General features: G+C 60.5%; 3 protein-coding genes across 7 annotated transcripts in view; all 3 read right to left on the bottom strand.

The window, feature by feature from the left end:
• Nucleotides 1–32,541: 32,541 nt before the first annotated feature.
• Igf2 (insulin like growth factor 2) lies at nt 32,542–48,260 on the bottom strand. Of its 5 annotated transcripts, none has more exons than XM_070009720.1 (4): nt 48,176–48,260; nt 37,242–37,404; nt 35,878–36,026; nt 32,542–35,748 (listed from the first exon to the last, which is right to left on the bottom strand). In XM_070009720.1, the coding sequence occupies exons 2-4, from the start codon at nt 37,396–37,398 to the stop codon at nt 35,524–35,526; spliced, it is 531 nt and encodes a 176-aa protein (XP_069865821.1). In that variant the 5' UTR covers nt 37,399–37,404; nt 48,176–48,260; the 3' UTR covers nt 32,542–35,523. The 5 variants fall into 5 exon arrangements, with proteins under 5 accessions (XP_069865821.1, XP_069865817.1, XP_069865819.1 ...); XM_070009716.1 differs by lacking the exon at nt 48,176–48,260 and adding an exon at nt 41,484–41,648; XM_070009718.1 differs by lacking the exon at nt 48,176–48,260 and adding an exon at nt 39,662–39,747.
• Nucleotides 48,261–57,745: 9,485 nt separating this feature from the next.
• On the bottom strand, nt 57,746–58,354 carry Ins (insulin). The gene is made up of 2 exons (XM_070009732.1): nt 58,168–58,354; nt 57,746–57,872 (listed from the first exon to the last, which is right to left on the bottom strand). Exons 1-2 carry the CDS (start codon nt 58,352–58,354, stop codon nt 57,751–57,753), a joined length of 309 nt encoding a protein of 102 aa, XP_069865833.1. The 3' UTR covers nt 57,746–57,750.
• Nucleotides 58,355–63,324: 4,970 nt separating this feature from the next.
• The window catches only part of Th (tyrosine hydroxylase), an 8,515-nt gene continuing 3,414 nt past the window's right edge, over nt 63,325–68,425 (bottom strand). Inside the window, exons 5-13 of the mRNA XM_070009688.1 lie at nt 68,348–68,415; nt 67,960–68,010; nt 67,560–67,705; nt 67,300–67,435; nt 67,116–67,185; nt 66,678–66,734; nt 66,433–66,528; nt 65,737–65,870; nt 63,325–63,697 (exon numbers count right to left, since the gene is read on the bottom strand). Of these exons, the coding sequence (XP_069865789.1) occupies nt 63,538–63,697; nt 65,737–65,870; nt 66,433–66,528; nt 66,678–66,734; nt 67,116–67,185; nt 67,300–67,435; nt 67,560–67,705; nt 67,960–68,010; nt 68,348–68,415 (918 nt within the window). The 3' untranslated portion in view covers nt 63,325–63,537. The remainder of the gene's footprint in view (nt 63,698–65,736; nt 65,871–66,432; nt 66,529–66,677; nt 66,735–67,115; nt 67,186–67,299; nt 67,436–67,559; nt 67,706–67,959; nt 68,011–68,347; nt 68,416–68,425) is intronic.

Raw genomic sequence — 68,425 nt, 5'->3', positions numbered from 1 at the left:
TGGGTGACTTCCACTCTTTGGCTATTATAAAGTCTTATGAATATCCATATACATGGCATATTTTTGGAATAGGGCAATATTTGAGATATGTTTTTACTTGTGTTTTTGTTAGCATTTAGTCATCATTCAAAAAGTTCTATTGTGATATTTCTATACATGCATCTCTCTGTCACTCTCTTATTCTCCTCCTCCTTTTAAACTATTTCTAATGGGCTTTGATATTCTACTGTTTGTTGGCATTGGAATTTAAAGTGAGCTCCTTGCATGTTCCAGACAAGTTCTCTACCTCTCAAGCCACGCCACCAGCCCCCTGGCTTTCATTATGCTTCAGATGGGACCTTACGGCTTTTGCCCAGATCTGCATCATGATTCTCCTACTTAAACCATCCACGTGGCTGGGATTATAGACATATGACACGCTTTCTGTTATACATATTATGTTATACATGTTATACACATATCTCTATGTATAGAACTTATGTCTATACTATCCTATTTTCCTATGTGCTTATCATGTAATTCAGTCATATTAACCCACCCATTACGCTCTTCTTTCCCTCTCCCTCCCACTGCTCCCCCCCCCATTTTCACATCACTTTTTTTACATCCAGGGTCTACAAATTAGAGAGAACCTGACAGCCCCCAGTCCATTTTCCTGCAGAAGGCTAATTTTATCTTTCTTTACAGCCGGATAGCACTCCACTGTGTCTGTGTACCACGCTTTCTTTATCCATCCCTCAGTTTGCAGGTATCTAGTCTGAGTTCACAGCTTGACTGCTGTCTACAGTGCAGCAAAAACACATAGCATGCAGGTTCGAGTTCCTTCTGACCAGTGCCCAGGAGTGACATAGCAGGGTCCCATGCTACTTCTGGCTTCTGTTCTCCATTATGTTTTTAAATGAATTGCTGTGCTGTCAGTGGTTTTACTTGTCTACATTCCCACTGACAGCACACAAGGCTTCCTCTTCCCCAGCATCGTCACCAACATTTGCTGTTGTTTGAGGTTTTGATTATGGCCAATCTGACAATGTCATTCTGATTTGCACTTCCTTCACAGCCAGAGCTCTTGAACATTCCTTCATGCATCTATTGGCCAATGTATTTCTTCTTTTCAAAACCGCTCAGGTCATTTGCCAGTTTATTAATTAGATTATTTGTCCTTTGGCTGTTGAAGTTTTTTAATTCTCTGTATGTTCTAGATATGAACCCTTTGTCCAATTAAGAGATTGTCCCCCCTTCTGCTGGTGGTCTCTTGAGTACAATAATGGTTTGCTTTGAGGTACAGAAGTTCTTTCACTTGATGTAATCCCACTTGTCAGGTCTTGCTCTTGTGTCTGAGCTATTGGAGTCCTGTCAGGAGAGCAGTTACCCAACTATCATGCTAGAGTGTTTTCTCTGTTTTCTTGTAGTTATTTCAGTTTCAAGTCCTACATTAACATCTTTGATCCATTTGGAATCAATCTTCTTTTGTACAGAGTAAGAGAGGGATCAAGTTTGCAAGTTTCAGTCTTCTACATGTGGATATCCACTTTTTCTAGCACCTTTTTCTTCTCCACTGTGTTTTTGTAAATAATCAGGTGGTTGTAGCTATGTGGGTTTGTTGTGGATTTTTATATTGCATTCTATTTTGATTTTCAGGTTTGCTTTCGTGCCGGTGCCAAGCTGTTCCTATTGCTGTGGCTCTGTAGTGTAATTTGAAGTCCACCAACACTGCTGATTTTGCTCAGAATTTCTTTAGCTATTCAGAAGCTTTACTTCCATATGAATTTTAGGATTTACTATTTATTTTAGAGAAGGGCACCAGGATTTTAATGGAAACTGCTTTGAATGTGTGACTGCTTTGGGTAGTGTAGCATTTTCACAGTATTTTATCATTTGAGGATTTCTGACCATCAGGGAGGTGTCTTTCCATCTTCTAATACTCCTACATCTCTCTTTAGTGTTTTCAAGTTTCAATGTAGATACCTTTCTCCTTCCTAGGTTTAGTCCAAGGATTTTATTTTTTGAAGCCATTGTGACTGGAATTATTTTCCTGGTTTCCTATCTGGTAATGACACATAGAAATACTTCTGATATTTTGTGTGTTCATTCTGCAATGGATGTAATTTTTTTCCTTCTAGGTAAATACATAGAAATGACTGCGTCACAGGGTAGCTATCAGCTTAACTGTCAAAAATGTGGACACTGGGCATAGTTCCCACAGGGTGAGAGCTCGGAGCATTTTTTTTTAATATTTGTGTTTTGCCAGTGTTTGAACTCAGGGACTGGGTGCTGTTCAGGAGCTCTGTTTGGCTCAAAGCAAGTGTTCTACCACTTTGAGCTTCAGCCCCACTTCCATACTGGAGATTATAGGGCATGAGCCACCAGCACCTGGCTGCTCTTCTGCTTCTGCTCCTGTGGCTCCTGCAGGCTGATTCTCTGGAGCTGAGCATCTCCGTGGACTTGTTGGACATCTCTGCTTCTTCTTGGGTAAAATATCCATTCACCACATCTTTCACCATTTCTTAAACTAAATTGTTCATTTCCTTAAAATTTCAAGACCTCTTTACATCAGTTTTATGGTTTATGGAGATTTTCCCCAGGCCTGTGATTTTGTTCATTTCCTGAACTATATTTGAGGGAGCTGGAATTTTTTTATCATGGGCTTGCTTGGGAGGTGCTCTTCTGTTTTGCAGTCAATCTCTTCGTATATATTTATGCCAGTATCAAACAATTTTTTTTTCTTCTTGGTGGCACTCAAGTTTGAACTCAGGGCCTTGAACTCTACCACTTAATTCACACCATCAGCACCTCTTAGCTTTCATGACTTGTCAGATAGGGTTCTTGCACTTTCTGACAGGGATGGCCTTGGAGCATGGCCCTCCTTCCCACAACCTCGCATATACATGGGATGACAGACATAACCACCACACTCAGCTCCTTCTTTGGGATTGGGTCTTTTGCTTTGGGAGGAAGACTGGCTGGCCTCAAATCATAACCCCCTCCCAAATAGTTGGGATGGTAGGCATGAGCCACTGAGCATGGCCTGAATTAATTTGTGATATGGGGTGGTTTTAACCTCCCAGCTTTTCTTTTTCAGTTATTTGGCTTCTGCAGTTCCACGGGGGTCATAGCAACAGCTCATCACATGCCCCAGTAAAGACGTCTGCACACTGCACCGGCCCTGACCTGAGGCCCGGATCAGTGTGAGGAGAGCTGACATCTCAACGTGCCCAGCTGCCAGGCTGTGAGCACGGTGCGTCTCTCTCTCTCTGTGGACCAATGTCTCCTTCTCCCTCTCATTTTGTGGCCTTGAGCAGGCAGATGATTTTTTGAATGTATCTTTTTTCAGGTTTATTCCAACCTTCGATCCTAATTTTGGTGCCATTGTAAACGTAAACGTAATTTTTTTAAACTTCAGATGGCTCATGGCCAATGTTTGTCCATTTTATTTAAATTGTTGCAGCAACTGACGAAAAGTTGTTGGTGTTCTTTTTAGGATTTATATAATCTAGAACTTTGTCTCTAACGACCACTTTGGCAGTATCCTAAATTCCTCCCCTCCTCCTCCTCCTCTTCCTCCTCCTCCTCCTCCTCCTCCTCCTCCTCTTCCTCCTCCTCCTCCTCTTCCTCCTCTTCCTCCTCTTCCTTCTCCTTATGTAGGGGTTTGAATGCAGGGCCTCACACTTGCTAGGTGGTCCCGGGTCAGGTGTTGTGTGGCTGGAGTCCTCTATGGCTTCAGGGCAGCTAGGAGACTGGCCCCCATCCTGGAAGGATCTTGGGATGTGAAGGCTGGGGAGTGGGAGCAGCCAGGCCCTCAGTTGGGGTACCCAGGGCAGACCACAGGAGTAAGTACAGGAGCTCTGGACAAGTGCCAGCCTGCAGGGACCCGCCGACTCCCGAGGGGGCAGGAAGTCAGCGGTGAGCACCAGCCACCGAGTCCCCGCTGCCTCTGACCCCAGGGTGGTGACTGGATTCAAGTGGTGGCAGATCGGTAGGATGTAGGCCCTGTGATGGGAGGGCCCAGGTAGGGCAGGCAGCATGGGCAGCACATTTCAACAGCTCCTCAGAGAAAGGATGCTCCCAGAGCACTTCCCTGGCAGTGTTCTGGGGGCAGAGGTGGTGAGTTCCCTGGGCTCGGGCTGAAAAAGCGAGATCAGCTGCTATCCTTGGATATCCAGACCAGGCAGAGTCAAACCATGCACTGGAGCCAGAGGGTTGCCTTGGTACTGTACACCTAGTGTCCTGGAATCCAGGGGCCTGCTGCACCTGGTGGCACTGGTCCTGCCCAGGCCCACCCAGCACTGGGCCCATGCAGGGCCACCCTGTCCGCAGCTCCCGGGCAGTGTGGGCAGCTGGCCCTGGCTGTGCTCATCTCCCTCGAGGAGACGAGACCCAGGGAGACCTGGGTCCCACATTCTCTCCCACAGAGAATCCCTGGAGGAAGTTCAGGGTTTCTCCCTACGGTGTCTGTGTGCCTGTGGTTCATCTGCGGCCTGATTCTGAGCTGCCACCCCGGTGGATGGCTGGGCAGACAAGTGGCTGGCAAAGCTGGACTGAGGAGCTTCCTGAAGCCCTCACGGACCATCCCCCCAGCCCTGCCTATTTCAAAGCTCCTGTGGTGGGCTGTGTGAGCTCCGGAGGCTTGACCGCAAGGCCTGGGAACTCTTTCAACCACTTGAGCCACCGCTCCACTTCAACTTTTTGCTGGTTATTGGAGATAAATGTCTCTTGAATTTGTCTGCCTGGGCTGGCTTTGGACCGTGATTCTCAGATCTCAGCTTCCTGAGAAGCTAGGGTTGCCGGCGTGAGCCACCAGTGCCGGTTCGAATTTATGCTTTTTCTTTTCTTTCTCTCAGTCAAGCATGGAGTCCTCTTTCCTTTCTGAAGTCTGCTTTTCATCCCAAGCCCCAGCTGGGGCCTTTTCTCCCAAGCGTGGTCCCGATGGTGGCGTGGTCCCAGCTGGGCATGGCAGCCAAAATGCGAAAGATGAGGGCACCACGCAGCTCAGGGGCCCCAGGGGCCCAGCGTGGCCGCTGCTCCTCACAGCCTTGACACAAGTCACTTAGTGGAGGTAAGGCTCAGGAGGTAGAGCACCAGCCTTGAGCAAATGAGCCAAGCCAGAGCAAGAGGCCCTGAGTTCAAGTCTCAGGACTGGCACAAGAGCAAGTCACTGCCTGGGCCCCGGGCTGCAGGATGCAGCCCAGCGAAGAGATTGTGGGACAGTGGCACAGGCCTCCAGCCCAAGCCACTTTGTCTTCCAGTCCACACTCCAGACACTGGCAGCTTTGTCCCCATAACTGGGGATCTGTGCACCAGCCTGGCCCTGGCATCTCCTCTCCCGGATGGTCAAGCTCCTCCTTGGAGCGTTTCCAGGCTAAGCAAACAGGAACTGATCACCTCTCGCTTTCAGGTGTGATTTCGTCGCTGTGTGGATGACATTTCAAGGTGGATGCCTTCTGCAGGCAAGCGGGGACGGTCACCCGTGTCCCCCAGGAGGTCCACCTCCCTGGATGGTTACCTGTGTCCCCCAGGAGGTCCACCTCCCTGGATGGTCACCCTTGTCCCCCGGGAGGTCCACCTCCCTGGATGGTCACCCGTGTCCCCCGAGAGGTCCTCCTCCCTGGTAATCCCGTTCCCAGGTCAGTTGCCACGGGAGGCTGCGTGCTTCCAGCTGAGAACAGAACTACCTGAGAATCCGCAGGGCTCACACCGGGAGGTCACTGCAGCCCTCAGGGCTACAGGGCAGAAAGCAGGGTATGGGGCCAGGGCACAGGCTCTGTTTGGGAAATGGACAGCCATGATGGCCGTAATGAAGTGTTTAACGCCCCTGGGCAGTCCACCTGGCAGTGGGCAGTGAGGAATTTTATGCCATGTATACTTTGCCACCATAAAACAGATTAAATCTATTTTGTCTTACATCTATTTTTAGATTAGCCTGTGGAGATTTGACTCTGATCTGGACACTTAATTTGTACAGTGAGAACAGCTTATTGTTGTTTAATCAAATAGCAAAGCTGTTTATTCTGGAGCTGTGGGGAAATCCTTTAATGTCTCTGAAATGCTCTTGTTTGTTATGTTTAACAAGTGGAGGGCTGGGCTGTGGCTCCGTGGTGGAGCACCTGCCCAGCAAGCACGAGGCCCTGAGTTCAAGCTCTAGCAGAGAGACAGGGTTCTTCCCCATAACGACCAGGCTCCCCGCAGGGTGGAAAGCCTCTGAAGTCCTGGAGAGTGGGTCTTGCTTCTCCGAGGACCCCATATTGGGGCAAAGCTCTGTGCCTGGTGCAGGAGTAAGAAGTCAGGGACACCCCCCCCCAAGACCATGGGTCCCACAGAGCCTAAAACAGTCTCTGGACTTCAAGGGGGAAAAAAATTGCTGCTTCACAACCTACCCAGATGAAGTAATATCAGATTACCCAGTATCTATTTGGAGTTTTATCATTTTTTTCCCTCTCCACACCTAAAATGATTTGGGCAGTGCACATCTGCAGCCCTGGCCCTCCGGATAGCAAATTAGGGGTCCAGCCCAGGCCACAGAGTGAGCTATTGTCTCAAAAAGAAAAAAGTCTAAATATTTGACCTTTAAAAAACAGTTGGCTGGGCACGGGCGGCTCACACTGTAATCCTGGCGACTCGGGAGGCTGAGATCTGAGGATCTCAGTTCAAACCCAGTCTGGGCAGGAAAGTCTGTGAATCTATCTACAGTGAACCCTTAGACAGCTGGAAATGGCACTGTGGCTCAAAGTGGTAGCGCGCTAGTCTTGAGCAAAATGAGCTCAGGGACAGCGCCCAGGCAGCGCCCTGGCCCCAGAGGAGGGTGCCAGCCTTCCCTGCCCCCCTTTCTCCAAGCAGAGGCAGCACGCCCTGCCCCTGCCCACAGGGGCCTCGGGTGGCTGCCCCGTCCAAGCCGCAGGCCCATGGTGTCCTCACCATACCCAGCCCAGATGGCTGAGCATGCAGGAACCAGTGAGGAGCCGGGGTCTCCTTGGTTGCACAAGATAAGAGGTGAGGTCCAGAGGGAAACTGCATCCCAGGGCAGCCTGTCCAGCCCCTCCTGGGGGCCCAGGCAGGGAGGGGACCTCTGTGTCCCAAGGGGCAGCGTCCAAGAACCAGCTCCAGGCCAGGCCTCCCATCGGGCCCAGTGTTTTGGAGGTGCAGGCCAGCAGAGTGGAGACCCGACAGTCCTCTCTGTGGCACCACCGCACCCCGTGGGAAGCCAGGCACCCGGCAGCCCCATGCCCTGGCCCTGCTCTCTCCTGCTGGCATGGCAGGGAACAGGGGGACAGAGGGCTGGAGGACCCCTGCACCTCCCCAGCCACACAGACCCTTCGGGAGTCTTCCCTGGCCAGCCCTCACCTGTCCATCTGCCCACACCCGCAAGTGCCCCTGTGCTCTCCCGCCCACTCCCAGACCACCTGCTCTGCCCCCACACAAGAACCGCAGCTCCCCGAGCCCCCCTCAGGCCGGCCCGGGCCCCTGTGCAGGCCACAGGGCCTCAGCACCCCTCACCTGGCCACCAGAACCCAAAGATGCCTGGACGCGCCCTCAGATTCTAACCCGTGGACCCCGCCAAGGAGAGGGCAGGGGGCTCAGAGCCCGCGCACACTCTTGGCTGCCTCTGGACAAAGCCCACAGAAGGTCCCCGTGGCACACGCGCTACCCGTGCGCTTTGGAGAGGGGGAGCGGCGCTGATTTTGAAATCCTTTTGAAAATGTTCCTTTGTTTTGTTTTATTTAGAAATTTCCCAAATTTTTTACCAAGTTAAAGAGACAACCACAAGAATGTGAACCCTGGGTGGACGAAGGCACAAACAACCCCTCCCCCACCACCCAGTCCCCCCAAACCACAGCCCCCAACTCAGCCACAAAAAATGCCAAACATGAGTGAAAAAGTACACAGCAACGTGGACAGAGCTGGGCAAGGGGCATGGAGTTTCTCCATGCACTCACGAGCACGTGTGCACGTAGCACACACACACACACACACAAGCAGCACATGCCTGCATACACATGCCTGCACACACAAGCAATGCATTTCTGCACACACGTGCGTGCACACACAATCAGCATGTGCCTAAATACACACGGGTACAAAATGAGCAATACACACTGGCACACACGTGCGTGCACACACAATCAGCATGTGCCTAAATACACACGGGTACATACATGATCAATACACACTGGCACACACGTGCGTGCACACACAAGCAGCATGTGCCTAAATATACACGGGTACATACATGATCAATACACACTGGCACACACGTGCGTGCACACACAAGCAATGCATTTCTGCACCCACATGGATAGGCACACACAATCCACACATGTCTGTGTATGCATGTGTGTGCTCATGCACACGCCACATGTGCACACGCCACACACTCATGAACCAGTGTGTGATGTGCATACAGTCACACAAGCACACCCTACTTCTGTAGAGGAACCCTAATAGCCTCAGGGCCAACTGCCACCCACAAGGAACTCAGTGGGCATCAGCTGCTGGAGCCAGCCCCTCCTGCTGTCCCTCAAGGCTGACACCTCCACAAGGGCTCCAACCCCTCCCCTGGAGGCCTTCCCTGCCCCCAGAGCTGTGGGATCCAGTTGATCTCTTGGAGGCTGAAGCCCACCCCATCCCCAGCTTCCTCCCCCGCCCAGTCCTCCCCTACAGGGGTAGCCTTCCTTGGCCCAGGACTTGTCCCTAAGAAAGCAAGTTGGATTCAACCCCAGGACCTCCTGCCCCAAAGCTCAGCACAGCCCTGCAGGCCAGAGGCCGGGCTCTGCACCACCCACCGGTGGCCGTGGCTGGGCTGACGCCCCTCCCACCCCAGGGGCACCCAGCCAGCGCTTGGAACCCTGCTACTGGGATGGCTCCAGACAGGGGAGCCCCGAGAACGCGGCCAGGGGCTCTCCCGCGCTACAGGTCACAGCGCTGGGAATGTGGATCCCCACTCCTGACGGAGGCAAGTGTAGCTGGGACCGGGCGCTCTGCGAGCAGAGACAGGAAGGAGAGGATGTTGGCCTTTCAAAATGTTTACTACATCAGGAAATTAATTCGCTACATGCCGGCTTCAGTGATGAAAATAAACACACACACACACACACACACACACACACACACACACACTTGCTAGGGACAAACGGTCCACGGGCCAGCCCGGGATCCCCACTCCGGGGATAGACCCGAGGGTGTGGGCAGGCCAGGGCCACAGACTGAGAGCCTAGCCAGACCCTGCCCCCACCCCTCCCTTCCCACCCCTTCCCCTGCTCCGGCTGTCTCTTCTACACAGCCAGGCTCCTTTCTTCCTCTCTGCTCTGCTGAGGGGGCAGACACCCTGCAGCCTCAGGAATGTGGCTTTCTAGAGCCCCAGAGAGACCCGTGCCAGCCCCACACTGGGAGCAGCCTGCTGGGGCGGGTCTTGGCTGAGGGAGGCCTCTTGGCCCTGCCCTGGCCCTGGTGGCCAGCCCACTTCCCCTAAGCTGTGCAGGCTGTGGTGGTGTGTGTGGTGTGGTGTGGTGTGTATGGTGTGGTGTGTGGTGTGTGGTGCAGACACCCTGACTACTTAGACAAGGCTCAAGGCTTCAGGTGACTGTGGACCAGGCTGAGGCTCAGTGCTGCTGGGGGCTAGGGCATGAGGCCTGGGCACCACCAGGCCAGACTCCACGGGGAACTGGGACGGGCCTCCAGCCCTCCGCTTCTCCCATACCCACCTGCCTACTACGCCCTGTCCCTCCAGGCGCCCCCTCCCGTCAGGCGAGGGGCTGAGACTGAGCCGCAGCACTCTGAGCATGGCTCCTGGGTCCTGGCTTCCATCGTGACGTGTAACTCAGCGTCCCCTCGCTGAGCCTGCCTGTTGGCACGGGCACCTTGTGAGGCGCTCGCTTCTGCCTGTCAAGGGGCCAGCCAGAGCCAGACTCCGCTCCGGTCTGCTCACCTGCTGGCCACGCCTGTTGCCACAGCACAAGTTGAGGCCACAGGGGGCCTTGTCTACACCAGTGTGGCTCTGCCCTCCTCCCAGTAGGGGCCAGCGGGCTTCTGCCCCCCCCCACACACAGGCAGAGGAGCTTCGGTGGGTGACAGGGAAAGATGGCACCTGACCCTGCTGCCTGCCCCAGCACCCAAGTAACATCACAGGGCCCCAGGGCCGCAGGGCCCAGGACAGGCTCTGCCCTCCTCCACCCTGTGTCCCGAGGGGCCCTCCACACAGAGGTCCCAAGGCCTGCCTCACCCCTCCATGCTTTGCTCTAAGTACCCAGGCTGCTCTTCTGCATGCACACACTTACTGGGCACCTGGTGCCTGAGGGAGGGGCTTAAGACTGACAATGACTGGTCCCAACAAGTCAGGAGCAAAGGCACCAAAGAGGCACAGCTGCAGGCCTGCTCTCTGGAGCCTGCCACCATCCTACTCTGAGGACAGAGTTCTCTGTGGCCCAGACAGCCACATTACATTGGGAATGTGCTGGGGCAGGTGCCCAGACAGCCACCCTGGTATCTCAGACACTGATGTCATTGTCTAGGGGAGTGGATGGCGGAGGGGGTGGGGGAGGGAGACGGACTTACCCCAACAAGACAGGAAGCCTGCCCCAAGGAGGAAGGGGCTCTCAGGTCCATCTCTGAACCCTCTGGGTCTGGACAATAGAGACCTTCTGTTGTACCCGTCCTGGGCCAGCAGGGCTCTGTCTCCCATCCCCCACTCCACCCCTCCTGCCAAGTGCCAAGCCTTGAGAACAAGTACCCATGCGTGTGTTGGTAGAGTCCAGGTCTGGGGAAACAATTTGCCTTGGGTCAAGGGTCATGGTTTATTTCATAACAAGACTGGGAGAACAAGGCTTAAGGCCAGTGCCAAGATACCCAAGTACCCCCACTAGGAAGACACATAGGTTGGAGTGGAGAACAAAAAAAGCAGGAGGAAGGAGAAGCTGGGTGGAGGGAGAGGCTGAGTGGAGGGAGAAGCTGGGTCAAGGGAGAAGCTGGGTCAAGGGAGAAGCTGGAGGGAGGGAGAAGCTGGGTCAAGGGAGAAGCTGGGTCAAGGGAGAAGCTGGGTCAAGGGAGAAGCTGGGTGGAGGGAGAAGCTGGGTCAAGGGAGAAGCTGGGTGAAGGGAGAAGCTGAAGGGAGGGAGAAGCTGGAGGGAGCTGGCCCCACAGACCCAAGGGGCTGGCGGGAGGCTGAGTGGGGCCTGAGCCCCAGCTTGACTCCATACACCATTGTCAAAAAGAATAAAGCCAACACCCCCAGACTCTGCACTAGAACTTGGGTTCCTCTGGGTCCAGGTATTGTGTGGTCGCCTCCGGACTCCCCGCCTGTCCTCCCTCGTGAGGCTCCCCCTCACAGGTACTCCCAGAGCCAGCTTCTGACCAGCCACCCCAGAGCCCTCTGAACCCCCTGGAGTTTCCCTTCCTGCCCTCTTGTTTCCAGCCACCTTTGTCCCTATACCGTCACTAGCCAGGCCCAAAGTCCACGCCCCTCTGTCTGTGCCCCCTCTTCCTGGATTGCCCTTCTTGTTCCTCACCACAAACTCCGCTGGGCCATTGTGCAGGTGCTGTTTGGGACTTGGAGGGTTTCATGTTAGCCTCTGAGGTCTTTAGATTGGGGCAGAGGGGAGAGGCCTTCACCTCCAGGCACTTTTTAGGTGTGCAGTGTGCTGCTTCTTCCCACTAACGCTTAGGATCTTCTGTGGATCTCTTACAGAGAAAGCCCAGGCCAGAGGAGGAAGCTCTTGGCCAAGGTCTTGTAGAGCCAGAAGAGACCCTTCCCATACCCACGGCCCTCGTATGCCGTCCCCATCCAGCTCCATCTTGGCAAGTGAAAGGCCTTAAGGCACAGTCTGTGTCTTGGCCCTGGTCTCAGGCACACTCGCGATGGCCTCCAAATCCGCAAGTCACAGATAGAGAGAAGAGCATGAGGCAGTATTGTATTTCTTGGCCAAGGAATTTATTGACATTTCTTTAGCAATAGGTTTCCAGTTATCAAATCAACGTGCTACACAATTGTAGAAGAAATGGTAGTGATATGTGGGTGGGTGGATGGACAGATGGATGAATGGCTATATGGATCAATGAGTATTGGAATGGATGGATGGATGGATGGGTGGGTGGGTGGGTGGGTGGATAGATGGGTGGGAAGTTGGTTGGATGAATAGGTGGATAGATGGATGAGTGTATGGATAGATGGATGGGGAGTTGGTTGGATAAATGGGTGGATAGATGGATGAGTATATCACTAGATGGATGGGAAATTGGTTGGATGGATGGGTGAATAGTAAGTGTATAAATGGGTGAATGGATAAAAGTGTAGGAGGATGGATGGGTAGATGAAGTGAGTGGATGAATGGATGGATGGGTGGAGGGATGGATGGTTGGATGGATGATGGATAGTGATGAGTGGATGATGGATGAATGGATGGATGGATGAGCATATGAATGGATGGACAGATAGATGGGAAGTTGGTTAGATGGATGAGTGGGTGAATTGATGTCTATGAATGGGTGAATGGGTAGATATGTGAGCGGATGGAGGGAGGGAGGGGTGGATGGACGGACGGGCAGGTGAGGAGGGGTGACTGTTGTGTTGCAAGTGTGTGTGTGTGTGAGTGGGTGAGTAGGATGGGTAGGGAGACCTGAAAGATTAAATGGGCTTCCGGATGGGCCTTTCTTTGGCCCCGCTTTGAGCATTCTAAGTGGCTGCAGATGCACCTGTCACTGAGACTGTGGTCCTATGCTGTAACCCCCAGCAGCGTGGCTTCACAATCCCCAAATAAGGTGGACAAAGCCCACACTGGCCCAGAGCGCAGGAAGTCTGGGCAGGGTTGGAGGCCTGCTCCCGGACCTGAAGTCAGTTCCTTCTTTTCCAAACAATGGGGCTGGCTTGCTCCTGCCTGGCCCCCACCCTGCTCCACGCCAGCTCCCTCTGCTTCCAGGGGGTGCTGGGCCTCCTCGGAGAGGCAGGGAGCTGCGAGCATGCGGGAGGCACCACGGGCCAGGCTGGACCGGGCCACGCAGGGGCCCTGACCCCGGCCCTGGGCTGAGGATGCACGTCCCCCATCTGCAAGCTCCTTTCTACCAGGAGACAGAAGTGCAGAGGGAAAACCCCCTTTCTCTCCCCCCTGCCACCCCAGGTGGCCAAAGCTTTACTTTACTTTTTTTTGTCTTTATTTTTCAAATCCCAACTGGAACGCCCAGCCTCCCATTTCATCCTCTTCTGCGCCACCCCACCCCCCCTCCCCCCGCCCCTCCTCAGCTGGTGGGAGAGATGCCCAGGCCAGTAGGGTGAGGTCAAGCCAGTCCCACCCAGGTGCCAAGGAAGAACAGAGGGTGGGGAAGGGAAACTGAGTCAACGTTTTGTCTTGGGTGCTGAGCAGCAGGCTCTCTCAGGGCGGCTCCTAGATGGCCTGGCCTGGGAAAGGCCTGATCCAGACCATTGCCCCCAGCCCGCCCTGGCTGAGGAGGGCAGAGCCCTTGCCAGTGTCCTGCCAGCCTGGCTGTGGCCCTCGGGGTAGCCGGGTCCTGCAGGGGGTCCCACGGCGGGCAGGACGGGGCCTCCCACAGCCGACCGGGGCGCGAGGCTCTCCCGCCAGCACCTGTCTGGCCTTCACACTGCCGTGTACCCAGCTGCAGCTGGGCTGCTCTCCCGCCCAGAGCCCGCGGCCAGCCTGCCTGGGGAAACCCTGGCAAGGGGGAGCCCAGAAGTGGAGGCTCCCCGCCCCCCCCCCAAGCTGGGCCTCCTTTCAGCCTGAGCTTGCCACCCAGGTGGGGAGAGAGTGGGAGACAGTCCTGGGAGGCAGAGCCGGGCCCCTGTGTTTAGTGGGGCGGGGCTATGCCCTCTCCGTGTGACCACGCAGACGCAGCCGCCTGGGTCTCCACAGCCGTGTTCTTTGCTCAAAGCTCCCCCAGCCCAGCCCAGCAGGTCCTGTGCCACTGCCCCGCCTTTACCCAGGACCCCAGTGAACGCACCAGGCCAAGCCACCCCGCGGGTCCCAGGTCTGCGTTCATGCACCGCAGGGAACCTCTGGCCTATAATCTCCTCTGATCCTGGCAACCCCAGGTAAGGGCAGTGGTGGGAGCCCTCCTCAGTCCAGGAGTGGCCCCTTTCAGCAGGTCTCATTTCTAGAGCCAATCGCATCCAGTGCGGGACGGTCCAGCCACGGGGAGCCAGCCCCGGCCGAGGAACTCCAGAGCCCCCCGGGCCCCTCCGTCCACGTGCGGCCCCAGGCCCAGCCCGTTGCTAGGATTACTGCCGGATTAGCCCACCAAGTTTCCAGAGCCTCCGGTGCTATAGAAACCTGGCTGGAGGCTAGGTGGCCAGGAGCGGCCCCTCCCTGCAGGCCCAGCCTCTGCTGGGGAAAGGCTGAGGATACAGGCATAGGGGGAGACTGAGTCTGTGTCCCCATCCCAGCCCCTGTACTGAGCCCTGCTCCCTCCTGAGCAGAGCTGTGTCCTGGGAAGCTTGAAGGTTCTAGAATCCACTGTTCTCCAGATAGTGGGATGGAAATGGACAGCTGGGTTGCTCTGTGCCCAGAATAGCCAGGTAGAGGTTTGTCCTCTCCCTTTCCACCTGCAGCTCTGTGCAGAAGCCCCTCAGCCCCTCACCTTGCCCAGAACATCTTGGAGCTCCTTTCTCCAGGATCCACCCAAGCTGTCTCTTGGACCCCTTTGCTGTGCACCACCAGCGTCTTCCTCCGTTGCAACACCCCCTCTGCCTCCGCTCCGAGGGACCACCTGGCCAGAGTCTGGGTCAGGTACCCATCAGGGGCCGCTCATGAGGCTCTGGGAAACTGAATGACATCCAAGAGTTCCAAGAGGTTGAGGAGCAGCAGAGCCGGCCCAGGCCTGAGCTCCCACCGGCCCGGGTGAGCCTGGTCACCCCTCCCACCAGCACAGCCCGAGCAGGCACTGTCTGCTCACTGCTCCCATCTCTGATGCTCCATATTCCTGCCTACCAGTCCTTCCTAGCTGCTCACCACGTCCAATTCAGACCCCTCACAGAAGCTCAGCTCTACTCTAGCATACTGGATCTGACTACCTGCTCCTCCTCAGCACCAATCAGGATGGATGGATAAATAGATAGGTGGGTGGATGAGGTGGATGAGTGGATGGGTGGATGGATGAACTGATGGATTAGGGAGGTGACTGGATAGTTGGATGGATGATGGATGGATAGATGGGTGGGTGGGCAGATGGATGGGTGGATAGATGAATGGATGGTAGATGGATGGATGGGTGGATGTGTGAGTGGTGGGTGGATGGGTGGGTGGGTTGGTGGGTGGATAGATAGATGGGTGTATGAATGGATGGATGGTTGTATGGATGGATGGATAGATGGATGGATGGATGGGTGGGTGGATAGATGGATGGATGTGTGAGTGGTGGGTGGATAGGTGGATGGATGGATGGATGTGTGGGTGGGTGGGTGGGTTGGTGGGTGGATAGATAGATAGATGGGTGTATGAATGGATGGATGGTTGTATGGATGGATGGATAGATGGATGGATGGATGGATGGGTGGATGGATAGATGGATGGATGTGTGAGTGGTGGGTGGGTAGGTGGATGGATGGATGGATGAATGGGTGGGTGGGTGGGTTGTTGGGTGGATGGATGGTTGGGTAGATGGGCTTGGTGGATGGATGGATGGATGGATGGATGGGTGGGTGGATGGATGGATGGATGGATGGATGGATGGATGTGTGAGTGGTGGGTGGGTGGGTTGGTGGGTGGATAGATGGATGGATGGGTAGGTGGGCTTGGTGTATGGATGGGTAGATGGATGGGTAGATGGATGGATGATGGATGATGGATGATGGATGGATATGTGAGAGGTGGGTGGGTGGAGAGATGGACGGATGGGTGGGTGGATGGGTGGATGTATGTATGGATGGATGGATGGATGCGTGGATGTGTGAGTGGTGGGTGGATAGGTGGATGGATGGTGGATGGATGGATGGATGGATGGATGTGTGAGTGGTAGGTGGGTGGGTGGGTGGACTGGTAGATGGATGGGTGGATGGAGGGATGGATGGATGGGTGGATGGATGGATGTGTGAGTGGTGGGTGGGTGACTGGATGGATGGATGGGTGGATGGATGGATGGATGGATGGATGGGTGGATGGATGGATGGATGTGTGAGTGGTGGGTGGGTGGGTGGGTGGAGGAAAGGTTCCCCTACCGTCACTCCTGTGGGCTGGCAGACACCACTCATGGTGTGCGGGGTGTCCAGTGCTCCTTGGGTGGCGCTGTGCCACCTGGTGCTCCTGCTGCTCCCCCATCTGGGTCAGGACACAGGACGCAGCCCAGGGCTTTAAGAAAAGAAAATCAGGGAGAATAGGGGCTGTACAGATCCACCCTGACTTTCCTGGGAAAGCAAGGGAGGTGGGGGGGGGTGGAGAGAGGAGAGGGAGGGAAGTAGGAAGGAGGGAGGGAGAGAAGAAGAAGGGCTGAAGGAAGGAAAAAGGAGGGAGGGACAGAGAGAAGGAAGGAGTCAGGAAGGAGGGACAGAGGGAAAGGAGAAGAAAGGGGGGAGGAGGACCCTGTGGGGCCCTCAGCCTGGGGTGGTATTCCGGAGCCTTCCTCTCCAGCTCCCACCCGTTGTGGGAACGGCCCTGCTCGGCTCTGCTGCCCTGGCCCGAGGTGAGGGGCCGGCTGGCTCGGGGCCTGCCCTCTGCCCCTGCAGGCAGTACCCACTCCCGTCCTGCAGGCTGCGTCCCTGGGACCCACCGCCCACCGGCCTGCCAGCTGAGGCAGAGCGTTCAAATTGACGCCTGTTATGCAAGGAACAGCGCAGGCCTCAGGGCTGGAGCAGAGTGGGGTCATTTTTTATTATTATTATTATTAAAAAGCAAAACCTAAACCAAGAAAACAAAGTTATTAAGTTTCTCCTCAGAACAGTAGGCCTCGGAGTCAGGAACAAGCAGCTCCCTGGGCCTTGGACCCTGGGCCCCGGCACAGGAAAACAACAAAATTATGGGCGCAAACAGGAAGCAGCTGGTTTTCCCTAAATGTGAGGGGAGGGCTGGGGTCTGCTGCATGGAGGGCTGTCCCCGCCCTCAAGGAAATAGCCAGCCGGCCCTGAGGCCCCAGGCTGCGAGGAAGGGGGGAGGGAAGGGGTCCCCCAACCACCATGGCCCAGCAACTCCGCACAGTGGCCACGGAGGAGCAGAGAGCAGCGGCTGCACCACCGTCAGCATGAAATGTAGCACACGGGTGACCCCTTGTATAATTAATACGCACACACAAGTGCGTGACGGAGAGGAGAGGTCCTGGGTCAGTGCCTGGCTGCCTGCGTGGAACCGGCACAATGACGTCCTCCCCCTCCCCCCCACCCCCAGCTAACGCCTGCTCATGGAAAAAAAGCTCCAAGACGTTACAGCTACAGCTACAATGTTTAATTTACCAATGTTGAAAAGTGTCTAACATAGGTTGGCTGAACTAATTTAAATTCACAGCAACAACAAACAGGTTATGGTAACATAAGATGTCTTTATACAAAATTAGAGTGAGTAAGCCAGGTGCCAGTAGCTCACGCCTGTCATCCTAGCTACTCAGGAGGCTGAAATCTGAGGATCAAGATTCAAAGTCAGCTTGGGCAGGAAAGTCCCTGAAACTCTTATCTCCAATGAACCACCAGAAAACCAGAAGTGGCTCAAAGTGGTAGAGCGCCCAGTCTTGAGTCAAAAAGCTCAGGGAGGGCTGGGAAGGTGGCTCAGTGGTAGAGCGCTTGCCTTGCATGCATGAGGCCCTGGGTTCCATTCCTCAGCACCACATAAGCAAAAAGAAAAACGCTGGAAGTGGCGCTGTGGCTCAAGTGGTAGAGCGCTAACCTTGAGCTGAAGAGCTGAGGGACAGCGCCCAGGCCCAGAGTTCAGGCCCCACGACCGGACCCAAAAAAAAAAAAAAAAAAAGCTCAGGGATAATGCCCAGGCCCTTAGTTCAAGCCCCATGACTGACCAAAACAGGAAGAAAAAAAAGAAGGAAAGAAGGAAGGAAGGAAGAAAGAAAGAAAGAAAGAAAGAGAGGGAGGGAGGGAAAGAAATAAATCAGTGAGAAGGCTGCGTTCCTTTTTGGCAAACCTGTGGCTGACGTGATGTGTTAGTTACTTCTGTTCTGCTGTGACACTTTCCCCTGTGGCACCCTTCTGTCCCCCATAGGGTCCCCATGTCCTCTTCAGGGTCCCCCATAGTCTCACAGCTCCCCTCCTGTTTCTGGCGTGTTCCACCATGTTCCTTGCCTCTCCCCACCCCCACCCCCGCTAAGCCTCACCCATCCTTCCTGGCACAGCCTCAAACCTGGCCCCCTTGATCTGCTGCTCCTCAGGGCGGGACGCGCCCCTGCGGTGTGCCCCTCACCCTGCGCTGCTGAGGCCCTTCCCCTGGGATCCAGCAGCCGGGGGGTCCCCGGGGCTCAGCGCCCCGACCCCTGTGGGTGGACGATTCCCCTCTCTCCTGGGTGTGGTCCAGGCTGAGACGGCGGTCAGGATGGACGTCCTACAATCACTCGAATCGCAGGGAGTTGGGTCTGGCCTGGGGGGTTGCTGTGGTCCCCTCCTGTGGGTGCCTGGAGGCCAGGACAGCAGGGGGGGGCTCAGGCCGGGATTGGGGTTCTTGGGCGGTTCTTGTCCTTGCCACGGGCAAGCGCAGGCGGCGCTGGCACCCCGACACTTGAGCCTAACAGGGAAGAGGTGCCGCCTGAGACCAGCAAGGCTGGGCCAGCTGGGAGAAGGGCACAGCGGGGCACACCAGGCCCCGGGTCACCACGCATGCCTATCCCATCACCCCCACCCTGCTCTCCTGTCTCCACCCTAGGCCACAGGCCTAGGGAGACACACAGGAGAGAGCAGACCCAGTGGGGACTCCCTCCCCCACTTCCCCCCGCCTCTATCACCTGCCGGCCCCTCTGAGCTCCAGGCCATGCTGCCTGGCCCTGAATCTAGGGGTGCCTGTGGAGCCGGGGGGCACTGGGCCCAAGAAGCAGCCTGTTACCAGAGACACACAGCATCTCTGCCAAAGGTGCTGTCTTGGGAACTGGAACACGGAGCTGGGAACACGGAGCTGGGAGCACGGAGCTGGGAGCACGGAGCTGGGAACACGGAGCTGGGAACACGGAGCTGGGAGCACGGAGCTGGGAACACAGAGCTGGGAACACGGAGCTGGGAGCACGGAGCTGGGAGCACGGAGCTGGGAGCACGGAGCTGGGAGCCTCAGGTGTCAGGAGTTTAGGAGCACATACCTAGGGCTCCCAGCTCTGTGAGCTGCTGCAGAAGTCAGATGATAAATCCTATACTTGTGTGTGTGTGTGTGTGTGTGTGTGTGTGTGTGTGTGTGCTGGTACTGGGGCTTGAACTCAGGACCTGGGCGCTGTTCCTGAGCACTTTTATTCAAGGTTGGCACTCTACCACTTGAGCCACAGCGCCACTTCCAGTTTTCTGGTTGTTCATTGGAGATAAGAGTCTCACAAACTTTCCTGCCTGGGCTGACTTTGAACCGCGATCCTCAGATCACAACCTCCTGAGTAGCTAGGATGACAGGCGTGAGCCACCAGAGCCGAACTGGCTGATTCTTTTGGAGATGGAATCTCATGGCCATTTCTACCCAGCCTGGCTTTGAACCAAGATCTTCCAGAGTTCAGCTCAGCAGCCTGAGTAGCCAGGATTACAAGCCTGAGCCACTGGCGCCGGCTGAGTCTCCTGCTTGACACAGGAACCAGAAGCACCTGACCACAAACGGGACCGCGCCTCAGCACCGGTCACATCTGCGTCCACGGCTGTGACGTCACTGGGGAGCAGACATGGGCCCCACCCAAGGCCTCAGTCCCCGAGCTGACTCTCTGCTGGCTCCGGAGAGCCCCCCTCTCTGACTGGTTCTCCCTTGGCCTCAGTCCAACCAGAGATCCGGTGCCAGCCCGAGTCGGCCCTTGGGCCTCTTCCCGAGCTTGCCGGACTGCGATGGGCAGGGAGAGGAGGGCGCCCCTCCCCCACCCGCACCCCCACGGCCTGCACCCCGAGGGAGACCCTATGGAGAGAGAGGTCCCCAAGAACCTCCAGGAGAGAGTGTGGGCTCCACCCCAACCACAGGACTGGGGTGCGTCAGATGCAAGAGGGGCCCCTTCTTCTCCACAGCCCATAATTATGTAATCAGCTCATTAGAGCCCCTGGGAGCCAGCGGGGCCTCCCTGCAGACATGAGTGTGCTGGGGCGGGCAGCCTGCCCGTGCATCCTCCGCCACGCCGGGCTTCACAGTCTTCTCAGACGACCATCCACACAGCGGGGAGCCCCGCTCCACCTTTGGGGCGCAGTGTCGGGCCTACCTGCCTCAGCAGCTTGCCTGGGAGCGGCCCGCATCCGTGGACACAGCCTGGCAAAGGCGGGCTCGCACGCAGGAAGGCCGGCCAGGAGGAGCCCTGTGAGTACGTGGCACACAAGGAGGGGGACCCCAGAGCCCCCCGATCCTGGCTTGGGCAACTGTGTGGCTGGCACAGTCACACCTTAGGGGGAGAGCCAAGAGGAAGAATGCATCAGGTCAGGTGCTGGTGGGGGAGGGGACGGGCCTGGGCCTAGGCCCAACCTGAACTGTGGGACTCACAGCCCGGTGTCAGTGGATCACACCTGTCACCCTAGCTGTTCAGGGAGACAGATCAGGAGTACGGACTGAGCAGAAAAGTCCCAAGACCCCATCTCAACAGAAAAGGCTGGGAGTGGTAGTGTGCACCTGCCATGCTTGAAGGACTCCAAGGCGTGCGGCCACTGAAGCTGTGGGTGTGGTGTAAAACAGAAGGGAGGGAAAGCACAGCGACCTCCGGGAAAGGAAGACTGGAGGTAACGAGAAGTCGGGCTGAGAGGGCTGGGCCAAGTGGGCTGCGGCTGCAGAGGCAAAGCCCAGCTCTCACAAATGTGGGGTTTGGGTTTGGGTTTTGTGTGTGTGTGTGTGTGGTACTGGGATTTGAACTCGGGGCTCTGTGATTGCTGGGCAGGCGCTCCACCTCCAGAGCCCAGCCCCAGCCCTGGTTACTCTGGTTGTTTTTCAGCTTATTTTTAAGCTCATTTTGATATACTACTTTATACGATCAGAAGCACAGTGGCATCGCGCCTTTGTGTTCCTCCCCTGGGGTGTCCTCCTTTGGTCTCGCGGTGTGTGAACGCCTGAAGCCCTGTATAATTTATCGTGTGCCAGGCATCTTAGTCCAGCTTCCGCATACGAGAGAAAACCCTCGCCATTGTCTATCTGAGCCTGACTTACATTGCTTAACGTGACTGGTTCTAGGTCCACCCATTTCCCTGCCAACAACATCCTTGTGCCCTTTCTAATGGAGGTCCTCACATTTTGCTCCTGCCAGCCTGAGCCTCCAGAAACTTTGGCCCATGGTTTTCCAGAGAGAAAGGTGGCAGGATTTGTATCTGGACTTTGATCATGCATTTGCACGTGTGCGCTCACACACACACGCACACATGCACACACGCACACACAGGCATGTACACACCAGATCGTGGCTGTCTCTTCATAATCTACCTGCATTCACTCTGTTTCTAGCATCTCTGGGTTGTTTTTCATGTGCTTGTTCTTCAGGGTCTGTAGTTGCTCTCTGCAGACCTGGCAGCTTGTTAGACATTCACTAACTTTGTGCTGGAAAGTTGGGGGTGCATGGGGAGATAGCAGCAGCAACAGTCAGGGAAAGTCTGATTTAAAAGAGAAAAAAAAAGCGTGTTGGATGCTGGTGGCTCACTCCTGTAATCCTAGTTACTTGGGAGGCTGAAATGTGAGGATGGCAGTTCAAAACCAGCCTAGGCAGGAAAGTCCAGGGGATTCTTATCTCCAATTCACCACCAAAAACTCAGCAGTGGAGCTGTGACTCAAGTGGTAGAGTGCCAGCCTTGAGCAAAATATCTAAGGGACAATGCCCAGTCCCAGAGTTCAAGTCCCAGTACACACACACACACACACACACACACACACAGATCCAATAGTGTGTGTGTGTGTGTGTGTGTGTGTGTGTGTGTGAATATATATGTGTCTAATGTCATATAGTACAGTATAGTCATGAGGGTCTCCAGTCTCCGTGGAGGACAGTCACCAAGGGTCTGAGCATTGTGATCTTTCTGGCTAAGGAAGTTGGTTTTCAGTCCTACCCCGTTAAGCATGCACATGGAGGAGCACGTTTTAGGTTGTATTAAATACGCTTTTGACACTTTGCAATGTTATCCTATGGCTTTTCTTCCTCCGGTTAATGAGCATGCGACATGAGTGGATTTCTAAACATGGTGTGATCCTTGCCTTCCCGGAATCCCAGTCCGCTTGGCTATGGTGTAATTACTTGAATTCAGTGCACTGCTGGATTTAACTTGCTACTTCCTTGGTGGGTGGTTCCTCGACTGTCTTCACACCTTGACCTTGGGTGGTGTGCGGCTCTTCCCAGCTGTCCTGATTGGATTTTGGTTTCAGGTTTATGCTAACACAGCAAATGAATTGGAATGTTGTCCATCGGCTACATCTGAAACATTTTTGGATAGTGTAGGAGTAACCCTTGCCCATAAAACTCCATCGGCCCTGTGCCCATTTCCAGACTAGGATTTTGGAACTTGTCGTTGGCAACCTTGTTGTCAGTGTGTTCAGCTGGTCTAGGCCTTGGGGAGACAACAGATGTCCACTTTAATTCCATTTAATTATCAAATGTCTTACTTCCAGGATGTGTGAGGCCCTAAAAAAAAAGCATACATTACAACATAAACTCACATTGATGTCTATAAGAGTAAGTATTCAATAATGGGTGTTTCTATGATCTCTGCATTTGTTCATGCTAGAAAACCTTAGCTAGTGGTCACCAACTGATGATTTGCATCTATCCAACTACCCATCCACCCATCTACCTGTCCATCCACCCATCCATCTTTCCATCCATCCACCCAACTGTTTATTCTCTTTCCACCAATCCATCTATCTACCATTCATCTTTCCATCTACCCATCCACATATCCAACCACCTATCCATGTTTCTACCCAGCCATCATCCATCTATCCATCTACTCATCTATTCATATATTCAGGCATCCATCCATCCATGGTTCACATAGACATCCACACATTTGTCTGTCTGTCCACCTGCCCTTCTACCAATCCATTCACACATTCATGTATTTTCGTATTCATTCATCTACTCATACATATTTTTTATATTTACCCAGATTTCCATCTGCCCATTCATCTATCTATCTACCCATATATTCATACATTTATATACACAACCCATCCATCCACACATTCATGCATTTATCCATCTACATCCATTTACCCATCCATCCATCTATCCATCCATCCACCCAATTATCCATCCACATACTTGTTCACACTTTTATATCATTCATCTATGTATCTATTCATCTATCTTTCCATCTGCCATCCTACCCATCCATCCATCTACCCATCCATCTACCCATCCATCTACCCATCTACCCATCCATCTACCCATCCATCCATCTATCCATCCATCTACTCATCCATCCATCTACCCATCCATCCATCCATCCATCCATCTACCCATCCATCCATCCATCTACCCATCCATCTACCCATCTACCCATCCATCTACCCATCTATCCATCTACCCATCCATCCATCCATCCATCTACCCATCCATCTACCCATCCATCCATCTACCCATCCATCATCCATCTACCCATCTATCCATCTACCCATCCATCCATCCATCCATCTACCCATCCATCCATCTACCCATCCATCTACCCATCTACCCATCCATCTACCCATCCATCCATCTACCCATCTATCCATCCGTCTACCCATCCATCTACCCATCCATCCATCCATCTACCCATCTACCCATCTTCCCACACATTCATGTATTCATATGCACAGCTGTCTACCCAACTATGTGCTCACGCATCCATTCATCAACATGAAGCTTGAATTGAGCTCATGCTGCATACTAGGCATTATTCTAGATGTTGTGAGGGAAAGGCTGGAGGATGCATGCCAACTCCTTGAGGTTGGAAATGGCCCTAGCAGGCTAAAACTGTTGACAGAGTAGAACAAAAGATGCCTTTACTAGGATCCAGAGAACCAGGGATCCAGGACGGAAGGCCTCTGAGACGTGCGGCCTCCACACCGAGCTGGGCTATCTGCCGGAGAGCCTGTCCCACAGGACAAGTACCGAGCGGCGGGTGGGGAGGCAGCATGAGTGTGGAGGGGAAGCAGGGCAGAGGCCAGGGCGGGCTTCAGAAGGTCCAGCTGCCCGTCAGGTCTGTGAGGGTGTGATGTCTCCAGTTTCACTATGGGACACCTGATGGTCCACTTGAATGTCATCCATCTTTGTGGCTCTAAGAGCTCCCAGATTGTGAAAGCATACTGAATAGACGGGGGAGGGAGGGAGGGTAGGTCCACAGCTGGAAGACAGTGATCTCCTAGTACTGCGTGTGGTACAGAGTTCCTGTGCTAAGCTAGACACATGGACATTGGGTTGATGGATACATGGACGAGGCGATGATGGACACAGACGTGAGGATGATGGATGGGGGGTGGGGATGATGGATGTATGGACGTGGGGATGATGGACACTTGGACATAGAGATAATAGATGCATCCACGAGGGGATGTTGGACACGTGGACATTGGGATGATGGACACATGGATGTGGGGATGTTGGACGTGTGGACATCCAGTTCTTCAGTTCTGGTACCTTGCCCCTCCCCACCCCTCACCCCTCCACTCCCCCCACCCCTCCCTCTTCCATTTTCCCTCCTCCTCCTCCTCCTCCCCCATTACCCCTCCCTCCTTCACTTCTACTCCCCACTCCCATCCCCAGGACTCTAGGCTGCTCTCTCTGCCCCAGGCCCTCCCATATTTGCCCCCCGACCCTGGGAGCTCCCGTGCACCCTCTGACATATGTGGGGGGCTGCTCTGCACCCCAGGTGGTCTTTTGGGTGATGTTCCGGTGCTGCTGCTGCCCTGAGGTGATGACGGCAGGCACAGGCCTCTTCTGTGGCCTCTAAAGCATGGCCAGCCAGAGGGTGGAACCCCAGGACACCGGCCAGCCGGTGGCCAGTTGAGGTCTGCGGGGCCTGTGTTGGGTGTTGGGAGTCCTGGCTGGCAGTCCCCCCCCTGCCCCGTCCCCCAGCCTGGCCTCTACCTGCTGTGCTAGGCCCTGGCCCTGGCCAGGCCTCTCCTGGCTCCTGGGCCACAGCCTCAAGCCTCATTAATGTAGCCTCTAGCCTCCCCCACTCCCAGCCCAGCCAGGCCAGGCCTCTGCCGGCCAGAAACCAAAGAGAAAATGCCTGTTTATGCCAGCTATGCCGAAAGCAAAACAGTTTGTGGCTTGTGACCCAAATTTTTTGCCTTTTTTTTTTTTTTTTTCAGAACATAACAAAGCCCAAGACAACTCCCTCCCTGCCCCAACCCTCCCCTAGGCAGACAGGACCCATCTGTTTACGCTGGCCGCCCGGGCCTCAGAGTCGGCCCGCACACTGGGCGCTGGGTACCCCCGGGAAGGGGCACAGGGGCTTGGTGGGGGGCAGGAGAAGAAAGACCATGACCCAAGGGGGACTTGCCACTCCAGGTGCAGCAGCGGGGCGCACACCGGTGCATCTCCCATACAGCCCTGCGGGAGCCGGGGTGGGTGGACGGAGGGACCAGAGTCCAGAGTGGCTCCTCACTAGACGAGCCTTCCCTAATCTGCCCCAGCTCCAAGCAGTAGAGGGGGGGGGCGCTTCTTCATGGGGACAGGCGTAGACACAGGTTGTCAGGCCCCGCTCGCCTGCCGGCCTTCCCTCCCACTGCCTCCTTTTCTCTCTCTTCTTCCCCTCCTCTTCACCCGAGGACCACAGTGCCCTGGCACGGAGCACAGGCATGGAGCAACAGAGAGGGCGCATCCTCCGCCACCCGGCCAGAGGCTCAGGAAGGCCGCCCGCAGGTCTGGACTCAGACTGCCCCAGCCAAAGGCACCCATGGGAGCCCGTGGCGGGACAGAGGAGATCGCAGGGCGTTCCGCCTCCAGGGGTGGGCAAAAGCGAACCTCTGCCTTATTCCTGCCTGCCTGTCAGAGCGAGGCCCTGCCATCCTGGCCCGGCCCCTGCCCGGTCCCTGCGCTCTGCAGACCTCTCCTCCTGCCCCATCCCTGCGCTCTGCAGACCTCTCTTCCTGCCCCGTCCCTGCGCTCTGCAGACCTCTCCTCCTGCCCCGTCCCTGCGCTCTGCAGACCTCTCCTCCTGCCCCGTCCCTGCGCTCTGCAGACCTCTCCTCCTGCCCCGTCCCTGCGCTCTGCAGACCTCTCCTCCTGCCCAGTCCCTGTCTTCCATCCTCTACCTTCATACGTTGTCCTCTCCACTCTGGGTGCCCAGAAGGGACCCCGGGCCCAGAGGCTCCCAGATGGCTGTCAGGGGGATGAGTGCACTAACTGGATGGGACGGGGGCATGAACAGGGGCCTCACACACCGGGGAGCCCCCTCTAAGGACGTGGAGGGGTGATCGAACAAGGAGGCCTGAAGGGCATCTGGGCAGAGGCACCTTCCAAGTCAAAGTCAGAATCATCCAGAAGACTGGAGGCCCCGGTGCCCGGGACCTGCCCTGCCCTTGGGAGAGCTCAGAATGGCAGAGAGGGAAGGTGTTCAGATGGGATTCAAGAAAGTTCTCAGTGTGAGATACCTGGGGGAGGGCCCTTGTGGCTGAGGCAGGAGGGGTGGAGGGGCAGGCCGAGGGGGGGAGCTCCTCCCACTGGGAGGAGCTGCGAGGGGAGGGCAGCCCCTGCCCCTTCCCTGCAAGGGACGGGTAGAGAGGCTCAGGGCTCACTGCCTCGGGCACTGGAGGCCATCCACTGCTGCCCGCTGCCAGGCCCCGGCCAGCCTGGGCCCAGCATGGTTTTGGGAAGGCCTGGCCGGCACCTCTGTTTCTCCCTCCCCTGCTTGTCATCCCTGGCCTCCCCTCGATCAGCACCAGATGTGCCTCAGAGCAGGAATTCTAGCTATGTTGTTAGCCAGCCTCTCTGGAGTTTCTGATAAGGCAGATCGGGTCTCCGTTCTCCCCAGTTGGTGGAGGGGGAGGAGACGTCAGGGTGCCAGCTCCCACCCTCCCGGTGCCTCGGACCCCCCCCCGTCAGGCCCCTGGCCCAGCTCCCGGGACCCTGTCACCGACCTGGCCCTCAGAGGTGGGGGTGGACTGTGGCTGCAGAGCCTCCCCTCCTGCAGGGGCCAGAGGGGAGGAAACCGGAGCCCAGCCCCGGGAACACAAAGCAGCCGCTGTCTTCCAGGGTGCATCATCATTCCCAGTCCGTGTGTCCATACTCTTCAATCCGTGTGTCCGTCATTCCCAGTCCGTGTGTCCATCCTCCCCGATCCATGTGTCCGTGGGGGGGCCCTGGGAGGAAAGGAGGTGCAGATGCATTCCTGCAGTCCCACGTGGAGAGTAGTGAGGGACCGGCAGTCTGTCAGCTCAACCTGCTCCTTAGAGGGAAGGCGGGGCACCGTGGGTCAGGTGGGTGGTGAGCGCCCTGGGTGGGTGGGTGGGGTGACCCAGGGGCAGAAGATGCCATTGTGGCACGCACCGCTTTAATTCTGGCGTCTTCCTGAGACGTATGGCCTGCAGCACCAGGAAAGGAGGGTACTGCCAAGCACGAGGCCCGGGGGGCATCTCAGGGGAAGTGGCCCAGACAGGGCGGCCTGTGCAGGTGTCCGGAGACCCCTCTCCCGGGGCCAGTGTGGCAGGGAGAGCTGTGGAGTAGTGGTGGCGGGCTGGGCCTGTGGCGGTAGCCTTCCACGTCACCCACCGTGGGGTGCAGGCTGGGCCCCTACCATGTTGGGAGCAGAAGGGGGTCCTGGTCTAAAGTTTTGAAGACCACATTGGAGTGGCAGGGAGACTACAGGTAGAGCAAGGTGTTGCCCAACAGAGCTCAGCCTGAAGAATGGAGTGGCCTCATGAAGTCTCTCTCTCTCTCTCTCTCTCTCTCTCTCTCTCTCTCTCTCTCTCTCTCTCTCTCTCTCTCTCTCTCTCTCTCTCTCTCCTCTCTCTCTCTCTCTCTCTCTCTCTCACACACACACACACACACACACACACACACACACGCCTCCCGAGCAGGGCTGGCAGGGAGTAAGTGTGCCTTAATGTAACTGTCATCTGCGCGACCACACACAGGGGGCTTCCAGTCACAGAAGCACATTCTTCTGGGGACAAGAAGGCGGAGGGCAAGATGTGCTGGGTGGGATGGAGCCCCGCCCCCCACCTGGGGTCCCTCAGATGCTGTCCCTCCTCCTCTTCCAGCTCTCGGGGGTCCCGGGCAGCCCTTGGGGGGTGGCTGCGGCACTCACGTGGCCTGGCCCCCTGGGTGGCCTCTGCCCTTCTCTTCCCTCCAGGACATGGCTTGTCTGAGTCGATCCACCTTACCCAGGATGCTCTGGTGCCCTGATCCTCTCCCAGGCCCACCTGTGAGGCCTTCCTCCAACATAGGTACTCACAGGCCGGAGGTGGAAGGAGAGGCCTTCTGTGGCCACCATTGGACTTGGTGTGTTGAGTTATGGACATTCGCTCCGGACCCACAGCTGTGGGATGACTGCCTGCAGCCCCTGGCCCCCCTGGTCCCCAGAAGGGCCCCGTGTGTGACACCCCAACAAGAATGATCTCCCCCTTTAGCCCTGTGGGTTTCTGTCCCAGTGTCCCGATCTCCATGAGGCCTAGGCAGCTTAAAAGAGCATCCATAACTGAAGTATACAAGCGGGGCACAGGTGGCTCAGGCCTGTAATCCTAGCTACTCAGGAGGTTAAGAGCTGAGGATAGACTCTTATCTCTAATCAACCACTCAAAAAACAAAAACAAAAACAAAGCCCAGAACTGGCTCTGTGGCTCAAGTGGTAGAGCCTTGAGCACAAAGCAGCTCAAGGACAACACCCGGGCCCCAAGTTCAAAACCCACAACGGACCAAAACGAAAATGAAAAGGACTATGGAGAGCCCATTAGTATAATCTTGTAGAAAGATGAGGTCAAAGCCCAACAAAATCAACACCAGGAAATGGGTACTTGCAAGCAGGGGTGGGGGAGGGGACTTGAGCCAAAAGGGGAGGGGTTGGAGCCAAATGGAGAGGGGAAGGGAGGGAGAGCACAGTCAAGAATTCATATATAAACCACAAAACTAAGAAAAGTAAGGGAAGGGGTGGGTCAAGGGGTGAGAGTGCTGAAGAGGGGACTCCGATCAAGATTCACTGTGTTCATCAACATTGGTTATGTGGCACCTTCTTTGTACAACTACTTCAAGATAACTTTAAAAATAAATGATTTTTAAAAAAAGAGCAAGCAGCACCATCTTGACACTTGCCAGTTTCACAGCCTGGGACACCTTCTTGTGAAACATGCACACCAGTGTGGGGGGGATGGGGGGATGGATGGGTGGGTAGATGGGTGGGTGGGTGGGTGGGTGGATGGACGGATGGATGTGTAGATGGGTGGATGGGTGGGTGGAGGGATGGATGGATGGATAGATGAGTGGGTGGGTAGATGGATGGATGGGTGGGTGGGTGGGTGGATGGATGGATGGATGGATGGATGGGTGGGTGGGTGGGTGGGTGGGTGGGTGGGTGGATGGATGGGTGGGTGGGTAGTTGGGTGGGTGTGTGGATGGGTTGGTGAGTGGATGGGTGGGTGGGTGGGGGATGGGTGGGTGGATGGGTGGGTAGTTGGGTGGGTGTGTGGATGGGTTGGTGAGTGGATGGGTGGGTGGGTGGGGGATGGGTGGGTGGATGGGTGGGTAGTTGGGTGGGTGTGTGGATGGGTTGGTGAGTGGATGGGTGGATGGATGGGTGGATGGATGGGTGGGTGGGTGGGTAGTTGGGTGGGTGTGTGGATGGGTTGGTGAGTGGATGGGTGGGTGGGTGGGGGATGGGTGGGTGGATGGGTGGGTAGTTGGGTGGGTGTGTGGATGGGTTGGTGAGTGGATGGGTGGATGGATGGGTGGATGGATGGGTGGGTGGGTGGGTAGTTGGGTGGGTGTGTGGATGGGTTGGTGAGTGGATGGGTGGGTGGGTGGGGGATGGGTGGGTGGATGGGTGGGTAGTTGGGTGGGTGTGTGGATGGGTTGGTGAGTGGATGGGTGGGTGGGTGGGGGATGGGTGGGTGGATGGGTGGGTAGTTGGGTGGGTGTGTGGATGGGTTGGTGAGTGGATGGGTGGATGGATGGGTGGGTGGGTGGGGGATGGGTGGGTGGAGGGATGGATGGATGGGTGGATGAGTGGGTGGGTGGGTGGGTAGGTGGATGGATGGGTGGGTGTGTGGATGGGTTGGTGAGTGGATGGATGGATGGATGGGTGGGTGGGTGGGTGGGTAAATGGGTGGGTGTGTGGATGGGTGGATGGGTGGGTGGATGAGTGGGTGTGTGGATGGGTGGATGGATGGGTGGGTAAATGGATGGATGGGTGGGTAGATGTGTGAGTGGATGTGTGGGTAGATGGGTGGATAGGTGGGCCAGTGGGTGGATGTGTGCATGTGTGGATGGGTGGATGGGTGGATGGATGGGTGGGTAGATGGGTGGATGGGTGGATGGGTGTGTGAGTGGATGTGTGGGTGAATGGATGGGTGGATGTATGGATGGATGGGTGGATGGTTGGTTGGGTGGGTGGGTGGGTGGATGGATGGATGGATGTGTAGATGGGGGGTGAGTGGATGGGTGGGCGGATATGTGGATGGGTGGGTAGGTGGATGGATGGGTGGGTAGATGGATGGACGGGTGGGTGAGTGGATGAGTAGGTGGGTGGGTGGGTAGGTAGGTGGATGGGTAGGTGGGTGGGTGGGTGGGTAGGTGGATGGGTGGATGGATGTTTGGGTAGATGGGTAGATGGGTGGATGGGTAGGTGGGTAGTTGGATGGGTGGATGGGTGGGTGATGGGTAGATCCGTTCATGGTATGATACGTTGTTTGTAGGTATGTGGTAGGGTATGTGCTATAGGAAGCTACACTGGAAGATGAATGGGTAGATGGCTTGCTGAGCAGATGGTGGTTGGGGGGTGGTATGTGGGTGGCTGGCTGGCTGAATGGCTGAATGGCGTTGCATAGATTGTGGTAGATAGATGGAGGGAGAAGTGGCTGGTGGTAAAATTCTCTGATAACCAGCATTTGCAGCACTGGGAGAGGAAGGGAAAGGACGTGGGGTGGTCCTGAGACAAGGGGGTCTGAGTCTGGCCTGGGAGAGCAGGGCAGCGGCTGGGCACTCCCTGAGGTGCTGAGATGGGCAAAGGACTGGGTTAGGCCAGGATTGTAGGAGGTCACAGAGGCCTTGGAGAAGTGTAGGGGAGCTAACCGTCTCATGGATGAGACTGACGTGGGAGCCCCAGTGGTGAGTTAGTGCACTGGACAAACAAGGGGTACAGAGAATGCTTGCTGAGGTGGCCCGGCCTAGCAGATCAGAAAAAGGCAGCCTGGAAAAGGCCAGTGACTGACCCCAGCTCTGGGAGGGACTGGGGCCCCACAGGGGTGAGGGAGGGGGATGGAACAGGGGTGAGGGAGGGGAAGGGGAAGGGACAGGGGAAGGCTGTTGTGGCCTCCAGAAGAGGTTCCGGGTGGAACTGGCGGGAAAGAAACCTCTCCTGGCCTCAGGAAGTGGACAGGGCTGGGCCTCAGCCACAGCAGAGTCATGGTGCTCAGAGGAGCTCCGTGGGGAGCCACCCGGGCCTTGCCCACTCTGGGGACTTGTACAACTGGGCCCCAGACCCCTGGCCAGAGCAGAAACTCCGCACACCCCGTTTACTGTTTCCAGGCCCTAGCCCTCTTCCTCCCAGCCGACCCAGGCTCATTCAGAAGCCCCTTAGCCACCGCTCACCCTCGGACTTCCTGGGCAGTGTTGGGCAGATTTCTGGAGGCCACGGTCACCACCCACAGCCCAGCCATCGATAAAGGGTAGGAGTGAGTCAATAAATGAGATCTAAGAAAGGGTGGGACTTCCAGGTGCGGGGGGGGGGGGGGGGAGGGAGGCCTTCCCAGCCCAGGCCGCACCCACCATCGGCTTCCTGGCCCCACAGGCTGGTTCTGCCCCGAGTCCCAGCCTGGCTCACCACAGTGGGGGCAGGGGCTGCTTGCTGAGGAGTTAGAACAGGAGCGTTGAAGGGAGCGGTCAGGCTTCCTGTATGGGGGGGGCAGCCTGGCCCCCCTCCTGGGCTCAGAGACCCTAAAGTCAGGTGCCCACAAGTGCCACTGGGCAGGAAGGTACAGGACCAGCCCGGCTCACCCTGCATCTGTAGCTCTGGGAGGGGACGGGGGTGATCTGGTGTGCAGAAGCCACGCCTCACCCCACGCCCCCTGGTCCCACCCTTTCTGGTGCAGCCGGCCCCCAGCCCCCACACCCGGGTGGTTGAGGACTTGGTGGCTGAAATTGTCTCCCACACTCTGGCTCCTCCGGGGAGCACTGCCCTGAGTTCCTATCCCAGACGCGCTGAGTGTCCACTTCCTGCTCCCTGCCCAGCCTGCCCAGAGATGGAGACTGGTCAGCGCTCCCTCTGCCCTCCCCCTCCCCCATTTCCTTTCTTCCTCTTTCCCTCCCTCTCTCCCTCCCTCCCTCCCTTCAGTACCCAAGAAAAAGAATGAAGGACTCAAAAAGTAAAATTTTAATTACTTTATTAGGATTGCAAGCGTTAACAGGTTAAAGACAAAACCCAAGCGTTGGGTATTGTCGGAAACAGCATGTTAAAGGGGCTGAGACGGGGTAAACACGTGGGCCACTGCGGAGATGGTCAGGGACAGTGGCACGCAGACAAGGTGTTCTGCGCGTGGGAGGTCTTCAGTCGATGGCAAGGAGGGGGACCCAAGAGGGGGGTCCACCGAAGACAGTGGGGGGAGGGAGACAAGATGGAGGACCACACTAGGCACGGGAGGCTAGGCAGGCGTCCAGGTCAGGGTGGAGCGTGACCGTGGGGAGAGCTGCAAAGCTGGGGACACAGAGTGATCTTCCGCCAGTGCTCCGGGACACCCATCCGCGAGGCAGCACGGTAGAACTGGGTGGGTGTCCAGCCGAATGGGCGGGCAATTTGGGGTGCCTCTCAGGTTTGGGGTTTGGATCTCAGGCCAATCTGTGTGTACTCTCCAATGACAACAATTTGCAATTTGGGTTTGTGTCCAATGTTCCGAATGCCCATTGCGGGAACACGGCAGTGGACCCCTGTGCTGTGGTCGGACTGGCACGGACCGCCCCCTGGGTCATGCCAATCCTGTCACCAGGGCCCAAAAGCATCGGCCTCTAGACTGCTAGTCGGGCTGCCACTGCAGGGGGGCTGCACTGGAAGCAGAAAGTGGGGGTGAGGTAAACCTCCAGCCGCCCTGGTCCCCGCACAGCCCTAGGCACCGTGGCGGTGGCTGCCAGGCATTGCCAGACCCGCAGGCCTCAGGGCCCAAGCGACCCCCTGAACGGCAGCTCTCCTGCTCTGTGGACTCCAAGACCGCTAGCCTCCCCGACTCCCGGCCTCACCCCACCTCGCTCACAGGAGGCCCCCAGAGCTCCAGACCTCCTGGGGGCAACGTGGGGTGCTGAGGAGTGGGTCCGGTGTTGCTGAGGGAGGGGGGAGCACCCCCCAGGTGCGCGGAAGGCGGCCACCTCTGCTCCCGCCTGATGGAGCCTCTCTGCCTACACTTCCCGAGCCCCTTCCCCCCCAGCCGGCGCGGCCAGCTGAGGGCCCCTTCTCGGTGACCTCCGAGCACCCTCCTGACACCTGGGACGCGCCGCTGCCCCTCCCCTCCGCCCCTCAGAACCTCCCAGGACTTGCCACCCTCCTGGGAAGCCGGCCGGTTGCGGCCTTCTCCCTCCCCTTGGTTCCCCCGTGGGGCGGTGGTCGCACCCCAGAGGGACTCCACTCCCGACTCAACCCAAGCGACAGGACAGACTCAAAACAAAAAACAAATCAAGGGCGATAAATGGCGGAGAGCAGGACGGGGTGGTGACGGTGGTGGTGAGGTTGCGCTTCCGTCCTTGGGTCGCTGCTCCCCTGTTACTGGGGACGGGTTTCATGAGCGCGAAAAAGCTAAGGAGGGATCAAAAAAAGAAAAAAAAAAAAAAAAAAAGGAAAGATGCCCCAAGAAACAAAGGGGGAAGAATCAACTGACTTCAAATTTGGACTCCAATTTCTCTCTCCGTAACTCTGCAAGCTTTCCTGTGCCTCCTCCTGACACGTCATCCGAAAATCTCCCTGGGCCACCTCCTCTCCAGGGGCTCCTCCACCGGGCCCCCACTGCCCCCCACCCGCCCCTCCAAACCGCCAGACTTCCCACTCTCCCACCATCCATGTCCATCTCCTGGGGGTCCCCCAAAAGGGAGGGCTTCCCAGGAGAGGGGCAAAGATGGCCCCTAGGGTGCTCGGTGGGAGGGGTCCCCCAGATCTTTCTACCAGAGCACACCCAGGGAGTCAGGCTACTAGAAAGACATGTCCTGCTTGGCTATGCTGTCTCCGGTCTGGCCAAACTCATTCCTCACCGCGGCTGGACCGCTTACAGGATGCACAGGGCATCGGCTAGGGTGGGGTCTGATCTAGGAGCCCAGAGGAGGCTCAGGCTGCAGGGGACTGTGGGGTAAAGCTCCAAGGGTGGCCAGGGAGCCTGGACTGCACAACGGCATGGAGAATTTAGGATGGACCTGGGCCTAATCTGCCAAGTGTGGCTTAGAGAGGTGGGCTGATTGGTTCTGCTCAGCATATTCATCTAATTGTGTGTGTGTGTGTGTGTGTGTGTGTGTGTGTGTGAGTGGGGGGTGTGAGTGTGTCAGGTGTGAATTGTGAGGGGGGGTGGGTGCAGGTAGTATGTGGGGGCCTGTCCTTTTAGGGTTGGGACTGAGATGTGAGATTTGGGGGTTGGGGGCTCATGACAATTACATTTTGTTTGCCGTGTTCATGCTCTGTCCCCTGCCGTGGTCTCGCTGGACCTCCACCCGCTGTAGTGTGTTAAGACAGTGAAGAACGAGTTTGGGTGGCTCTGCTGTCTAACAGCTAGCTGGCACTCGAGCGACACACCGGGGAGACAGCACAGAAGCAAGCACATGCCCACTGGACATTTTGGTCCCCTTCCTTGCTCTTAGGTTCAGAGACCCAAGTCTAAGCCAATTTGACTCAAGGTCCAAAGGGGCAGAGAGGAAGGGGGGGGGCATGCCAAATTCCTTTACTTTGCCAATTGTTTCTAAGCCAATTTTTTTTTTTAGTATTTTTTTCAGCCAATTGATTTTTTTTAAGATTTTTTAAAAATTGCTAATTAGCAATTCTAAAATGCCAATTAGTTTTAAGGGGACTATGCGTGAGATTGGGGGGTTGGTTATCGAGTTTTTGATATGCAGATTCAACTGGGGGCAATTTCGGGGGGCATTTTAGGGACGTTTTAAAGCCAATCGAGTTAGTTAGGTTTTGAAGATGTTACTTTGGTTCCTCAGCCCGATGGAGTGGGGCAGAGTAGCCTGACGGGAGGCGGGGCAGGAGGGCAGGTGGAAGAAGCCCATGGAGCAGAAATGGAACAGAGAGATCTCAGAGGTGGGACAAGATGGAGCCGTCCCTGGTCAGGAGAGGGTCACAGGCGGTGGTGCGGCGCAGCAGAGTTACAACAATTTGGCTCACATCTGGTTGTTGGGCATCTCCGGAGAGGAGTCCCCGTGGGCAGGGCCTTTGGACGATGGGGGAAGGTGGCGCTTGGCCTCTCTGAACGCTTGGAGCTCCTTGGCGAGTGCGCGCCCCCGGCGAGCACGCAGGAGGGCAGGCAGGCCTCTGCGCAGGCGCTGGGTGGATGGCTTCCAGGTGTTATGTTGGAAAAACTTGCCCACGGGGTATTCGGGGTTGTCCTGCAAAGAAATGGCCAGTCACCCACCGTGCATCACCTGACACGGAGACGCCCCCTGCCCCAACCCACACCCTGGCTGTGCCCCATCCCCGCTGCTGGGTGAAGGTGAGCAGAGGGCCCCCGGTCTCACCGGAAGCACGGTCGGAGAGATCGACACGTCCCTCTCAGACTTGGCGGGGGTGGCGCAGTAGGTCTCCAGGAGGGCCAGGTCACAGCTGCGGAAGCAGCACTCCTCGACAATGCCACGGCTGCGCCGGTTGGCACGGCTTGCAGGCCTGCCTGGAGCCCCACCAGACAGTCAGTGCCCACGGCCATGCCCTCCAGCCCCCCCCCAAAGGCTGTGGAGGGCAAAGGTGGCCCCTGCCCTCAGCCTAGGTCCTGGCCAAACACCCATCACCCCGCCGGTACAGGGCGGATGAAGGCAGACTGGCTGCAGGTCCAGCCCCTGGCCTCCGGTGCCTCCCACTGGCCTAGAACCTTTCTGCAATGGCCCCACCTCTCCGATGGCTTGGAAAACAGGTGAGGTGTGGTCCCTGGACTATCCCCCCACCCACTGCACTGAAAGAGAGAGAGAGAGACTGAGAGAGAGATTGAGGGGGGGGGACTGGGCAGGAGAGAACAAGACGGGAGGGGAGGAGTGAGGAGCCCATAAACCACTCTCTTCTCTTCTCCCGCCTTCCCCCTCTCCCCCACGACAGCACTCAGCTCCAAGGCTTGCTGGGGGCTTCTTGGGGCTCCAAAGGACAAGCACCGTGGGGGGGGGGGCAAGGAGAGGGGGCTGCCACAAGTGGGCTCAGCCCTGCCCTCCTCTGGGGAAAACCTGATGCTTGGTGCTCAGGAGGGACTTCCTGAGCAAGGACAGACCCTGAAGTTCCCCAGCCGCCCAGGCCAGGCAGGCAGGCGCAGGGAGGGCACCGGAGAGGCCAGGCGGGAGGAGCTTCAGAGCGCCCAGGAGCAGAGTCCTTTGCCGAGAGAAGGTTTGAAATGCAAGAACACCCTGTGAGCACTTCACAGGTGCTAAGCAGAGGCACAGAGGAGGCTGTGTGGAGAGAGCCAAGTGGGGAGACAGGGTGGTCCGTGGCCCACCACAGGTCCAGGGGTCCCCAGCTGCCCTCTGCTTCCAGCAGAGTGCCCAGGCCCAGCTCCCCAGCTGGAAAACCAAGGGGAAGAGTGAGCAATATAGTCAGAGCAGGATGTGAGGCCCAAGTCTGCTCCCCTGGGCCCCTTTTCAAAATGGCCAGAAATGGAGAAAGGTGTACGGCTTAGTAGCTGGGAACTCCCCCCCCCCCCCCCGCCACCCCCTACCATCTCCACTAGCAGCTCAGACCCAGAGAAGAGGCGTTGTGAATGCACAGGGCAAGCGAGGCCCGGCCTTCTCGTGAAAGGGGACAAATGGTTGGTAAATGTGGACCGCTGACCTTGGAGTGCCCCCCATACCCCTCCCCCCTCAGTCCCGGGCCAGGCACCCTCCGTTCCCCCTCAGGAGCTACTTACTGAAGTAGAAGCCGCGGTCACCACAGACAAACTGCAGGGTGTCCACCAGCTCCCCGCCACACAAGGTCTCACTGGGGCGGTAAGCAGCAATGCAGCACGAGGCAAAGGCCAAGAAGGTGAGAAGCACCAGCATCGACTTCCCCATTGGGAACCCCATCGGTGTCTGGCAAGACAAAAGGCAGACAGGGCCATGAGCGGGGAGCCCAGACCCCTCCTGACACAGCCACCTCGAAACTCAACTGAAACTGGAAAGCCGGACTTCCTGTTAATGCAATTTGTGTTTTAATGATGGAAATGACACGCACGCTCAAGTTGCCGAGACAAGAGCACTGCTCTGGTTTTCCAGACACACAGTCAATCCCATGTGGGGACCGATCCCCCATCACGCGGGCAGTCCAGCCACACCCACAGATGCAGGGGCCAGCGCCAGACACTGCACTGGACCTGCCCCCCCCCACCCCATGATGTCATGGGGGCCGGGCCAGCCCGGTCACCACTCCACCATGGACCATGTGCGCCCAAGAGGGCAGTTGCCGTTCCCCCCACCCCCACCTGGGCAGGGAGTTCTGGGAGGACCACCCCTTCCTGACCAGCAGGGCCAGGTACCCCCCTCCCCCACCCCCACCCCCACCCCTACCCCATGTGCTGCACAGAGATCAGGTCAAAGATCCAATGGTTAGAGCAACAGTGTCACCCACACTCCCAGGGACCTAGGTCTCGGGAATCACAGTCCGTCTAAGTCCAGTGGGCCCTAGACAACCCAAAATTTAGGAGAAAGCCCCAACTCCCCTTTGCAGCTCCCACCACCCCAGGCCAGAGACCATGGAGACCCTCGGAGACCACCAGTCTCCCTGACGGAATCTCAACCTCATCAGGGGCGCCTTGAACAGCAAGGTCAGGCCACGTGGGAGGCTGGTCTCCTCTGGAGGGACGGCAGGCTTTAGGACACACCCCCTCCACAGACTAAGTGGCTGCAGAGCTGGCTGGGGCCAGAGCTAGCCCTGGCTCCAAGGTGGACCCCCCCACACACACCAGGCTCCCCACACAGGCACCGGGAAATCTCTTAAAGCAATAAATCATGTGGAGAAAGAAACAATCTTGCTGGAGCTCTCTCAGGAGAGCGGCCCGCTTCACAGCGAGGTCTGAAAGTCACCTTGCCCGCCTCTCCACAGGACCCCCCCATCCCCCACTTCCAAACTCTAGGAACACTCAGCCGGCGTCTGTCCGAGGAGCAGCTGGAGGTCCCGAAAACCCGACCACTCCAGCTCCATGTCCAAGCCAGGGCGCCGCAGAGAGCAAGAGACTGGCCTGGAGGCAAGTGGAGGTTGGAGACCGGTGAGGGTCCAGGAAAAGATGCAAGCTGTCGGAGGAAAGAGGCAGAGGGGAAGAGAGAAGAGAAACGGGAGGAGGAGAAGCCAGGGAGCCAGGTGGGAGCACAGGGGGCAGAGGCCCAGAAGAGGACGAAGGCGGCAGAGGAGGCAGCAGGCCGGGCCGCAGGGCGGAGGGCCGAGGCTGGGCCACTGCCCCAGGGACCCCATCGGGCAGGGCAGGCCAGAGCCGGACGGCAGCAGGGTCTTGGCTCCACAGCCCTTGTTACCTGCAGCTGGACAGGAGGCTCGCTGCGGCTGGAGGAGAAGGAGGAGGAGGAGGCTGGAAGTCTCTCACAGGAGGAGCTAATGTCCAGTTTGCAAGCTGGTCAGTGCCTCGGCTTTTATGTCTGAGCGGGCTCCGCCCAGCCCCGGCTCCACCCCACCCCTCCCCGCTGACCACTCCCCCCGCCCCCTTTGCACCCGCCCCCTCCCTCCTTCCAGCCAGTCCCCTGTCTCCCACACCCCCCCCATCGCTATTCCTCCGCAGAGCACCGCGAGGGGGGGCTCGATCTGCGCCCCCCGGCCCAGCTCCGCACCGGGGCCGCGGCGGGGGGAGGGGAGGGGGGAGGGGGCTCCCTTCCAGCTACGTCTCATGGAAACTTCCATGCTGCCCCGGCGAGAGAGCGGGGGGCCGTTCACCCCTCTCTGCGCTATCCCCGGCCTGGCCCTCCCGAGCCTCAAGCCGGCCCCTTCTCCCCAGATTCCAGGCTGAGGGGCAGAGATGGGGGGGAAGGCAATACTGCCAATGTGGCGTCTGGCGGGCCGCCTTTGCCAATTCGGCCCCCTCCAGCCCCCCCAGCCCCCCTCCTAGACTCGTCTGGCACCAAGTCAGCACGCCCCAGTGGGTTTCGGCCTCGGCGCCGAGCCCCGCGTGGCCCAAATCACACTCCCCTCAACAGACCAGGAAGTCCGTGCGCCCGGCGGACGGCTGGAACCCGCGCCGCGCACCCTCCGCCCTCCCCGCGCCGCGCCGCGCCGCGCGCCTCCGGCCCGGACAGCTCCCAGCCCCCCGCCGCCGCCGGCGGCCGCCGCGCGCCCGGCCCCGCTTACCTGGAAGCCGGCGATGCCGCCGCCCACCTCCCTGCTGCGTGGTCTCAAACCGAGCAGCGGGCGTTGGCCCTCCTGCCGGGCACTCCTCGGCCAGCGCCGCTCTGGCCGGGTCGCGGGGGCCGGATGGCGCCCGGCAGAGCGGGAGGATGGCTTTTTTTGGGGGGGGACTCTTCTGCTTCTCTTAGGGAGGACGGGCAGTCTCGGGGCTGGGGCGGGCCAGATGTTGTACTTTAGGGGGGGAAAAGGTGTCGGGAAATGAGGTCAGCTGTTGTACCAAGGACAGATCGGGGGCAGAGACAGAGAGAGAGACAGAGTGAACGAGAAACGGGGGGGGGCCAGAGAGAGGGCGAGAGGGAGAGGGGACAGCGAGAGGCGGGCAGGTCACAGGGGGAAGGACAGTCGAGAGAAACAGAAACCGGAGTTAATCCATGGCGCAGAGGGGGGGCGGCGAGACGGGGAGGGCGTGGAGGCCGGGAGCGGGGTGGGGGCGGGCGCCCCGGGAGGGAGGCGAGGGGGTCCGCGCCGGGGCCGGAGCCGGGCGCGGACGCGACGTCGGGGTCGGGGGCGGAGGTGACAGGGCGGAGGAGAGGTGGGGGGTCCCCGGCCGCGAGCTACCCAGCTCGGTGTGGGCCGACGGAGCCCTCGGCCGTCGCGGGCCCGGGCCTGGGGAGGGGAGGGCGTGGCGGCGCCGCGGCCGCTCGCTCGGGACGCGGCGGACAGAGAAGGGGAGCGGCCGGCGCGCACCGGGGAGGGCCGGGAGGGGAGCGCGGGGGATGACGACGCCGGCGGCCTGCGAGCCGGACTGCCTGCGGTGGGGACCGCCTCCTCGGGCGAAGCGGGACGGGCGTCGAGGTAGATGGAGAGGAGGCGGCGGGGAATCCGCAGGACCGGCGGAGCGCGGCCCCGCCGACGGCGCCCGAGACGGGAGTTAGCAGCGAGACGGCGGACGGCGTCGACGCGGGGCCGCCAGCCCGGATGGAGGCGCTGGCGGGCCGAGCGCGGGCGGGCGTGGGCCGGGAGGCGGGGGGCGGCCGGAAGGGGGGGGCCGGCCCCGGCCTGGCCTCACGCAGCTCCGCCGGAGAGCAGGCGAACTGCGGGCGCCGACGCCCGGCTCTTATAGCCGCGCCACCCCGCGGCTCGGCGCCCGCTCAGGCCCCGCTGGCCGCGCGCCCGCGCCAATGGGCGCCCGCGGGGGCCCTCGCCCCGCCCCGGGACCGCCCCCCGCAACTCGAGCCACGGGCGGGAACGCGGGCCGGGGCCCTCGGGCGGTGGGGGGGGTGGCCCCCTCGGGGTACGGCCGCCCGGCCCGGGTGGGGGCTGGGAAGCCCCCCGAGGCGATCGCGCTCCCAGGTCCTCCCCACCCCCACCCCGCTCCGAAGGCTTCGCGGGGCCTGGTCTCGTTTCCGGGGGGCCGGGGCCGGCGGCCGAGAGGCCCTCGGAGCCGTGGGGAAGGGGTCTCCCAGGAGCGGGGGGATCTCGGCGCAAGCCCTCGAGTTATTGGGGTCTCGCAGTATTGGGGGTTCACGGCGCAGGCCCTCGCAGTAACCGGGGTCTCGGCGCGCCCCCCGGGTCCCGGCCGGCAGCGGCCCGGGGAAGAGGCGGCTTCCCCAGGTTCGCGCCGAGCGCACGGCCGCCACCTGCCCCGGCAGGCGGAGCCCGCCGCGCGGCACCTCGGACGGACGCCTGGTCCCGAGCGCCCCCCGGCGCCGCGCGGAGCCCGGAGCAGCCCGGGAGGCCGCCAGGTGCGCGCGCGCGGGGCCGGACCGGCCGGACGCGGACCGGCGAGGAGAGCAGCGGGGCGGAAGCGAAGCTCAGTTCCTACCTGCGCGGCGGAGCTCACCGGGATGCGCTTAAGCAGCTCGCTTTGGGGACCCACCCAGAATATCCGGACAATGGCTCCCCCGTCCTCGGTGCGTTGGCCTTCCGTAGACGCGGGTTCAGCCCCGGGGGCCACCACGATAATTTGGGGATCTGGGGAACCCATCTCCTGGAGAGTTTGGACGACGTTAACTTAAGTAGTGTGATTTTTAAAAACCAAGTCAAAACCATTCCCTAATCCGTGCACCCCGTCCACCCGCGCGGCCCGCGCCTAGCCCGGGCGGCGGAAGCCCGCGCGCCCGCTCACCCTTCCCCGCCGGGAGCAGCGGCCGGTGCTGGCTCGGCGCGCGCCCGCCCGCCCGAGCCCGGACGGCCGGGCGGCCCGGCGCGCGGCCCCGCACCGCCTTCCCCCGCAGCCGAGATCGTTGCAAAGAGAAAAGGAAAGCGGCGACCGTGCGGGGCGCCCAGCCCGAGGGAGTGCGGGGCTGCCCCGTGCCGCCATCGGGGCCTCCCGGGCGAAGCCGGGAGGCGAGCGAACGCCGGGCGAGGCAGGAGGGCGGCGGGCAGCGGCGCGCGCGCGCGGGGAGCTCACCGCGAGGTCGGGGACGACGTCCGCAGGCGCGCGAGGAGCCGAGGAGGGCGGCCGAACTCCCGGTGGAGGGCAGTGGACGCTGCTGGAGGTGAGTGGACCCCGGGGGGGCAGTCCCCGGTGTCCAGGGGCAACGCCCAGTCGATTGGAAGACTCGGGTACGATGCCCAAATTTGGGGGAAACTGGGGGCAATGCCCAGTGGTTCCCGGGGCGCGGGAGCCGCGGCGCGCACGTCCGCACGTCCGAGCGGTCGGCACCGTTGTCCTGGTTGTGCCGGGCACACACAGAGGTGTCCAAAATCCAACGGGAGGCTAAGCCAGTGCCAGCGCGCGGGGGGACCGGGGAGACTGCCCAGGGCGGCTGGCAGGTCAAAGACCGTGCCCCGAAACCGGGCACCCCAATGCAGAGCTCTGTCCGGCTTGCAGCGGAAAGGCAGAGTGACGGGGGAAGATTTTGTTAAGGGGAGGGGGGAGTCGTGATTAATGAGTAAATCTCAGACTCCCCGAAAATGCAATTCAAGTGTGGGAGATGAGAGAAATTGCTCCGTGCGCTTGGAGGGGGACTAGGAACTCAAGTCTAAAATTGGGGAGCCCAGAAACTTGATCGGCAAGTTTTTTGGGGGGGCTCACAAAATCAAGAGTAATTTGCAAAGATTGGGATTTTTTTTTTTTTTTTGGTCAAGTCAAAGAAATTTCTTAAAATGAAATCTGGGGAACCTGGGAGACACGTTCCCCAGCAGGGCAGAGACAGCAGGCACATGTTGGGGCTCTGAGCAGATTCTTATTAGTGCTGGGGGGGAGCAGGGATCAACGTCCACATGTTGGGTGTGTAGATCAATGAGCGCACTGACCTGTCTGGGCACGGCAGATGCGGGGAGAAGCCTTCAAGTTGGGGGAAATCATTCAAGCTTACAGTTTGGAGACCACTAAAATTTTAGGGAGAGAGTTGGGGGGACCCAGAGTACAAGCAGTCCATTTGAGAAAGGCGGTGTGGGAGAGCAATGTCCTTTTCTGATTTAATTTGATAAGTAAGTGTGGCTTAGTTTTTGGTTTGGTTTTGTTGCTGAAATGTGGGGGGCATCCTCTAGATTTTCCTGGGCCACATTTTGCTGGGAAATCCCAGCAAAACGCGTTCTAAGTTTTGGGGATCTGTGAGGTGGGGAAGGAGATTGCCATCTAAATTTAAGGAGGCTGAGTTAGTAGCTAGGAAATTTATGGGATCTTTAAAACCTGGGATTTCTGGGACCCGGGAACATTTTGTTATTGTTGTTGTGCTTAAGGGGGGACCCATGAAACCTGACCTAATTTAGGGAGACTCCGGATGGGGGTGGTCATAAAGTTGTACAAAGTTCATTAACATTTTATAAAAGCTGTGTTTCTGTGGAGGGAAAAATTCTCCTTTTTTTTTTTTTGGACTGTAAACATTTTCTGTATCTAAGGAAATTACATATTTTTTAATCCAAGGATCCAGGAGAGTTGCTTGAAATTCTTCAAGGACTGTGTGGGGGTCTTGGGGGGGGAGTAGGGGGCGCATCATCTAAGTTCTAAGAAAAGGGATTAAGAGTCCCTAAATCTTAGGGCCTGGAGAATCAGTGCTCTGCATTGGTGACCTGAAGGGCCAGCTCAGTGTTTGCAGGAAATATTGCCTAAGTGTGGGGGACTTTGGGTACGTGGCCTGCACTCCAGCCAGAGAACACAGGGCCGTTCCATGACCCAAGTATAATACTGAATGTGTTGGGGGGGCTGCAGGACATTGCCTAATATTGGAAGGAACCCCAGCACACGCAAACATGGGAATCGGGAAAAGGGTCCTGCGGCTGGAATTTGGAAATCGGTGTTTGCAGTTTACAAAAATGCTTGTCAGCTAAGCTAAGGGACCCAGGTGGTGTTTTAGCATTCAACATGTTAAGAGACGGGAGAAAATTCTGTTTGGGAATTATGAATCTTTAACAAAGTCTGAGTAGAAAAAAAAAAAAAAAAGCCCAGTCCCCGGGCTGGCTCTGTGCTTGGATGACCTGGGACCCTCAGCACCCTGTGAACACACCTGGGATAAATGTCCCCCGTGTTTGTGGGGCCTGCCTGAAGCACCCCACATTCTAAAGAACTAAAGTAAAGGGTCAGGAAGCTGACAGTTGTGGGATTGCATATCCCAAAGTTGTGTGGCTCATGGCCGTGTGTGTGTGGGGGGGGGGGGCTGTTAAGTAAGTTTTCATTGTTGGAGGGTGAAAAAAAAAGCATCTTCTCCCATCCTAGATGGGAGACCTTAGATGGCTGAAACGTTTGGGTACGATGCCTGACTTTGGGGAAAGGCGGGGGGCTTTGAGGGGGGGTCCAGGCCTGGGGGGGGGAGCTGGTCTAGGAAAAGAAAGAAAGGAAAATTGTTCGGGGCATTAGAGAAAGCTAGGACACAGGAACCCAAGCTCGGGACCACAGCTGGTGGAAGTCGGTGTGGAAATTCCGAACCCACGAGGCAGACAAAGCGAGAAGTGTGAGGGTGGGCACCGGGAGGCCACTTCCAAGACTTAGCCCAGCGGCCGCAGTGCTGAGGCCGCGGGAGAACCGAGGTCCCTTGCGTGGAGACAGCGCGCGGACGCTGAGGGCGCGCGTGGGCGCCGCGGCGCGGTGGGGACCTCGGTGCCCGGGAACCTAGGTCGGGGCTGGGGGACGGATGTGAAGGCCGAGGGGGGAAATGCGGGGTTGGGCGCGCGGCCCCGCGGTTCTACATCGGGAGGCGCCCCTCTGGCCCCCAGCCGTCTGAAACTCAAGTCAGACGGCTTTGCTGCGCGCCCTGCACGCGGTGAGTGGATCTGGGGGAACCCGGTAGACCCCAGAAACCGGGCCGGCTGCGGGGGGCCGCAGATCCGGGAGGGGGCTGCATTTGAGAAGCCGAGGGCCCGGTCTGCGGGGGTCGGCGGGGGGGGGGGGGGGGAACCCGGGGACCCGTGCGCCCCGCGCCTGCAGCAGCTGCGCCGGCCCGCCCGGGGCCCCGCGGAACGAGGGGGGGGCGGCGGTGGGGCAGGTAGCGTGGGCGCCCCGGGACGTGGACCGCTCCCTCTCCGGCCCTGTCTGAGCCAGCGCCGGGCGGGCTGGCCGGGGAGGGGGGGTGGACGGGGGCGGCCGGGCGCTGCTCCCCAGGTGTCCTCGGTCCCCCGCGCCCCACCGCCCGCTGCGCCCCACGCGCTTCCTCGCCGCGAGCCTAGGCGAAGCCGCGGCCGGGCGGCCGCCGGGGGGCAGGCTCGGCCCTGGCTCGGCCTGGGGACCTCGGGGTACCCCGGGCAGCCGCCCCCCGCCCGCCCCAGCGCGCCGGGAGCCCCGCGCCGGCGCCCGGCCTTCCCTGACTGCGGCCCATGGTGACTTTGTTTGCGCAACACGAAAGTGGAGAGGAAATGGAGGGGGTGCTGGGGTGTCGGGACCCCTTTTCGCTTTCTCCACGAGGATTTGCCACCCATTTCCCCCACGGGGCCCAGGCCCCCGGGACTCAGAGAGGGAAGCCCGGGATGTTAGCCTGAGGGAGGGGTCAGCGTGGGGGGTGAGGGGAGGGCTGTGGCATGGAGGAGGCCGGAGGGGACATCACCCCCACCCGGTGTAGAAACCACGGCAGACTGGGGGTGCCACCCTGGGGTGGCTGCTCTCACCGGTCAGCACCCCCCCACAGGGAAGGAGCCATGAGGCCTGGCACATTGGGGCTTTGGGCAGGAAAGGGTTAAGGCCACAAGACAGGTGTGGGGACCAGGCGAAGGCATTTCCTTCCCGCTGCCCGAGTGCCAAGGCCAGGACCCCCCTCCCATGAAAATCAGCCCAGAGCAGGGGCACTCCCCCCTCGAATTCCAGCCCGCACCAATCACCCCGCGTCCCATTCCAAGAACATCTGGTCCGTCTCCCCCATTGCTGCCCCCCTCTCCTTCCCACCCACCCCTCCCTGCATTCTCAGGCCACGGGTGTGCCTGCCTGCAGACCTCGGAGCCGCAGCAGCGAGGAGGCTGGGGCGTGGAGGCCGGGGCGTGGCCCTCTGCCTCTCTCCGTGGGGACTTGTCGGTTTGGGGGGTGAAGAGTAGAAAGGGCCTGCCCGCACCCTGTCTGCAGCAGCGTGGGGCTGGTTCTGAGCTGGGCGGAGGGGTCTGGGCCGGCTGGAAGCAGGGCTGGCGCCCCCGGCCCTGCTGCCAGCTCCCAGGCTGGGGGGTGTGTGGCTCACCGGGTGGTGAGAGTCCAGGCCCAGAGCCCTGCTCTCTTCCATATTGGGGTCATCTGACAGGGCGGGGAGTTGCTATTTGGGGGTCCCTCTGCTCTGCTCGGCCCTGCAGGAGTGCCTATCCCTGGAGAAACCATTGCCACGTGGACCACGACGTGCGTCCTGATTGGCCAGGTAGGAAGAAGCTGGGGGTCACCTTGGGGAGCTCACTGGAGAGCTGGCTGCCAGGGCCCGGGAGCCATGCCAGGGCAGGGGGCACACACGCACTTCCCTCGCTCCCCCCCCCAGCTGCCCAGAGCCCTCGCCTGGCCTTATTTAGTCAACAGCGTGGCTGATGGGACAGCGCCAGGTCACCCTAGGGCTCAAAAGGGGCCTCTCCCACCCCGGCCATGACCTGCGGCCAGCTTCTGTCCCTGAGCCCTCTTCCCCTCCTTCCGGACAGGTCCCACCAACAGCTTGAGGGGGGCTGGGGCAGCATTGGTGTGGCCCCCGCGCTGAGGAGCACAGGGGCCACCACTGGGCAAGGGCTGGTGTCCCCCGGGTGAGGAAATCCCAGTTCTGAAGAGGATGGACACCCTTCCAGGACGGGGCCTCCCCTCAGAGACTGGCCCGCGCCCCATCCTGGGCCTTCCGGCCTGTTCCCCAGTTGCCTGCCTGGTCCGGCGGTGGGCCTTCCCCTCTCCCCGCCCCGTTTCCTCCCCTAGCTGCGCTCCCAGCTGGCCGCCGGCCACCCCCCAGCCCACCCTTGGGCACCCCCAGCTCGGCACCCCTCCACACCCTCCTTCCCCCCCACCCACCCTGCCCTGGAGCCGGGCACCCCACAAGGCTCAGGGAAGGGGCCGCACTGCCCGGAGCCAGCAGCGCCCAATGGCACAGGGCCCATGGCGGATCAGCACACCCACAGCCAACAGTAAGTCGGGGTCGGGGGCGGGGGGCAACGAACGGTGGGCCATGGGGGGTGCACTGGGGAGGGACCCAGGCTGCTCCACTGGTACCTGTGACTTACGACACCTTCTAAGGAAAGGCCTCTTCTCCCTGGTACCGCTGCCTGGAAGGGGGTCACCTGCCCACTCCGCCCCTCAGGCCCCAAGGCCTGCTGCCCTGGTGGCAGGGGTCAGGCCCAAGGACACAGACCCTCCAGTCACACCCCTGTACCCAAGGCCCAGGCCTCGCTCCCTCAGCCCTGTACCTGATCAGCGAACTGCAGGGACAGCACCCCCAGCTTGCTCTGGCCGAGTGAGCCGCGCGGTGGTTCTGGGCCCTGGGCCTCCTGACTGCCCACACCCCCTTCACACACAGGAAGCCCCCGGCCTCCGCCACACAATGGAATCGCCGGCCGCCGCAAGGCCGCCCGGCTCAGGGGGCGTTTGCGGTCATTATCTCATTTTCCGCCCGCACAATTGAGACCGCCACCCACCTTGACAAACAGGGCGGAGGAGGGGGCCCCTTGCACCCCACCAGCTGGACCCAGCTTTTCTCGAGGACTCTCCCTATTCCCACCTGCTGATTTTCCCCCTCTTCTCCCCCCTTCCCTCAGCCGGAGCCCCTGCCTTCCTGGCTGGGACAGCCTGCCCTCCCCCTGCCTGCTCCGGCCTCTGCCCTTCCTGGCCAAGAAGCTGCCGCCGCCACTGCTGCTGCTGCTGCCGCCGCCGCTGCCGCCACCGAGGCCTAGGAGCCCTCGACGCCCAGCCCCAGATGGGGTGCCCAGAGCCCCCCTAAATTCCACACCCTGCGCTGGGACTCCGTGCCCCTTCACCCCACCGTGTGACTCTGTGCCCCTTCGGCCCCGTGGGCTTCCTGTAAAGCTGCAGGGTGGGGGGCAGAGGCTCCCGGTCTGTGCCCGGGCACTGGACACATGGACTCCAGATCAGCTGCACCTGCGGCTGGGAGCGGGCAGCAGCGGACGCCGGACACTTACCGCACGGGGCTGGCGCTGACCCTGCCACGGGCCGCGGGCCGTGGGCCTCAGTCTTGGGAGCGCGGGGACCTTCTTAGCCACAGGCCGCAGCAGCTCACCTCGGGGCTGGGCGGGCTGGGCTCGGGGGCTGCTCCGGCCTGCTGGGCCTCCGGCTGAGAAGGCTGCTCGGGCTGCGGCTCGGGCTGGGCTGGCGCTGGGCTCTCGGGTTGAGGACCGGGGCCTCCCTCTTCCCTTGGAGGCTCAGCGGTGACCACTCGGCCCCTGGGGAAAGCAGAAGGATGATCTTCACATGATCCCCACGCAGTCAACCCCTCCCCACCCCGGCCTGCTGCCACCAGGAGCACCCCCCGCCCCCTCTTCTTCCCCACCTGCTCCTCCAGCTGCCCAGACCCCCACTTTTCACATACAAAGGAGGGGGACAGTTGGGCACAGCTATCATGCCTGACACCTGCGGGTGTACTGTCAGTGGGCAGGCTGGCCCCTTCCTGGGGGGGGGGGGGCCTTTGGTGAGGACTCACAGCACAAGATAGGAGCGCCCCCTCCTGCAGGGCACACAGCACTGCATCAGGAGGTCAGCCCAAGGAGAGGGTCACCAGGCTTCGGGGGAATGAGCCCCCCACCCCACCCAGACAGCACTTGTGGGGGCTGAGGGCTGGGACGCAGGGGGCACCGTGCACACACGGTCCTCTGCCTGTGGGCATCGCTGGGGCTGGGGGAGGCCACTGGACCCGGCCGTCCACCCTCAGAGAAACAGCACCCCCTGCTGGGCACTGCGCTAACCCTCCTAACTCAGTGCCTCTGTGGGGGGGGGGGAGCATCCTGGGGTTGTCTCTGTGCAGAGAAAGGCCACCCAGCTCCAAAGCTCAGCCTTGGACCCTGCCTGGCCCCATCCACAGTGTCATTTTTGAGGTCATGATGCAGGGAGCAGCCATGTACCCTCTAATCTCAGATCTATGAGGAAATGTCTCCTAGAAAAGCCCTTCCTCACACGCTGGTGAGAACAGCGGTTCATTCCCGCAGGCAGGCGCCCGGCCTCCTCCCTCCAGCCCCAGCCAGCCATGTGGGGAGAGCCATCTCCCCGCCTGGGGCTCTGGGGCAGGGTTCCTCTACCCTGTCTCCAGAAGGCCGTCTGCCGTCTGGTCCCATGTCCCACCAGGCCCCCGATCACCCATGCTCAGCCACGGGGGAGGCAGGCCGGATACCTGTACTCTAGTCGCTGCGTGGTCCCAAGGGCTCCCGGACGGTGGAGGAAGAGGACCGGGGAGTCGCTGGTGCCCAGGGCTCTCTGCCGAAACTGCCCGGACGATGATCCGCTGGCTGGGCTAGGATTAGCAGTCTCCGCCAGAGTAGGGGGTGCTCGGGCCGGGGTGCCCAGACCGCCCAGCCGGGCCTGCGAGGAGGTGGCGGGGGACGAGGCTGAGGCTGCGGAGACAGGGAAGGGCACTTTGAGAGTGTGCATGGTAACAGGCCCCGGGAAGCGGGATGGCCCTCCGCCGCTCAGCTCTGCAGCTGCTGGAGTGCCAGCTGAGCGGTGCCGATGCCCCTTACCTCCTCGTCCCCCCCACGCCTCGCTCCGGACCCCTCCAAATTTGGGAACGTTGGTGCCAACTTGGGATTGCTGGGTCAGCTGGCTGGGGCACCTGCCCATACCAGGGCACTAGTGCATTAGTGGGTGGGGCTTTGCCACGCCCCCTACCCCCCCTCCACACCACCCCCTCCAACGGAAGTGTGTCTGTGGGCGTGAACATAAGCCTGGAAGCCAGGGGGTGGGGACTGTGTTCAGGGGGTGGGCTGTGGGTGTGATATCACTTGAGTGACACTTGGCAGTCACCCTGGAATGTCTGTGGGCGTGGCACAGGTAAAATGGGGGCGGGGCTATGCAAAAAAGGAGCTGAGTTCGAGAACAAGCATAAAAATTGCCTTTTATGTGCATCCAATGTGGCTGCAGCCCAGGGCAAACACATTGCCCATGTTTTATGGATGCAGGGGTCTGCTGGGAGCCTCTCCCTTGACTGCACGTGTCTGACCAGACCCCCAACCCCACGTGGGTGGCACCCGGTACCATCGAGGCACGGGTGTGCTGTGAGCGCCATGCAGCAGGTGGTGGCTCGGGCGTCACCGGGCAGTCTGCCCAGCCCATTAACAGCTGTGTCAGCCTGGCCGACACCCAAGCAAGGCATGGATGAGGGCTGACCGTAACTGGGGAGTTGCTCCAAGTACAGCAATGAGCTGTGCTGAGATGGGGGGAGGGACAGCTCTGGAGGTGGGGGGCTGGTTGGAGTTGTTGGTAAACGTGTGGAAATGAGTAACAATGAGAGCCTACCTCCCTGCCACGAATGTAAGGAAATAAAAACCTTTTTTAAAAAGAAAGCACGGCCTGGTTGGACTGAATGTCACTGGTACTTGGAGACTTGGGAGGGAGGGAGGCCAAAGACACACAAGAAGATGAAGACCACTCCCCAGAGGTGCCCGGCCCTGCCCTGCACCCAGCCACTCGCGCCCGGGTGTTTACCCTGCCCAGGCTCCCCGCTCATACCGGGACGTCATTCTTCCCTCTCCATTTGCACGTCAAGTCCCACCTGAGCTCTTTCTTGGTGGGAATCACAAAGCATATGTGGGGGTAGAGGATAGGCTCACTTGGGGACCCAACCAACGTGGCGCAGGTGCCCAGGGCCATCCTCAATGGAAGAAGAGCAGGGCAGGTGGGTAGAGGGGGCAGGGGCACAGGCGACCCCTTGGCACACACAGGGCCAGCCTGAAGGACCCGCGCTCCCTGGTGTGGCTGGCTGTGCCTGCGCTGTCACCTAGTGTCTGTTTCCCAAGGACACGTGGTGGGGGCTCCCCGGCAGGATGTGCCAGGGAGGGTGAAGAGCCCTTCCCCAGCCAGTCAGAAAGATCCCACAGACATCTCTCCAGGAGGTGTGTCTCAGATCGAGGACGCAGGTTTCTTTGGCTGCTGTGGGGCCACCAAGAAAAGCAGCCCATACCCCACAGACCAATTCTGGAGGTGGCAAGATGATTCCAAGCCCCTCCCTGTAGTACGTTCTTCTGGACAAGCCCAGGCTGATCTCATTCCACCGGGAGCTTGGAGTCTGGGGTGTTTAAGCAGGAGTAGGGGCACTGGCCACCAGGGAGTTGGGGTGCTGGTTGTCACCTCCCCTGGCATTATATATCATTGACTTTTCATATAGGGGTCGTGGGACGGGAGGAGATCCAACACAGTACACCCCTCTTTATTTCTTTCCCTCTTAGCTCTTTTAGCAGAGCCACCGCATACTGGCCAAGTGGTATTTTTACAGAATAGACTTGAGCTGTCCCCAGAAAATTCCAGGCAGTACCCAATTACCCAATATCTTCTAATAGGCGGCTTAAGTGGCCTCGTGCTGCCATCTGGTGTCCACTTCTGGTATTACAACAGCAGAAACCAGATTTCTTACATGCAAGGATTTGGGGGGCACCCTGGGTGCTGGTGGTGGGGTAGACAGATGGGAGGTGAAACTGTGACCCTTCTCTCTTACAAGGAAGAGACCCTACCTTCAGAACAAGGGCACAGGTGGTCTCTGCAATCTTGCATTTAGCTCTGAGGCTCCTTTCTGCCTCTGTCCTGGCCATATGGAACTTGGGGTCAGGAATTCCTCTATCTGGGGGGCATTTCTGGGTCCCAGAAGGTTGTGACATTGGGATAATGAAAGTCACAGGTTAAACTTAGAGCCCCTTCCTGCTTCTTCTGGAGAGAACGGCATAATATTTGTATCAAAATAAAATTAGCTATGTTCTCAAATTGCCAGAGAAGAAAGAAAAGACCCCTGTTCACAGAGGGGCTCGGGGAGAAACAGAGGCAGAAAGAAAGGACCCCTGTTCACAGAGGGGCTCGGGGAGAAACAGAGGCAGAAAGAAAGGACCCCTGTTCACAGAGGGGCTCGGGGAGAAACGAGGTGGGCTGAGATTTGCTCCTGATTTCCATTTTCAAGTACCTGGACAGTGGGAATTTTCAAATCTGGCCCAAGCCTGACATCTTGTGGCCATTTGTGGAATGGCAGCCACCAGCTTCAAAACACCTTGCTTTCCCCCAGAATCATTGTTATTCGCGCCAGTAAGTGTACATTTTACACTCCTATGGTGCCAGCCTTCATCTGGAGCACCTAGAGGCTCACCCCAGGATATTGGTGCCTGGGGCCATGTGTAATTTCAGCCCAGGATAAATTCAGTCAGGGTTCAGGAGAGGAATGGGAGACCCCAGAGGGACTGGGCCTGGGGGGTCGGGGGCAGCAAGTGGCCATGGCGATATTGGGGTGGCAGGGAGGTCTGAGGGTGGTCTCCCCAGACCTGGGCTTCCTTGGATGGTGGTCTGGGGGCTCAAGACCCCCACGACCTGCCTCACAAGGGGCCCGAGGCCCAGACAGCGGCAGACCACTTACATGCTGGCAGTCCCTGTCCTCAGCCCCTCCCCAGGGGTCCCACCCACCCCCATGGCCACAGGGCTGCGTGCTACAGACGCCACAGCAGCCCCTGCTGACTTGTGAAGCCCTGGGACAGCCAGGGCCGAGGGGCTGTCCCATGAGACTGGGGCCCACGGCAAACAACTATTGGGGCAAGAAGTGTAGTCTAGGTGGGCTGGAGGGCTGGAGCGCCAGCCCCCTTCCAACCTCTCCCGGCGGCCCCTCCCCCCAGTGGGCCACGTCTCACCTTGGTGATGGCCTCTGCCCGGCCTGGGACGGGCCTCCGGGGCAGGTCCGCCGGGAAGGCCCCTGGGTGCCTCTGCTTCCCCTCCCATGGCGTGGCGCCAGGAGGCAGGGGACCGGCATGGGGGTAGCTTCACCCACCGGAAGGAGCCCCGGGCCTGGGCCGTGTAGGCCCCGTCCGCAGGCGCCTGTTCCCCTGCGGCCAGGACAGGCACAGGCCCCTCTGGCTCCCTTCTGATGGATGAGGAAACTGAGGCCCAGAGATGTTAAGTCACTTCGCCAAGGCCTCAGAGCCCCACGTGCCTTCCCGGCCGGCCAGCTCGCGCTGGGATGGGATTAGAGGCCAGGGCCTGTTTGCCCAACCACGGGACACAGCCTGGACCGCGGCCAGCCCTTCACCTGCGTCAGGAACCGCCAGCCGTGGGCCAGCCCCGTATGACAAACGCATGAACCCGGGTGATCCCCCACTGGGTCTGCTCCTCAAAGCCTAGGGATGGAGCCTAGGGATGGAGTCGCCTCTTCCAGGAAGTCCCGCCTCTTCCAGGGAGTCCCCCTGCCCAGGCTTGCCTCCTGACCCAGCCCAAGAGCCAGCGAGGCACTGCTGGGGCTGAAGGGCGCCAGGCCCTCCCACTCTCCACGCCTCAGCCCCCTGGAGCCTTGCTTTCCCCTGCCCGGCCTGGGCTTGCTGAGGCCCCTTGGCCCTCACAGGCCAGGAAGCTTCCCCGGGGCCGGGGCTCAGGGCCTGTCTGCCCAGAGAGCCTGCACAGCCACCTCCTATCCCTGTCCCCGCTGACCCCTGGACCCACGCCAAAGACCCTGGCCCCGGAGGGTCTCTGCAGCCTCCCGGCAGTGCCGCTGAGGCCGTGGGCCTGGGTGTGGGCTGGGCCAGCGCCGGCTGAGGGTGAGCCTTGCAGAGCCAAGGGCCGTGGCCCCAGGCCCAGCCGGAGCACCCACAAGCTGGCAGGGCTGCTGGGTCCAGCCTGATTTGCCACCCATGGGCTAGGAGGGCTGGGCGGAGGCCAGGGGAGGCTGGGGGAGGCCTGGGGGGACCAGGGGAGGTGGGGGCAGGTGGGGGGAAGCCAGGGGACGCTGGGGGAGTCTGGGGGAGGCTGAGAGAAGCCATAGGAGGTGGGGAGGTCCGGGGAGGCTGGGGAGGCCAGGAGAGGCTCGGGGAGGCTGAAGGAGGCTGACAGAGGTTGGGGGAGGCCAGGGGAGGCCGGGGGAGGCTGAGGGAGAATGTGGTTCTGAAAACTCCACTGGACTTTGCAGAGGGGAAAATGCTCCCAGAAACGCCAGCGTCTTGAGCCCGTGTCCCGCTGGGACTTGTTGGCAGGCGCAGAGCTGCACAGGCCAGGGCAGCGGCAGCCCCCGGCGCCAGGGCCTTCGCTCTCAGGGTGGCCACCACAGTCCTAGAAAATGGGCACCTCCGGGTGGGGGAGGGACGTACTTGGCGTCATTGACCCTTGACCTGAGGCACCCTGGCTTTGACCCAAGGTTCACAGGCGCCCCAGGACGGGGCCTGTAGATGAGCACAGTCCCAGGCCTGGGTTCTAGGCCGGCCCCAGGGTTGGTGGCTCAGGGATGGGGTCCCGAGCCTAGCAGGTAGGCCTGGGTGGGCCAGGGCTGGGGCCACCTGGGAGCGAGGAGTGAGCTGAGGACAGGAGGCGCTGGGCCCCGGGCCGATGGCTTGGCCACCACAGGAGGCTCCACTTTCGAAGGAATCTGCCTTGCTGTTCCGCAGCCAGGCCAGAAACAATAATGGGGGAGGGCACCGCTCTTCAGCTGCTCCCGGGCTCCCGGCCTTCTATCAGGAGCTGGCTTTCTGCTTCTTCCCCTCTGCACCGGGCAGAGGCGTACGCCGCTGCGGGAGGCGGCCTGCAGCCCCCATGTGCAGGACAGGGCCCTGGGACCCCCAGACATGGCCCCCGTGGCCCCCTGGCCTCAGGACCCTGGAGACCGCAGACATTGCCACCAAAGTCCCACGGGGCACTGCCAGAGCCCCTGGCTCGTTTAGCTCTGATGTGGGATCAGATGCCCCTCCAGACACTGTAGAGACCCTCAAGTCTCTGATTTGGGGGGCACAGGGAGGAGGAGGCGGACTTCTCCAACTCGAGGCCTGCCCACAAGCAGGCAGACAAGGAAACTTGGGCCCAGGAGGCAGTCCTGGGACTGACGGAAGGCCAGGACAGTGACCCCCACAGCACACCGCTTCTCTCCAAACCCTGCGCCCCCCAGAGTCCAAGGTGGCTGTGGCCCCTGGCTCCTGTGTGCACCACCCTTGGAGGAGGACCCCAGAAAGTCCCGGGCCGGAGGCAGGACCCCAAGACCTGGGGTCCTGCAAAAGTGAGGTTCTGGCACCCTCTGGTGGCTGTATCTGTGAATTACATCTCCTGTGCCCAACCCTGGGGAGCCACCCTGCCCGGCTGCAATATCACAGGGCTGCAGACAGCCCCAGGGTCTCCCCCTCCAGCACCCAGGGGTCTCCCCCCCCCCAGTGCCCCGGGGGTCCCCCCTCCAGTGCCCTGGGGGTCCCCCATCCAGTGCCCCGGGACGCTCCCTCTACTCAGCCTGGCCGCAGCCCATCAGCCAGCCTTCCCGAGATCTGCCAGGGCCAGCTTCCACGGGCCTGTGCCGGTTGGTCTCTCCTAGGCTGGCTCCTGGACCCCTACCCAGCCGGGTCCTCAAGGGCAGGGTCGACCTTGGCTCCCAGCACCACCTCCCCTGTCCCTGCAGACCTGAGGACAGCGAGGACAGTCAATATTGACTGTGGTCCGGAGAAGGCAAATACCACCCTGGGGACGTGCCGAGTGCCCGTCCTCCCATGCCAGGAGTCCTGCAGCCCCGGGGGGCCGGGCACTGCCGTGGGCCCGCACAGGGGGCCGCACAGGGGCCCGCACAGGGGGCCCGTGGTGCTGGCTGCATTATGGACGCAGAGCTCCCCGCCGGCACGTGGGCGTCTGGGCTCTAAGCAGACCCGGCTGGTGGCGGCGGCAGCTACTCTTGGGAGAGGCTGAGGGGCCTTGGGCCTCCAGACACCAGGGGGAGATCAAGGGGCTGGGCCCAGCGCCCCAAGGGGGGCTCTCACGCCCACCACCCCAGCCAGGCCACAGCCCCTGGGCAAAAGGAGCACAGGAGGCAGGGCAGGCGGAGGCTCAGAGGCCGGGGGGTCCTTGGGTTCCCTGAAGGGGCGGGCTGGGTGGGGCGAGCCTGGCAGGGCTGCTGAGCTGGGCCCCTGGGCTCCAGGCCCCCCCACCAGCAGCGAGGTTACCGGGGGTCAGCACTCAGGACGGTGCCCGTTGACAGACTGAGGGCCTCTGCTCCCCTCCCCCGGGCACCTGGCCGTCCTGACCAGCCGCATCTTGTCCACTGCTCCCCATTAGACAGGACAGGTATGTGGCCCCTCGGGGGTGGGCAGTGGGGAGTCCACCCTGCCTGTCTCTGGCCTCTGCTCCTGCACCAGGTAAGGAGGACCGGGGGGAGGGGCCAGGCACTGCCGGCAGGCGAGGGGCACTCAGCACAACGGCTTTGGATGAGTGGGAAATCACACACACACACACACACACACCCCACCGGGGGAGGTTACCCCTAAACCAAGGCGTCTGGGCCCGGCCCCTGCCTGCCCTATGTCCTGTGACCGTGGTCCGGCCCCATGAAATCCAGCACCCCGCACTCCAATTCGCAAGCTGTCTGGGGCATTGCTGGCCCTGGGGGGGGGGGGGGGAAGCACCTGCCCAGGGCCCCCAGGCTCCAGCTGCCGCAGCCGCCCTTCCCCTCCCCGCTCCGCTCGGCGGGGACCCACGTACCTCCACTCCAGCAGGGCGCCCGGCCTTGTGTGAGCCCGGCCTCCAGCCCGCCCCTCCCCTCCGCTTCCGGGCCCAGCTGCCTGCCCAGCCCAGTCCTGGCCCCCACGTGAAGGGCAGGGTTTGCTCTGCGCCCACCACATCTTTGGGGGGCTGATCACAGGGAGGCTGGAGAGGGGGAGGGGTCCCGGGGCCTGCAGGAGCAGACCCCCGGGCTGACCATCCTGAGGGAGGGAGGCTTTTGAACCCGGCTCGGAGGCCCGTCTGAGCTCTGCAGGCCGCCGGCCCAGGTGCAGCCCTGGATCTCCAGCCCAGCCGGGCGGGGCTTTCGGGGCAGATTGGTTTGGCCTGTGGCAGACAGTGCCCAGGCCTTGGCGCAGCCGGGTCACCTGCTGACCTTGTAGGTTCTGGCTGACTCTTGTTGCCTTGGCCAGACATCTAATGGAGAGCCCAGTGCTCCCTGGGGGCCCGTACCAGCGGTCCCCCCCAAGCCCGGGCACAAGCTCTGGCCTAGGGGGATCCATGGGAGGACGGCCAGGCCACTGGCTGAAGGAATCTGGCGCCAGGCCCTGGCCGGCTGGGGGAGCGGTGAGGGCCAGGAGACCCGGCCCCGTAGCCCGTCTCTAGGGTCTCGTGGACACCTCACAGGTAAGGGGGAGTTCTGAGGACCCTGCCCCATGTCCCCCACAATGGGGCCTGCCGGCCATCCTGCCCCCCCCCAGGAGCTGGACAGCGTCCCAGAGTGTCTGACCCGGCGCTGTGCCCTCTGCCCCTCTCCCATGGGACCTGACCCCATCTTCATCTCTCCCGTGGGATCTGCCCAGCCTAACTTCTGGGAAGCACTGGCCGTGGGTTGCTGGAGGGCCCTGGTCCCTTGGAGACAAGGGAGCTTGAGGGCCGAGGACAGTGGACAGTGGAGCTGGGGCCTGGCGCTCCCCTGCACACACCCCCCAGGCCCACGGAGTGCGTCCAGGAGGCTAGCGGGTACACGGGGAGGGGTCTCGGCCAGGGCCCCCCGCCCCAGCCCTGACGTCCCACACACAGACAGGACTCGGGGGCTGGTGGAAGGTTTATTGGCGGTGGGGACGGGCGTCTAGTTGCAGTAGTTCTCCAGCTGGTACAGGGAGCAGATGCTGGTGCAGCACTGGTCCACAATGCCGCGCTTCTGCGGGGGCAGGTCCAGCGCCAGGCCCCCCCCCAGCTCCAGCTGCCCCACTGCCCGGGGTGGCAGAGGCCGGCGGAGGGAGAGAGACACAGGAGAGCCCAGTCAGCGCCCCCGCCAGACCCACGCGCCCCACGCAGGGGCCGGCCCCCACGCACCACCCCGGGGCTGCCACGCCGGCCTTGTCCTCGGGACAGCGCCCTGTGAGATCGCAGATGCCACCGGGGGCGGGAGGCCAGGGGCAGCACCCACACCCTCCCCCAGCCCCGTGTCCTTGGGAGCCAGTGTGCGGGCAGGTGACCGGGAACCCCCCCCCCAGGTCCCCAGCTCACCCGACAGCAGGCTTACCCTGTGTGTCCTCCGCATCCCGGCGGGACTTGGGGGTGTAGAAGAAGCCGCGCTCACCGCACACCAGGTAGAGCGCCTCCACAAGGTGAGAGCCGCACAGGTGCTGGTTGACGAAGGCCTGGGCGGGGCAGGCCCCCCACAGGGCCAGCAGGGCCAGCAGGGGCAGCAGGCGAGTCCACAGGGCCATGGCGGAAGGACGGTGACCTGGGGGGTGCAGAGGGTGAGGCTGGGTGCTAAAGGAAGCCCCCGTTCCTCCCCGAGCGAGCGGGCAGGCGATGGCACACGCACCGGCTGGCGGCTGGCGGCTGGCGGCTGGCGGCTGGCGGCCGGGTTCGGGCTGGAGGCTGCGGGGCTCCAGCAGGTTTTATAGCCCAGGGTCCCCGTCATCCGGCCCCGGCTGCCCTCACGGCCTGGCCCATCAGGGTCTGCAAAGGGGGTGCGGCAGATGGTCCCAGGGCTGAAGCTGCACTTTCCGGACCATTTCCCTGGGGCCAGGGCTCCACAGGAAGATCTCCGTGCTCAGCACTCTGTGCGGGGCCCTGGGGGTCATTAGCGTCTTAATGAGGGGCTGATGGCACCCCCGCCCAGCCAGCCAGAGCATTTTCCACATTAGCCCCAGAAGTGAGGCTGCGGGGGGCCTGGGTGCCCTGCCCGGCCCGTCCAGCAGCCCCCATCCACCTCGCAGAAGCGAGGCCCCAGCACCACGTGGAGGGGCCGGGGTGCAGAGCCCATCTGCCTGGCCTGTGGTACCTGCTGCCTGCCAAGGCCTCGTGGGGAGGCGCCGGGGCCGCGGGACCCCGTGGGCAGCAGCCTGGCCTCATCCTGGCACCAGGGATGCAGCGTTCATGAACACGGAGCCCATGGGCCCCTCCCCGCCCTACAGCAGGACGGAGGCCAGAGCAGAGGCTCAGATGGAAGACACCTGCTAGGGGCCACAGGGGACAGGAAGGAAGTCTGGGGGAGAGGGCTCACCCCCCCCTCAGTCTCAGTGGGGCTCACAGCCCCCCCCTTCCCGGGGCTCAGCTTACCCAGGGTTGAGTAAGACCAGCATTCTTCTCCAGTGTCCCAGTGGGCTGATCTGTCTCGTGGCCTTTATGGGGTCTCACTGAGAGTTAAGGCGGGTCTCCTGGAGTCGCCCCAGCTTTAACACGGACCCATGGCCTCACTCAGTCTCGGTGGTGCTCAGAGGCCCCTCTATGCAGTCCACAGTGCTCGGGGGGCTGCCCCCCCCCTGCAGCCCCAGCTCAGCAGGGATCACAGCCTGGCTGAGGGTTTGAACTTGAACTGGGTGCGGACGTCAGGTTCACAAAGGCCTGTTTCCCCAGATCTTACACAGAACCTCCCACCTGCCCCAGACAGGAGTTCAATACCGGTCTCAGCCACAGGGACTCTGTGCGCTTTAACGGGGTGCACAGTATTCTTGGGGGACTGTGGGAGGCCAGGGTCTTTCCTGGGGTCTCAGGATCGCAGCACTGCTCTGCATCTCAGTCATCTCCCGGTCCACCCCAGGACCTCGAGGGACTGGGCATCTTAAAATGTCAGTGTGGCTCGGGGCCTTCTTCCAGCCGTCTGCTAACAGCTGTTTCCTGAGTGTCCGTGAACGTGTCACCATGGCCCGACTGCTGCCCCACGGGCTCCGCTCTGTCTTCATGGTGTCAGCGTGGCTTGGGGCCTTCCTCAGAATCTCCACAGGGCTCAATGATCTCCAGGTCTCCCGTGGTCTCAGCGTGACTCCAGGCCTCCCTCGGGACTCAGCATGACTCCATGTCTCCTGCGGGTACCATGTTGCTAGAGGTCTTCTCCAGTGTCGCTGTGACTCCGGGCCTCCACTGGGGCCTCGGTTGGTTCACACCTTTCTCCTAGTTCCTGTGGTCCTTGGGATCTCCGTGTGACTGCGAGGAGGGGAGGCTCAGTGTGGCTCAGTGTGCCTCAATGTCTCCGGGTGCCATAGGACCTTCTGTCCCCATGATCCTCCTCCTCCTCCCTGTCCCTCATGATCCTCCTCCTCCTCCCTGTCCCCTGTGATCCTCCTCCTCCCTGTCCCCTGTGATCCTCCTCCTCCCTGTCCCCTGTGATCCTCCTCCTCCCTGTCCCCTGTGATCCTCCTCCTCCCTGTCCCCTGTGATCTTCCTCCTCCTCCCTGTCCCCTGTGATCCTCCTCTTCCTCCCTGTCCCCTGTGGTCCTCCTCCTCCTCCCTGTCCCCTGTGATCCTCCTCCTCCTCCCTGTCCCCTGTGATCTTCCTCCTCCTCCCTGTCCCCTGTGATCCTCCTCCTCACTGTCCCCTGTGATCCTCCTCCTCCTCCCTGTCCCCTGTGATCCTCCTCCTCCCTGTCCCCTGTGATCCTCCTCTTCCTCCCTGTCCCCTGTGGTCCTCCTCCTCCTCCCTGTCCCCTGTGGTCCTCCTCCTCTTCCCTGTCCCCTGTGGTCCTCCTCCTCCTCCCTGTCCCCTGTGGTCCTCCTCCTCCTCACTGTCCCCTGTGATCCTCCTCCTCCCTGTCCCCTGTGATCCTCCTCCTCCTCCCTGTCCCCTGTGATCCTCCTCCTCCTCCCTGTCCCCTGTGATCCTCCTCCTCCCTGTCCCCTGTGATCCTCCTCCTCACTGTCCCCTGTGGTCCTCCTCCTCCTCACTGTCCCCTGTGGTCCTCCTCCTCCTCACTGTCCCCTGTGATCCTCCTCCTCCTCCCTGTCCCCTGTGATCTTCCTCCTCCTCCCTGTCCCCTGTGATCCTCCTCCTCCCTGTCCCCTGTGATCCTCCTCCTCACTGTCCCCTGTGATCCTCCTCCTCCCTGTCCCCTGTGGTCCTCCTCCTCCTCCCTGTCCCCTGTGATCCTCCTCCTCCTCCCTGTCCCCTGTGATCCTCCTCCTCCTCCCTGTCCCCTGTGATCTTCCTCCTCCTCACTGTCCCCTGTGATCTTCCTCCTCCTCCCTGTCCCCTGTGATCCTCCTCCTCCTCCCTGTCCCCTGTGGTCCTCCTCCTCACTGTCCCCTGTGATCCTCCTCCTCCTCCCTGTCCCCTGTGATCCTCCTCCTCCCTGTCCCCTGTGATCCTCCTCCTCCCTGTCCCCTGTGATCCCCCCTCCTCCTCCCTGTCCCCTGTGATCCTCCTCCTCCTCCCTGTCCCCTGTGATCCTCCTCCTCCCTGTCCCCTGTGATCCCCCCTCCTCCTCCCTGTCCCCTGTGATCCTCCTCCTCCCTGTCCCCTGTGATCCTCCTCCTCCTCACTGTCCCCTGTGATCCTCCTCCTCCCTGTCCCCTGTGATCCCCCCTCCTCCTCCCTGTCCCCTGTGATCCTCCTCCTCCTCACTGTCCCCTGTGATCCTCCTCCTCCCTGTCCCCTGTGATCCTCCTCCTCACTGTCCCCTGTGATCCCCCCTCCTCCTCACTATCCCTTGAGGTTTCCCCAGGGAGTCAACGTGACTTAGGCCCTAGGTCACAATCAGCCTCTGCCCTGGGAAATGATAAGTTACAGGGACTCTAGGCCTGGCTCTTGGTGAGGCGGAAGGACACTGTCAGGAGAGGATCACCAAGGCGCTGAGCCTCTGAGCCTCAGATCCTCAGATCCTCTGATCCTCAGATCCTCTGATCCTCTGATCCTCAGATCCTCTCCTCCTGCACAACCAGGTTCATCACAATGGCAGCCAGGAAGCAGACGCAAGGTCTGTTCTCTGCTACTGGCTGTTTTCTTCTTGTTTTGTTTGTTCATTCATTTGTCTTTGGGAGGGGAAGCTGGCCCAGAAATGGAGGGACAAAGGGGGAGCCCGTGCCGCGGCGGTCCCGGGGTGGGAGGGAAGACCGGAGGGAGTGGAGGCGGGGATGACACTGAACACAGAGCAATGGTCTCTTCAGCTGACTTGTGCAACTGTAACCCCACAATCGAAAATCTCACATACACACACCCTCCACAGAAGAATCTGCCCCTGCCCAGAGCCTTCCCGGGTGTGTAAGTGTGCCCGCAGCCCTGTTCAGCATTCTGGCTCCTGACTCAGGGCCCAGCGTCCGGGGTCCCGCATGGCTGGCTTCTCTGCGGCCCGAGCTCTGTGCAAACCTCCTCCATGGGCCTGGGTGCCAGGGTCTGCACCCCAGGGCGCTCCACCCCATCCTCAGGCCCCGCTCCGCTCAGGGCCTTCCTCCCAGTGCCCGGCTGCTCGGGCTCTCGTGGACTCTGTCCGTGGACCGGGCGTCCTCGGCGTGACTCAGGGCCTGAGCGGGCTCCGACATCTCACCAAGGCCAAGGGTGGTTCACAGGGGCACTGTGTCCAGGCCTTCCACTGGATATGTGGCCCAGAAAATCTAGAACTTTCCACCAGATGGGGGTGCCTCAGAACATTGTGCTTCAGCCCCTGCTGCCTTAGTATGGCCCAGGCCTGCTCTGGCCTCAGTGTTGCCAGGGCCTTTGAATACCCCCAGATTCTTCCCAGGGCCTCTGTGTACCCCCAGATTCTTCCTAGGGCCTTTGAGTACCCCCAGATTCTTCCCAGGACTTCCATGTACCCCTGGGGTCTTCCCAGGGCCTCCCTGTACCCCCAGATTCTTCCCGGAGCCTCCCTGTACCCCAGGGGTCTTCCTGGGGCCTCCGTGTAGCTCCAGGCTCTTCCTCAGGGTCTATGGACTTCCCCTGGGATCTCACTTCTGCTCCTGACGCCTCCCCAGTGCCTCCATGTAGCTTGGGGCCTTCCCCGGGGCCCTGCCCTGGGTGTGGGGGGTCTAGAGGACCAGCATCTCCCTCCATCACACGGTCTACACCCAAGGGAGCCCATGCTGAGGGGCGGGCCTGCTGCTCCCCGTTAGTGAGCATCACCTGACCCCGGCCCCTCCTGGCTGAGGGCGCCCTCCTCTTGCCCACAGCCCCACTGAGGATTCTGGTGGGGGGGGGCAGGAAAGCAAGGCAAAGTGGGGTGGGGGTCCTGTCAGATCCGGGGTCCCCATGGAGGCCAGACTGAACCTCTAAGCAAGGCTACAACGGGGCATGGCCAGGCCCGTCTCTGGAAACAGAGGCCAGACAGCGCTGGGAGACTCTTTCCTTTACTAGACAACACACGGGGGTGTGGCGGAGGGTGCGGGCAGTGGGGGCAGCGCAGGCCCCGCAGCGCTGGGGTGCATGCAGAACAGACACACACAGCAGACACCAGACAGCGTGGTGAGGAGCGTGGGGAGGGGGCCGCGTGGGGGCTCGGGGAGGGGGGTGGGGAAGGGGGGCTCGGGGAGGGGGACTCAGGGAGGGGCGTGGGGAGGGAGGTGGAGACAGGGCGGGGCCAGGCGCCTCCTGGCAGGCACGCTCTGGGGCAGGACAGAGGCCCGGGGAGGTTGGAGAAGGGCCTGGGCACCCCAGGGCGGGGCCCTGGGCAGGGGAGGGGCCGTGCGCGCTCGCCTAGCCAAGGGCACTCAGCGCATGGGCCAGTATCTGTAGCTCGTCCTGGACGCCCTCCAGGGAGCTCTGGACGGCGCGGGGGCTGTCCAGCACGTCGACGGCCAGCGTGTAGGGGTCGAACTTCACCGAGAAGGGGCGCTGGATCCGTGAAGCATAGCTCCTGAGGAGGGGGCGCAGACCCTCAGTCCCCACCCTGCTCCCACAACAGCCCTTGGCTCCACCTGACCTGTGCCCCATCCATCCGGGTCCCCACTGCCCAGACGGCAGGAGCTCCAGAGCCCGGTGGACACGCCAGCTCTGCCAGCCCCAGGAGGATGGCCTCACAGCCTTGCCCCAGCCCGAGGCCTCCTCCCCCACACTCCAGGGGCCACACACTCCCTGGGATCCTCACACTCCCCAGGGGTCTTCACACTCCCTGGGGTCCTCACACTCCCTGGGATCCTCACACTCCCCAGGGGTCTTCACACACCCTGGGGTCCTCACACTCCCTGGGATCCTCACACTCCCCAGGGGTCTTCACACACCCTGGGGTCCTCACACTCCCCAGGGTCCTCACACTCCCCGGGGTCCTCACACTCCCCGGGGTCCTCACACTCCCCGGGGTCCTCACACCCCTGGGGTCCTCACACCCCTGGGGTCCCACACTCCCCAGGGTCCTCACATTCCCTGGGGTTCTCACACCCCCAGGATCCTCACACTCCCTGGGGATTTGCATACTCCCCAGGGTCCTCACACTCCCCAGGTCCTCACACTCTCCAGGTCCTCACACTCTCCAGGGTCCTCACACTCCCCAGGTCCTCACACTCTCCAGGGTCCTCACACTCCCTTGAGTCCTCACACTCCCTAGGTCCTCACACTCCCTTGAGTCCTCACACTCCCCAGGTCCTCACACTCCCCAGGGTCCTCACACTCCCTTGAGTCCTCACACTCCACAGGGTCCTCACACTCCCTTGAGTCCTCACACTCCCCAGGGTCCTCACACTCCCCAGGGTCCTCACACTCCCTTGAGTCCTCACACTCCCCAGGGTCTTCACACTCCCCAGGGTCCTCACACTCCCTTGAGTCCTCACACTCCCCAGGGTCCTCACACTCCCTGGGGATTTGCATACTCCCCAGGGTCCTCACACTCCCCAGGGTCCTCACACTCCCTGGGGTCCTCACACTCTCTGGGGTCCACACACTTCCTGGGGGTCCTCACACTCCCCAGGATCCTACACTCCCTGGGGGTCTGCACACTCCCTGGGGTCCTCACACTCCCTGGGGTCTTCACACTCCCTGGGGTCCTCACACTCCCCAGGGTCTTCACACTCCCTGGGGTCTTCATACTCCCTGGAGTCCTCACACTCCCTGGGGTCTTCACACTCCTTGGGGTCCTCACACTCCTTGGGGTCCACACACTCCTTGGGGTCTTCACACTCCCTGGGGTCCTCACACTCCCTGGGGTCCGCACACTCCCTGGGGGTTTGCATGCTTCCAGCATCTTCACACTCCCTGGGGGTTTGCATACTTGCTAGGGTCCTCATATTCCCTGGGGTCCTTACACTCTCTGAGATCCTTACACTCCCCAGAGTCCTCACACTCCCTGGAGTCCTCACACTCCCGGGGACCTGCAAACTCCCTGGAGGTTTGCATATTCCCCAGGGTCCTCACACCCTCTGGGGGTTTGCACACTCCCCAGGGTCCTCACATTCCCTGGGGGTTTGCATACTCCCCAGGGTCCTCACACTCCCTGGGGGTTTGCACACTCCCCAGGGTCCTCACACTCCCTGGGAATTTGCATACTCCCCAGGGTCCTCACACTCCCTGGGGATTTGCATACTCCCTAGGGTCCTCACACTCCCCAGAGTTCTCACACTCCCTGGGGGTTTGCATATTCCCCAGGGTCCTCACACTCTCCAGGGTTCTCACACTCCCTGGAGGTTTGCACACTCCCCAGGGTCCTCACACTCTCCAGAGTTCTCACACCCCCTGGGATCCTCACACTCCCCAGTATCCTCAGGGTCCTCACACTCCCAGGGGTCATCACACTTCCTGGGGTCCTCACACTTCCCAGAGCCCTTCTTGGGGGACCACTGCAGCAAGCAGATGCTGTGGCTGAGGGTTGGCGCACTCCCGTGTGAGCCGGCCCTGCTCCCAGGAGGCAGTGCGGGCCTGGCTGGTGCAGGCTGGTGGTGTGAGGGGCTCCACAGTCCTGCCCACCTGAGCTTGTCCTTGGCATCGCTGAAGCTCTCCGACACGAAGTAGACCGGCTGATAGGTCTGGTCTTGGTACGGCTGCACGGCAGCCGTGTCGGGATCGAAGGCCCGGATCTCGGGCTCCTCTGACAAAGAGTGCTGAGGAGACCACAGGGTCACGATCCTACCACGCCCAGGGAGACCACAGGGTCCCGGAGCCCACCACGCCCAGGGCCTGAGGGAATGGGGTGCTCTGAGGGTAGCCTGGAGGACCCTGGGACAGGGCTGGGTCGGCACTGGGGACAGGGCTGAGGATAGCACTGGGGTCAGGACTCGGGACAGGGCTGGGTCGGCACTGGGGACAGGGCTGGGGATAGCACTGGGGTCAGGACTCAGGACAGGGCTGGGTCGGCACTGGGGACAGGGCTGGGGATAGCACTGGGGTCAGGATTGGGGACAGGGCTGGGTCGGCACTGGGGACAGGGCTGGGGATAGCACTGGGGTCAGGATTGGGGACAGGGCTGGGTCGGCACTGGGGACAGGCCTGGGGATAGCACTGGGGTCAGGACTCGGGACAGGGCTGGGTCGGCACTGGGGACAGGGCTGGGGACGACACTGAATGGGAACCAGTAGAGACAGCTTTCCCCCAACGGGCCGGAATCCAGGAGCCCAGGAGAGGGCCCCCACTCCTAGCCATGGGGGCTGGGGATGAGGGGCTCACCAGGAGCTCCCCGTAGGAGGACAGCAGCCCCGCACCATAGGCCTTCAGCTCTCCATTCTGCTTGCACAGCCCGAACTCCACAGTGAACCAGTACACCTGCCAGACAGCAGGCGGGTCAGCGGGGCCTCCCTCCCTGCGGCCCCCACCGTGGCCCTCGCCGTGGCCTTCATGCATCCATGGGACAGCTGTGGCCAGGGCACCATTCTTACAGGTGGGCAGGATGGGACGGGGCTGCAGCCACTCACTGTGGACAGTTTCTCAATGTCCTCATCCGAGACCCCCAGGGATGCGAGGCCAATGTCCTGCGGGTGGAGGAGGAAAAGGAAGGCTGACGGTGCTTCAGGTCAGGGTGCGGGTGTGCACACCCACCGCACTGGCGGGGAGGACACAGCGATCTGGCTCAGACCCGCTGACCCCATGGGGGCCAGCAGGAGGCAGCCCGGGCCCTGAGGTCTCCCCTCCCTGCCCCCTGCCAGGACCTGCTCTCGGGGAGCACACTTGGCCTCCTGGATTTTTGGGGTGGTCTGCACACTGCACGGCAGCCTCTGCCCCCTGCTCCTGAGCTCCTCTGTCCCTGTGAGAGCACTGTCCATCACAGGGTGGTAGGTGGAGAGCCCCTCAGAGGGTAGCCCCAAGTGTCTGCTCCCCGGCCCCCGCCCCCCAGCCGGAGGCCTCATATGCACCTGGGAAAACTGGGCAAAGGTCCGGTCGGCCAGCATGGGTACATGCCCGAGCAGCTCATGACAGCAGTCCCTGAGGGAGGCCGAGAGAGGAGGAAGGCAAGCTGAGGCCAGGCAGCAGGACTGGACCCACCTTCCCTACGTCTGACCTCCTCCGCCCCTAGGCCTACACAGGGGTGTCACTCACGGCTCAGGCGAGTGCATGGGAGAGGAGGCGTGGCGGATGTACTGCGTGCACTGGAACACGCGGAAGGCCAGGCTGGCCAGGAAGTCCCGGGCAGACAGCAGGCCGGCCACAGGCCGCAGCTGGAAACCCGTCCGCTCTGCAAGGGCGTGCGTGTGTCAGGGCCGTGCGTGTGTCAGGGCCGGGAGGGGGAGGGATGGGGTTGGGGAGGGGGAGGGGTGGGGGATGGGGTGGGGTGGGGGGGGTCCCCCTCCCGCCCGCACCCTTCAGGAAGCGGGAGACGTCCTCCAGCTGCGGGATGCTGTCCTCGCGGTAGCCGCAGAAGCGCTCCAGCAGCTGGAAGGCCTCCAGGTGCTCCCGGCAGGCGTGGGTGGCGTAGAGCCCCCTCAGCGTGGTGTAGACCTCCTTCCTGCGGACCAAGGGGCCTGGGGTACTGCCGGGCCCCAGGGGCCCCCGCGGACTCCCCCGGCCAGCGCCCCCCCCCGGTCGTGTTGGCTTAGGGGCTATTTCTGAAGCAGACGCCAGCCAAAGGGGATACCCCAGGATACCCCATAGTTGGAGCTTCAGGAAGTCCTGCCCCCCGCCCCCCCCCCCCGCCTCAGGCTCTCCAGAGGCAGCTCCCCAACACCCCGGCCGGCCCCGGCCAGCAGTCCCGGGTCTCACCAGGTGGCGATCTCTTCTGCAGTGTATTTCACGTGGGGAATGGGCTGGCCCCTGTGGGGGGTCCGCAGTCAGCGGGGACCTCACCCCGGGGGCCGGAAAGGGCCGAGGCCCATGTGACTCCCATGCGTCCAGGCATGGGCTGTTCTCAGCGGTGACAGCCCCATGCGGCCCCTCGTGACTCAGTTTCCCCAGCGGGGTGCCAGTGCCCACCCGGAGCATTTTAGGGAAGCCCTGACGCTGAGCAGCCTCAGAGCCCCAAGTGGGTGGCGCAGCCCCTGTGTGACAGAGGGCCACAAAGGCCCTGTCCTCCTCCCTGCCAGGGGCTAACCCAGCCCCCCACCCTGACCCCTCCTGCCAGGACCTAGCCCGCCCCAGCGCCACCCCTTACTGCTTATACTGGAACGCTATCTCTGCTATCAGCTTCCTGCGCTGGCGGTACACTTGGTCCGAGAAACCCTGGTGGCGG

This window comes from Dipodomys merriami, unplaced genomic scaffold (genome assembly GCF_024711535.1).
Source record: "Dipodomys merriami isolate MVZ:Mamm:240054 unplaced genomic scaffold, mDipMer1.0.p SCAF_78, whole genome shotgun sequence".
NCBI lineage: Eukaryota > Metazoa > Chordata > Mammalia > Rodentia > Heteromyidae > Dipodomys > Dipodomys merriami.
The sequence above is the reverse complement of the archived record's forward strand: the minus strand, read 5'-3'. Positions and strand labels throughout refer to the sequence as shown.

Bases quoted from the DNA above. Each gene is read 5' to 3' on its own strand.
- Ins (XM_070009732.1), bottom strand. From the start codon at position 58,354: ATGGCCCTGTGGACTCGCCTGCTGCCCCTGCTGGCCCTGCTGGCCCTG. The intron at 57,873-58,167 runs GTAAGCCTGCTG...CACCCCGGGCAG, and splicing joins GGATGCGGAGGACACACAGG to TGGGGCAGCTGGAGCTGGGG.
- Igf2 (XM_070009716.1), bottom strand. From the start codon at position 41,645: ATGGGTTCCCCAGATCCCCAAATTATCGTGGTGGCCCCCGGGGCTGAA. The intron at 37,405-41,483 runs GTAGGAACTGAG...TTGTCTTGCCAG, and splicing joins CGGTGAGCTCCGCCGCGCAG to ACACCGATGGGGTTCCCAAT. The intron at 36,027-37,241 runs GTAAGTAGCTCC...GTGGGGCTCCAG, and splicing joins TGACCGCGGCTTCTACTTCA to GCAGGCCTGCAAGCCGTGCC.